We start from the raw sequence: 72,089 nt of genomic DNA, 5'->3' as shown, positions 1-72,089 counted from the left end.
GAGTGAATGTTTTCGATTTCTGCACCAATAACATCATACGTGTGTCTGCTGCGAATTCTCCTACATGCCAATGCAGCCTTGTTGTGCTCTAATGTGGATCTACTGATCCAGTGGAGCGTAACTCCCATATAACTTCTGTTGTTAGCAGTCCAAATATCCGCGGTAGTTGACACAAAGTCGACCTCATTCAGCGCGGCCTTCAAATTTCTTTCCATCACTGCATACTTCCCCTCCATGTAAGAAGAAAAAGCTGTTCTGTGAGGCAGCGCGGCATTGACAGTAGTAGGGATCTTGTTTATTATGGCACGAAACGAGGGCGAGTCAACCGTATTTAATGGCAGCATTTCCTCCACAACAAACTGCCCGACTAACTTCTTCAACTCTCCCCCACTTACTGGTTTTGCACCGAAGTCCAGCTTTTGTTGTTTGGGTGGTCGGGGACCTCCTGGGCTCTGCTTCGCATCACCTGGGCCCGTATCCCTAAAGAATTTTTGTGCAAAAAGTGGCTTCTAGCGGCCAAATTCTAAGAAAATTCTCAGAGTCATGACGTTTTCTTAGAATTTCGCCTAAAAGTGACACGAAAATCCCAGTTAATATAAAAGCTATTCCTCAAGATTCCTAGCGCTTAAAAGGGCTCCTAAGGCGAGATCTGCTAAGAGCAGGGAAGAGGACTTTTAGTGGCTTAGGAGTTCCCCTAAGCAGCTGCACAAAATGGCCAACAGAGGAGGCAGGAGAGATGTCCTGCAAACACTGGATGACAGGGAATTATTGAGACGCTACAGATTGGATATTTGTTAACAAGCCTTCATAAATAGACCAGCCAGCAATCACAGACATTGATAAAAGCTGAGCCGTGTTACCTTCGTTAAGACCACACTGAGTTGTAACGTTGCAATTTCTACTTCATTAAGGACAGCCCCTTGAGATAGGCCATCTTGTTTTCAATGGGGTCCATATGGGAGTGAAAGTACAAAATATGCCAGCTAGGATATTAATATGAGCAAATAAGACAAGAATCATTATTAGAACAGGGTGTAATGAGCTTAAGTTTTCGTGACGTGATCCTCATGCATGCTGAAAACGTGACTTGTCGCATACGTGACTTCACTCCCCGAGATGCAAGAATAAATAAATATATATTTTTATTAAGGAAAATGACAAAAATAGTAACGCACAGTGACTTGGTTAAGTAACTTTAATCTGATTACTGGTTTGGAAATAGTAACGCGTTAGATTACTCGTTACTGAAAAAAGTGGTTAGATTAGAGTAACGCGTTACTAAGTAACGCGTTACCGGCATCACTGCTTAGGATAAATGAATAATCAAAGAGTTCATTGGAACTGATTCATTGATTGTAATATTAATTGAGCTCACCTCAAAGTTAATCTAATTAAACTGACCCAAATATTAATAATTAATCATAATTGGTAATTATGAATCATTATTAATATTTCCCCTTTGAGCTAATTTTTACACCTGTCATTAATACGCTGTGGTCTATAGTCATCAACAGAAAATTAACGGATTGTGAGGGGAGAAACGTGGATTTTGGCATTACATTTCTTGCATGTGTGTGAGAGCGTGAAATTGATGCTGAAAGCGTGAGTGTCACGCCAGATGCTTGAGAGTTGGCAACCCTGCTTTAAAATGTTATCTTCTTGTTCATGAAATGGCTGCACTGTGTTTGCTAGCATTAGTTCTAAAACTGTCCCACTCAACCTGAAATGCACTGTCCCACTCAACCTAACACTGTCAGGTTGAGTGGGACAGTGCTGTGAATCTAATTTTCACAAATATTTTATGCAGTTAGATGCTCATTGTTATTAATCTCTAATACATAGACAGTATAAATGTATGTAAAAGCAAAAGTTTTATTGTTACATCATAAGTGACAGAATTATCAACCTTATTATTCTAAAATAGATTTACACTTGCCGTGTGGCTTACCGTGAGGTCCCAGGAGTCAAGCAATTTGAAAAATAACAACTGGACCACATCTGTGATGTCACACCAATCACAACCTTTACTTCATATCCAATAGACATTCAGCTACAACACAGTAACAATTGTTGTGATTGGCTTACAAAATGAACCCTTTACAGTACTCGATCTTAGTGCTGCATTTGACACCATTGACCACAACGTTCTTTTAAATAGATTAGAACATTATGTTGGCATTACGGGAAATGCACTAGCATGGTTTAAATCATACTTATCTGACCGTTATCAGTTTGTAGCAGTAAATGATGAGATGTCTCATCGATCACAAGTTCAGTATGGCGTACCACAAGGCTCAGACCGCTGCTGTTCACTCTGTACATGCTACCATTAGGAGATATCATTAGGAAACATGGAATTAGCTTTCACTGTTATGCTGACATTACTCAGCTGTATATTTCTTCAAAACCTAACGAAACTTACCAATTCACAAAATTAACGGAATGCATAGCTGATATAAAAAATTGGATGACTCGTAATTTCCTACTTCTAAATTCTGAAAAAACAGAGTTTCTAATTATTGGACAAAAAACTTCCTCACGTAATAACCTAGAATACTGTCTAACACTCGATGGCTGCTCTGTTAAGTCTTCGTCGTCGGTTAGGAACCTGGGTGTGCTCTTTGATACCAATCTTTCATTTGAAAGTCACGTGTCTAGTATCTGTAAAATTGCATCTTTCCATCTTAAAAATATATCTAAATTACGCCATATGCTCTCATTGACAAATGCGGAACAATTAGTTCATGCGTTCATGAGCTCAAGGCTAGATTATTGTAATGCTCTACTGGGTGGTTGCCCTGCACGCTTAATAAACAAACTACAGCTGGTTCAAAACGCAGCAGCTCGAGTTCTTACTAGAACCAGGAAGTATGACCATATTAGCCCAGTTCTGTCAAAACTGCATTGGCTCCCTATTAAACATCGCATAAATTTTAAAATATTGCTGATCACGTACAAAGCACTAAATGGTTTAGCTCCGCAGTACTTGAGCGAGCTCTTAACGCATTATAGTCCGTCATGTCTATTGCGATCTCAAAATTCCGGCCAGTTACTAATACCTAGAATATCAAAATCGACTGCTGGCGGTAGATCCTTTTCCTATTTAGCACCAAAACTCTGGAACAGTCTTCCTACCATTGTCCGGGAAGCAGACACACTCTGCCAGTTCAAAGCCAGATTAAAGACACATCTCTTTGACCTAGCATTCACATAATACATTATAGACTTCTATAATTTAATGTTAGGCTGCATAGATTAGGTCAGCCGGAACCGGGAACACTTCCCATAAATCCTGATGTACTCGTTACATCATGAGAAGAATGGCATCTACGCTAATTTTAGTGTCTGTGTTTATCCCGAGGTTTTCCTGCAGCCTGCCGGATCCAGGCCGTATCCAGATCTGACGAAGGACCTTCGCCTGGACCGATGACAACGCAGTGCTGAAGTGCCAACTAGTCTCTCCCTATGGAGGATCCCTCTACCACTATACAGATAAGGCGTTGTCGGGAAAATTCGTTTCACGTTCCTACCCCAAAGCAACAAAATAAAATAAAATTCTTTATCAAAATTTATAAGGAAAGACAAGTACTTTGTTTAGGCTTGGCTTGTAGGGAATTCCAAACCTGCGTATTTTCAAACGCACATAAATATAGAACCCATTCTAAATGCGCATGTGAACGCCATCAGCGTTTCTCACAGGTTCGCGTTTAAAGTCTGTGTAGAGGGAATGGTGTCATCTTAGCGGCCCCTAATTTAATAACAAATGATCGTTGCGACGGAAGCAAATCAATCAAAACTAACTTTAGATGGAAAATAACTTAACTCTGCTATAAAGCCAAAACAATCTCAGTTACCTTAAATTATACGCTTATCTCTGTAAAGCTGCTTTGAAACAATCTACATTGTTAAAAGCGCTATATAAATGAAGATGACTACCCAAAAGCTTAAGTGTCCCACTCGACCCGATGCCCCACTCTACCTGAATTCACCCTATATTGTTATAGTCTACAGCAATGCTTAAATCTAATGCAAATCAGCAGATCTACTCTAAAATATAACACTTTAATTCATTTTATATGACACTGGAAGTAGAGCTAGCTTAATTGTGCATTGACAATTTTGCCCCAAGTCCCTGTTAATTACCAACCCTCGTGCTAACAAGGTCACGCACTGATGCAACGCAACAGTAGGCTACAACAATTATGTAAACTAACTAAAGATACAAGTAATATTAACTTACCTCAACATGCTTGCGCAGGTTTGATGCAGAGTTTTTATAAGCTGCCATCAGTCGATTTGGGCAAACACAGCTTACACTGCATAATAAATCTGTTACCTTTCTTGCACTTGAAGTCAAAGTGGTCGCTTAAATATGGCCAGGGGTTTGCTTCAAGAGAAGTTGATGGCATTTCAATTTCAGCTGGGTCTGCATCTGTTTTGTCCGTCTCCATCATTCTTGTTTAGCGCGTTTGTTCTCCCGCCCATCAATCAATCACTGCAGTAGTTTTCTGGGCGCGATTTTTTTTTAAAATACTAAAAAAAGTAAAAAAATTAAAATTACTAGTAAAAGTAAAATTACAGATTTTAAAAACTACTTTAAAAAGTAGAAGTACACAAAAAAACTACTCAATTACAGTAACGCGAGTAAATGTAATTCGTTACTTTCCACCTCTGGCTATGTGTGTGTATATGTATACAGTAGTCAACATTTGAAGTGGATCAAAAATTTTCATCAAAGTTGTCCTAAGAAAAGAACGGGTATTGTTCAAAATTCATGTATAACTTTGGTAAAAGGTTTTGATCCACTTCAAATGTTGACTATACTGTATATATTTATAAACAAAAGAAACCTCTCACTTTTTCAACAGCTTTTATTTCCAGCAAATTTCTTAATATGTGTAGCACTTGTATGAACATAAAATGCTTCAACAATTGAGACAACAACATAAACACGTTTCACAGACTTTTTTAACTAACATAAATGGAGTTATGAGTCCCTGAACAGAGCTGGGATCAATATCAAAACAGCAGAAAAACTTCAAAAACTTCTTATTAAGCGTGGGGCATTTTTTAGGATTTTTTACCTAACCTAAGTCTCTGAGATCCTGACACCTTGCTCTTCTGGAGACTCCAGGGCCCGTATTCATAAAGATTCTAAGAATCCTCTCAGAAAACTCTTAATTTAGCTTAAAAACTTTTACGTAGGAGTCTTAGCTTAAGAGCAATTCGGGACTGATCTGAGAGCAACTCTGAGTAAGGAAAAGACAAAAACTTTTATCTTAGTAAGAAGGCGGGGTTGACCCCGTTGCTATGTATGACACAATCTTTTGAAGACTGTGATTGGTTGGTTGTCCAAGAAGGGGAAAAAAGTGATTTTAAGTATAGGGTCTATTCTAAGCCTTCCCTTTGAAATTACATGCGTAATTTTTCCTATTTGACCGTTCTCACACACACACATTATATATATAAATCCTTATTTTATTAACCATGCTGTTGATTTCCTATAAGGTATTTGCTTGGCTTAGAATGATAAAAACTGTTCCACTCTTTCTAATTACACTGATTGTTGGCATGTCTATTTAAATGGTGGTTTGAATGTTGGTTTTAATGTATCAAACATGGAATTTTCCCAGTTGCCAAATATCGTAATGTAGTGATTACTTTCATTTCGGGCGCTATGGCATTTCTGCGCTGTGTTGGAGATATTAGCGTGTCTCTAAAAAGATCTGTCACAAACATGATCCCTGCATGATCTAATTTAAAGCGTCTTATTAACTCACTGTCATCCATTGTCTGTCATCCGTGCTCCTAACAATTTTGAACTTAAGACCTCTTTTAAGGGTTAAGATGCTTTCTGAATTACTTTTTTCTTTACTAGGATTTTTTCTTTAAATTTAAGAGTAAACGCCCACATTTCTAAGAATTTTCTTAGAATTTTGTCACTAGGAGCTTCTCTTTGCATTAAGATTCTTTATGAATACGGGCCCAGGTAGGTTGCAGTTCTGGAAAATGGTGGCGCTTCTTCTCCACCTGTATTTGTCTGACCCTGCTGACTTATTGAGCATTTCACTGTCCAATGGTAATGCCTTAACTGCAATTTTTTGTATTGCATTAGTACTGCATCCTTCTCATGGGCATTTAATCATTTTTGACTTTTCAGTCTGAGAAAAATCTCTTTTTTGGCTTATTTTATCTGTAAAAAAAAAAGTGCCAAATAATTATGCACACCTCAATGTAAGGCATTTTCATTTCCAGCCTTCATAAACAATTATCACTTATAAATGATTAAATACAAAATGAATAGTAGTTATTAAGATTAATGTGGTTTGAAATTGGTAAAAATTTGTCTGGGAAAAAAAAAAAAAAAAATCACAAATTCAACATGCCTAATAATTCTGCACGTATTGTTATGTCACATGTGTTTTGGCAGTGCAGGACGATCAGCTGTCGTTCTTGTCTCCCTGTAGCAGTCTTAGGCATCTTAAATAACAGATGATGGCTTTCCTGTTAAAGACAAGTAGAAAAACAATTATTTAACTTAATCTGGTTAATGCACAATATTTAAAAAATAATAACATATAAAGGCTGGATCCCAAATGGCACACTCTGGCCTTGTGGACCTCTTTCGAGTTGGTGACGTCAGGTGCAAGGGCACTTTTACACAATACACCAACACTTGTATCTGTTCCCAAGAAAGTGGTGACTGAAATATGTGCAGTAAGTGGATATTTTCTAACTTTCCAAAGGAAAGAAAGTATAAGACTTTGTTATGTCCATTTGTTTCCATTGCACTGGACAGTGAATAAAGCCTCTCAGATAATATATGGAGGAACTAGCCTACCTGCAAGTGCATAAATAACTTTACTTAATTTATACTTGAATGCTTTATGGCTGCAATTTAAGTTGCAGGATTCCACATCTACAGAAAGGCCTACAGAAGAGTCTGCACAGACAGAGGAGACATAGGCCTACAGGCAGAGCCGGATTAACGCAAAGGCAAACTAGGCACGTGCCTAGGGCCCGATTGGCGGGATGGGGCCCAGACAGAGGGACAAAAAAAAAAAAAAAAAAAATGTACAAATGTCCTATCTACAATTTATTTCAATATTTATTTATTAACTAAAAAATAGTGACGATGTTTATCTTAACCATAGACTGTTACATTACTACAGTTAAACCAATTAATGTGTCCGTTACAAAGCGGGTGCCGGCTTCTGAAAGTATGTGTAAAGAACGCATCCATCACGTGCTGCGAGGCAAAAGCCTAATAAGCACACAAAGAAGCACATCTCATAATGCAGGTGTGTGAGTTGTCGTCATCTATTTTGGAGTGATTGCAATGTATTCTAAATATAAACTTGTACTGTAGATCAGCGTCATTTCTGGAAAAATCATTCACCGCTTTATTACGAGTTTAAAAGAGCGCGAGCGTAACGTGCCCAAGACGCGACGCTTTGAATTTGCGCGTACAATGAATAACATCGCGTCGGGAGCTGACTAGTAAAAAAGCTACACAATTAAAAGACAAGACGTCTGTATTCTAAGTTAAAAAGCCAACACACTACAACATTTTTAAATGTTTCAAATAAAGGATCTCATATCTATGGGTCTATCTTCTAAATTCTGCTGATGATTAGATTCCTGACATTACGCCAATAATATCACTTTATATATTTTTTTCTGCTCAGTAGCGATCGTGTCTTTCTCTTCCACTTGATTTGTGTATAGCATATTTAAGGTAGCAATGCAATATAAAATCACTTATGCTCATCTACTGAAGTGGGATTCTGGAACTGTGAATAAATTGAATAAAACAGCAAAATAACAACAACAACAATAACATCTTCATTAAACAAAAAAGAGATTACCTTAGATAAAGTTTGATTAATATGTACATACAGTACCGGTAAAAGTCTGGACCCATTACTATTTTTAATGTTTTTGAAAGAAGTTTATTATTATGCTCTACAAGCCTGCATTTATTTGATCAAAAATACAGAGAAAAAAAAACAGGAATATTCAGCAAGGATGTGTTAAATATATAAAAAGTGACAGTGAAGACTTTTTTAAAACAACTTTTTAATAATCAAAGATCCTGAAAAAAAGTATCACAGGTTATAAAATAAATATTAAGCACCATTTCTAACATAATAAATCAGAATGATCACGTGGCACTAAATTCAGCTTTGCATCACAGAAATATAAAGTATAGTAAAATAGAAAACCATTATTTTAAATTTTAACTATTTTCACTATATTATTTTTCTGTATTTTTGATCAAATAAATCCAGGCTTGATGAGCATAAGAGACTTCTTTCAAAAACATTAAAAATAGTAATGTGTCCAAACTTATGTACTGTGTAAGTAAAAATATACTGCTTTTAAAATTAAATGTTGTATAAATAAAAAGGTTAGGAATCATTTTTGTTTCAAGTGTTTTTTTATTGGGGGTGGGGGGCCTCCAAACATGAATTTTGCCTAGGGCCTCCTAATGTCTAGAACCGGCCCTGCCTACAGGTGAGCAGTGTATGGCCAACTTTTCCTTTTTATTTGTTGCATGAGGCATGTGTCTAATATCTCTTGTTGCAGGCACTTGACCACTGGCTTTTCTTTACAAAGAACAATTGAAATAAAACTCAAGGAACTAAGCATATTTGTCTTTTATTAAACATTTAATGAAAAGTGTTTTTTTTGTGGCAATGTTGTGTAATATGGCACATTTGCCAACAATGTCACAGGCCCTGTCAGGTGTGCAACCCTCAGACTTTTCAGACACTGAACTCTTCCCTTTAGTTAGCCAAAGTTCATTTCATTGTGTGCCCTTGTCCTGGCTAGAGCTGCATTGTAACTGGTTTGGGTCAGGGAATGGGGTCATAAAACACCTGTCTGCAGGAACATGTCATAATCACCTATGAACAAATGCAGTTCTGTTAGGATCAGCATAAGTGTATGTAATACAGTGAGCTTGATATTTAATTGTGGAACTTTTCTTACCACTTTCAAATAATGTGCATAAATGTGAATCTCTGAAAATTCTTAAGTCATGCACAGATGTCATGCTGGATACTCTTATAGGTTACGTCCGTGGATCACGGCTGAACGCGTCTTCTCCGCACTCATTTACAAACAAACATTTTTTCGCCTATCGTGCGTCTACTCTACACCCGTACCACTGAAAAGACGGATTATATCCAAGACTTAAGCCATAAATTAGTATTAATATTGATAGCACCACTGGTAGCGTCGTTGCTAACTTAACTTACTGTCCATCTGTTAAAATGGCGAATATATCAAATGTAAGTAGTCTACCTTTTGGTGCAGGTGAGGACACATTTGAGCTGCACGCGCTGCAGTCTGAGCTGGAAGCTGTTGAGAAACAGATCCACGACCTTTTAGTAAGAAAAGCCGAGCTGATAGACCGGCGGTTAGCTCTTGAAACATCACGTGCCGAGGCACACAAATCAGAGATTAACGTTACTAACCCGCTGACTCCGACCTCGTCTACTCCGTGCGTTCCTCAACATCGGTCCCGAACGTCGAGGTCGCGATCAGCCATGGTCTCGTTCACTCCGGCTCCAACATGCCATCACGAAGCCTGGATTTTTCCGCAGCGGAAGACGCGAGCCAGGTCTAGACCAAGAAAACTCTCTCCGACCCTCCCGGTTTTCGAGATATCCACACAAAACCGCTTCTCCCCTCTTCGCGAAACAGAACGCGATGCTGTGATCATCGGCGATTCCATCGTTCGACACGTACATGTTACGTTAAATAAAAGTAAGGTGCATAGTCACTGCTTTCCTGGTGCTCGTGTTTCTGAAATCGCTGCTCACGTTCCCGAGATTCTGAACGAGCGCGTCGGAAACCGTGGTCCTGCACGCGGGAGGGGCAGACATCAGACTGCGCCAGACGGAGGTTCTGAAGAAAGACTTCAGGAATCTGATCGATACGGTACGCAGCACATCGCCTGATATAACGATTATTGTGTCAGGACCGCTTCCCACGTACCGACTAGGTCATGAAAAGTTTAGTAGATTATTTGCGCTTAATGAATGGTTAATGTCATGGTGCAATGAGCAGAAACTTCTCTTTGTAAATAATTGGAATCTGTTTTGGGAGCGTCCTAGGCTTTACCGTGCTGATGGCTTACACCCAAGCAGATTCGGATCGGATCTTCTGTCAGATAACATCTCCAAAATGTTAAATACCTTTTGACTAGTAACCAAAAGTCCAAATCATAGTCTCTGCTGCACCAATTTAACTGATATAAATAGTGTAGAACATTGCATAGAAACTGTGTCTATTCCTCGTTTAGTGAGATCAAATCATAAATCTACTGCAGGATCTAGAAAAAATCTAATTGTTATTAAACCAGAAAATGTTGCTATTGGTAATCAAAAACAATTTTTAAAGCTAGGTCTTCTAAACATTAGATCACTCACACCTAAGGCAGTTATTGTAAATGAAATAGTCACAGATAATAGCTTCGATGTACTTTGCCTTACTGAAACCTGGCTTAAACCAAATGATTATTTCGGTTTAAATGAGTCTACTCCAGCAGGATACTCCTATAAGCACGAGCCCCGTCTGAATGGTCGTGGCGGCGGTGTTGCAACAATCTATAGAGATTTTCTCAATGTTACTCAGAAAACGGGTTATAAGTTTATTTCATTTGAAGTACTTGTACTAAATGTTACGCTCTTAGATGTTCGAAAAACATCCCTATTATCTCTAGCCTTGGCTACCGTATATAGACCGCCTGGGCCTTACGCTGATTTCCTAAAAGAGTTTGCAGATTTTCTCTCAGACCTATTAGTTAACTTCGATAAAGCATTAATTGTTGGAGACTTTAATATCCATGTAGATAATCAAAATGATGCGTTAGGGGCTGCGTTTACAGATTTATTAAACTCCTTTGGGGTCAAGCAAAACATTACCGGACCGACTCATCGATTTAATCATACACTCGATTTAATTATATCACATGGAACCGATCCAACCGATATAGATATCATTCCACAAAGTGACGATGTCACTGACCATTACATGGTAACTTGCATATTACGTACTCCTGTAATATATCATGCTGCGCCGCGTTATCGATTAGGCAGAACAATCCTTCCATCCACCATAGATAATTTTTCAAACAGCTTATCGGATCTGTCTCAGCTGCTCAGTGAACCCAAACAAACAGATGAACTTGAGGAATTAACTAGCACTATGAGCACCATTCTCTCTGGATCATTGGATATTGTTGCGCCCATTAGATTAAAAAAGGTCAGAGAGAAAAGTAAAGCACCATGGTACAACAATACTACGCGTGTTCTAAAGAGAGAAACCTGTAATTTAGAGCGTAAATGGAAACAAACCAACTTAGAGGTCTTTAGAATCGCATGGAAAGACAGTATGTCACGTTATAAAAAGGCCCTAAAAGCGGCCAGGGCTGAGCATCTACGCAAACTAATAGAAAATAACCATAACAATCCTAAGTTCTTATTTAACACCGTGGCGAGACTAACAAATAAACAGATGTCTCCTGAACAAAATATTCCATTACAGTTTAGTAGTAATGATTTCATGAAGTTCTTCACTGAGAAAATAGAAAACATCAGAACCACAATTGTAAACGTTCAATCCTCAATCGCGCCTTATAATTCAGCCTCAATTATCACCCCGCAAGAACAATTACAGTGCTTTACAACTATAGAACAAAAAGAGTTAAATAAACTTTTTACTTCATCTAAAACAACAACATGTTTACTAGATCCTATACCAACTAAACTATTGAAAGAAGTGTTACCTGTAGTGGAAGAGCCTCTCCTCAATATTATTAACTCGTCTTTATCTTTAGGTTATGTTCCAAAAACATTTAAACTGGCAGTTATAAAACCTCTCATTAAGAAACCCCAATTAGATCCGAATAATCTAGTAAATTATAGACCCATTTCAAATCTACCTTTTATGTCTAAAATACTAGAAAAAGTTGTGTCCGCTCAACTGGGCTCTTTCTTACAAGAAAATGACACCTATGAAAAGTTTCAGTCTGGGTTCAGGCCGCATCATAGCACTGAAACTGCGCTCGTTAAAATCACAAATGATTTACTTTTAGCTTCTGACCAAGGCTGTATCTCAATATTAGTTTTACTTGATCTTAGTGCTGCGTTCGATACTATAGATCATACAATACTCTTAGATCGACTACAAAATTATACTGGTGTTCAAGGACAAGCATTAAGCTGGTTTAGATCGTAATTATCTGACCGCTACCATTTTGTTTATTTAAATGGAGAAAAATCTATCATAACTCCAGTAAACTATGGAGTGCCGCAGGGATCTGTGTTAGGCCCTCTATTATTCTCAATATATATGCTGCCACTTGGAAATATTATAAGGAAACATGGAATTAGTTTCCTCTGTTATGCTGATGACACTCAAATCTATATATCATCACGGCCAGATGAAAACGCTAAATTATCCAAATTGACAGAGTGTGTTAAAGATATAAAAGATTGGATGACGCATAATTTTCTTTTATTAAATCCAGACAAGACAGAGGTACTACTTATCGGTTCAAAAAACCACCCACAAAACCTCTCACAATACAACTTTAACATAGTAGGATGTCCTGTTACTTCATCCTCTACAGTAAAAGACCTGGGTGTTATATTAGACTGCAACCTGTCTTTTGAAAATCATATTTCATATGTTACAAGAACAGCCTTTTTCCACCTTAGAAACATTGCTAAGCTACGTAATATGCTATCTGTTTCTGATGCAGAAAAGTTAGTTCATGCATTCATGACCTCGAGACTAGATTACTGTAATGCGTTATTAGCCGGTTGTCCTGCATCCTCAATAAACAAGCTACAGTTAGTCCAAAATGCCGCCGCTAGAGTTCTAACTAGATCAAGAAAGTATGATCATATAACACCGATTTTATCATCCCTACATTGGTTACCTATAAAGTCCCGTATTAATTACAAGGTATTGCTACTGACTTATAAAGCCCTAAACGGCTTAGCTCCAGTCTATTTAACGGATCTTCTATCGCCCTATAATCCATCGCGCTCTTTAAGGTCACTAAATTCGAGGCTTTTGGTCATACCTAGGATATCTAGGTCCACCAAAGGAGGGAGAGCATTTTCACATTTAGCACCAAAACTCTGGAATAGTCTTCCGGATACTGTTCGTTGCTCAGACTCGCTCTCCCAGTTTAAAACTAGATTAAAGACGCATCTCTTCAGCCAGGCATTCATATAATACTTTTAATCCTACAGTTAAATCCGACCTCTAGTTCATAAACGCCAGAGGAGAACTGGCCCCCGACTGAGCCCGGGTTCTCCCAAGGTTTTTTTTCTCCATTAGGTCACCTGATGGAGTTTTTCGGTTCCTTGCCACTGTTGCCTTTGGCTTGCTCAGTTGGGGATATTTGGGGATATTTAATTTAATTAATCAATCAACGATAGTATTGATCAGCATTACCAAACGTAGACGTTCCACTAGAAACAAACATTGATGTATTGTTCTAATTTATTACTGTGAAGCTGCTTTGATACAACCTGTGTTGTGAAAAGCGCTATATAAATAAACTTGACTTGACTTGACTTGACAGATCCTGGCCATTTTGCTTTCACATTTGTGATATGGAAGATTTTAGTCAACTGCCTTTTTTTTATTTGATATAATATTACTAATCTGGAATATTAAGAATCACAATAGTAACTGTGCTGCACATTTACATTGTGAACCCCCTTTCTGTTCACATAATCCCCTTCATTGAGGCCTTGTGGGCAGTCTATGGTAGCCTATAGTCTATGGTACCAATCACGTTAGTGAAGCCTGAGTGACATATCTGTAATCGGCATGGTCATGATTGTATGATCTTCATAAAAAATTATGATGAAAAACACTGCTTTACAACATTGGGTCTTAAGTGGCTTGGAAATGCCAAAAAAAAACGGAAAAAAAAACTAAAACTGTCTTTTAAACATAAAAGCGACAAAAAAACGACAAAAAACTACAATCTCACGAATCACGAGAAAAAATATATATCTCAGAAAATGCACTATCGCGCTGCGCTGGACTTCCCGTATCAGCTCCGCTTATGAAGCCGGGATCTAATCCTGTTAACATGAAATAAGCTGCTCCTGAGCAGGTTTAAGCTTGCGCACATGTTGCTATGACAGCAAGTCCAGGATGAGCGTTGAAGAACCAAACAATCCAAGATCATGCCAAATCGCCAACAATCAAATCCAGCTAAGTGAGTTAGCGACGTACGAAGAACGGACCCAAGGTCTAAACATGCGACAAACTGATAATCAGTAGGCTACAGAATATCTCATTGTTATTATGTATCCAAAAGATTCAAATTCTAATTACTAGTAAAAGTAATACCTTTACAAGAAGCCTATTGCCTATTTCAGGGGTTTTCCTGGCTCAAAATGAGGCGGAGGTGGTAAAATCCTAATAATGTATTTTAATAGTAATATAATTAAATGTGTATTTTTTTTTGTAGATCATCATATAGCCTAATGTTTCCCACATTTTTTTGTTGGTGGAGCTTGGTATCTCTAGGGGGGTCCGGGGGCATGCCCCCCCCGGAAGAAAATGTTGTACATTTTAAAGATAAATTCATTAATCTGGTGCACTTTGAGTTACCCGAATCCACTATTAAAAATAAATAATCCACCCGCATACCGCCCATATTCTTTGATTTAGATATCTGCATCTGATCATCACATTACAATTATTCAAATTCTTAGTGTTAAGCATGATAATATAGTAACATATCACACTGAAGTAGGCTGATTTAAAATGAACATTTATTTAAAATAAAAGTCCTTCTTTTGGCAAAATTACATTTCCTTAATAGCCTAAACAGAGGCTTTACTCCCTTCAAGCTTAAATTGTCAATGTTTCATTGCATCACTGTTGTACAATTTTTTGTACCTTTATAAAGGGCATTTTCCCCTAATTTTATTAAATGTATGCTCCATCTTTCATTTCAAATTCTTAAATTTGATAAATATATTCCATTAAAATAATTAGACACTAGGCTGTTACCAATAAATTTAAATAATTTACATAAAAAATTATAACTGTATTAAATTAGATTATTTTAAATATTTTTGAATATACAAATAAGGAATGTTGAAAAGAATGATACTTTATGAAACTAGCGTTTTGTCATTCAACGTTGACTTAGAAGTTGAAGTCGTTCTCTATCTCCGTTGCTATAGCCACGGTGGTTAAAAATGGTAGCCTACGGTCCACAATAGGGGAGTCTGAAATCGCTTTACATTAAAATGTTCCTACAGTGAAAATAGGAGTTGACTTGTATTGTAACTGTAATTATATTTTTTCACAATATCAGAAAAATCATCTGAATAATGAAAAAAATTCAACATAAAACATTGCAATAGAAAAATATTAGGCCACATCAATGAAGCTTTGTAAGAGCAGACCGTATTCAGACCGTATGTTTTAACAGTATTCAGACATAGCTCTGTGGTCAACGTAACAACATGAACCTCTTAAGCCTCAAGCGATCTGAGCTCGAATCTCAGTGAAGTCCATAGTGTTTATGTTTTTCCGTTCTTGATGCTTAAATATCTATGTGTTTATTAAAGTCAAGCATCTTGTTTAATTATCAATTGTACATTACAACAAATTTGCTACATTCCAGTTGAGCCGCTGCAAAGACGATCACAACAACTGATGAAGGAAGACTGTCAGCCGATCGCGTCAGAAAATGAAGATGATGAAGCTCGTCTTTAATCTGCTAAATGATTTATTTATTTATTTTTGTGAATCATTCACGAAATTGAGATGACTGGCATACCCGGCCAAAGCCACAGAAGACATTTTTCAAAACAGATCGAAAAAATCTGAAAAACACTTTCAAGTCAAGTCAAGTCAAGTCATCTTCATTTATATAGCGCTTTTAACAATGTAGATTGTCTCAAAGCAGCTTTACAGAGATAAGCGTATAATTTAAGGTAACGGAGATTGTTTCGGCTTTACAGCAGAGTTAAGTTATTTCCATCTAAAGTTAGTTTTAATTGATTTGGTTCCGTCGCAATGATCATTTGTTATTAAACTATATGTACCGCATCGCGGTACAAAATATGACCGCCGCTCAGGCCTGCACTGGCTTTCCACAAAAATAAATGACGTGGAGTAATTTGGCTGTATTGCGTGTTTATGTATATACCCAAAAAAAGTAATAGTATGTGCATGTCTGTCTGTGTGTGTGTGTGTGTGTGTGTGTGTGTGTGTGTGTGTGTGTGTGTGTGTGTGTATGTGTGTTTGTGTATGTGTGTGTCTGTGTGTGTGTGTGTGTGTGTGTGTGTGTGTGTGTGTCTGTGCGTGTATGTATGTGTGCGTACATGTGTGCGCGTGTGTGTTTGTGTGTGTGTGTCTGTGCATGTGGATTTGTATGTGTGTGTATGGGTGTGTGTCTGTGCGTGTGGATGTCAGTGTGTGTGCATGCTTGCGTTTGTTTGTATTCCTGCATGTGTGTGTGTGACAGTATCATCCTAAACCAGCAACCCTTCGCTCAACAGCACCATCTACAGGCCGATGAGTGTACAGTCACTAAATGTGCACATAAATGAATTTATTTTATACCCCCCCATGGATGAAATTCTACAAAACTTAGCAGAGGATACCCCCAGAGGATGTCAAGTTAATCATACACATGAAATATGGTGCAGTTCTGAACATCTCCACTGAAGATAGGGGCGATTAAAGCAGAATAATATTGCATTTTCATTTTTTATGGGAGGGGCGCAAATCACAAATGAGTGATTATGGGCTAGGTTGATGTGGGCCCTTAAGAGCAACATACCATAAAAATTTCTTCATCCTCGGTGCCACGGTTCAGGTAGTTATTTATTTAGGAAAAACTGCAATTTTTTGGGTTTGGGGGGGCCCAGCGCGGGGGGGAGTGGCCCCCGGGGACCAAACGAAATTTTTCCTTAGAAGTCTAGTGGGGCTACATGCCCACCAAATTTCATGTTCCCCGGTGCTTCGGTGTCCCTGGTATCGTTGACGAAAAATTTACGGGGGCCCCAGCGCGGAGGGGAAGTGTCCCCCGGGGACCAAACGAAATTTTTCCGTAAAAGTCTAGTAGATCAACATACCATAAAAATTTCTTCATCCTCGGTGCCACGGTTCAGGTAGTTATTTAGGAAAAACTGCATTTTTTTGGGTTTGGGGGGGCCCAGCGCGGGGGGGGAGTGGCCTCCGGGGACCAAACGAAATTTTTCCTTAGAAGTCTAGTGGGGCTACATGCCCACCAAATTTCATGTTCCCCGGTGCTTCGGTGTCCCTGGTATCGTTGACGAAAAATTTATGGGGGCCCCAGCGCGGGGGGGGGAAGTGGCCCCCGGGGACCAAACGAAATTTTTCCGTAAAAGTCTAGTAGACCAACATACTATAAAAGTTTCTTCATCCTCGGTGCCACGGTTCAGGTAGTTATTTAGGAAAAACTGCATTTTTTTGGGTTTCGGGGGGCCCAGCGCGGGGGGGGGGAGTGGCCCCGGGGACCAAACGAAATTTTTCCTTAGAAGTCTAGTGGGGCTACATGCCCACCAAATTTCATGTTCCCCGGTGCTTCGGTGTCCCTGGTATCGTTGACGAAAAATTTACGGGGGCCCCAGCGCGGGGGGGGAAGTGGCCCCCGGGGACCAAACGAAATTTTTCCGTAAAAGTCTAGTAGACCAACATACCATAAAAATGTTTTCATCCTCGGTGCCACGGTTCAGGTAGTTATTTAGGAAAAACTGCATTTTTTTGGGTTTGGGGGGGCCCAGCGCGGGGGGGGAGTGGCCCCCGGGGACCAAACGAAATTTTTCCTTAGAAGTCTAGTGGGGCTACATGTCCACCAAATTTCATGTTCCCCGGTGCTTCGGTGTCCCTGGTATCGTTGACGAAAAATTTACAGGGGCCCCAGCGCGGGGGGGGGGAAGTGGCCCCCGGGGACCAAATGAAATTTTTCCGTAAAAGTCTAGTAGACGAACATACCATAAAAATTTCTTCATCCTCGGTGCCACGGTTCAGGTTGTTATTTAGGAAAAACGGCATTTTTTGGGGTTTGGGGGGGCCCAGCGCGGGGGGGGAGTGGCCCCCGGGGACCAAACGAAATTTTTCCTTAGAAGTCTAGTGGGGCTACATGCCCACCAAATTTCATGTTCCCCGGTGCTTCGGTGGCCCTGGTATCGTTGACGAAAAATTCAGTAAGGTGACGAAAAAAAAAAAAAAAAAAAACTTTGACAATCCCTATATGACCGCTTTCGCTAGCTACGCTAGCGGCGGTCATAATTAGGGGCCGCTAAGACGACACTATTCTCTCTACACAGACTTTAAACGCGAACCTGTAAGAAACGCTGATGGCGGTCACATGCGCATTTAGACTGGGTTCTATAGTTATGTGCGTTAGAATATACGCAGGTTTGGAATTCCCTACAAGCCAAGCCTAAACAAAATACTTGTCTTTCCTTATAAATTTTGATAAGGAATTTTATTTTATTTGTTGCTTTGGGGTAGGACCGCGAGACGAATTTTCCCGACAACGCCTTATCTGTAGAGTGGTAGTGGGATCCTCCATAGGGAGAGACTAGTTGGCACTTCAGCACTGCGTTGTCATCGGTCCAGGTGAAGGTCCTTCGTCAGATCTGGATACGGCCTGGATCCGGCAGGCTGCAGGAAAAACCTTGGGATAAACACAGACACTAAAATTAGCGTAGATGCCATTCTTCTCATGATGTAACGAGTACATCAGGATTTTTGGGAAGTGTTCCCGGTTCCGGCTGACCTAATCTATGCAGCATAACATTAAATTATAGAAGTCTATAATGTATTATGTGAAAGCTAGGTCAAAGAGATGTGTCTTTAATCTGGCTTTGAACTGACAGAGTGTGTCTGCTTCCCGGACAATGGTAGGAAGACTGTTCCAGAGTTTTGGTGCTAAATAGGAAAAGGATCTACCGCCAGCAGTGGATTTTGATATTCTAGGTATAATCAACTGGCCGGAATTTTGAAATCGTAATAGACGTGACGGACTATAATGCGTTAAGAGCTCGCTCAAGTACTGCGGAGCTAAACCATTCAGTGCTTTGTAAGTAATCAGCAATATTTTAAAATTTATGCGATGTTTAATAGGGAGCCAATGCAGTTTTGACAGAACTGGACTAATATGGTCATACTTCCTGGTTCTGGTAAGAACTCGAGCTGCTGCGTTTTGAACCAGCTGTAGTTTGTTTATTAAGCGTGCAGGGCAACCACCTAGTAGAGCATTACAATAATCTAGCCTTGAGGTCATGAACGCATGAACTAATTGTTCCGCATTTGTCAATGAGAGCATATGACGTAATTTAGATATATTTTTAAGATGGAAAAATGCAGTTTTACAGATACTAGACACGTGACTTTCAAATGAAAGATTGGTATCAAAGAGCACACCCAGGTTCCTAACCGACGACGAAGACTTAACAGAGCAGCCATCAAGTGTTAGACAGTATTCTAGGTTATTACGTGAGGAAGTTTTTTGTCCAATAATTAGAAACTCTGTTTTTTCAGAATTTAGAAGTAGGAAATTACAAGTCATCCAATTTTTTATATCCGCTATGCATTCCGTTAATTTTGTGAATTGATAAGTTTCGTTAGGTTTTGAAGAAATATAGAGCTGAGTATCATCGGCATAACAGTGAAAGCTAATGCCATGTTTCCTAATGATATCTCCTAAGGGTAGCATGTACAGAGTGAACAGCAGCGGTCCTAGTACTGAGCCTTGTGGTACGCCATACTGAACTTGTGATCGATGAGACATCTCATCATTTACTGCTACAAACTGATAACGGTCAGATAAGTATGATTTAAACCATGCTAGTGCATTTCCCGTTATGCCAACATAATGTTCTAATCTATTTAAAAGAACGTTGTGGTCGATGGTGTCAAATGCAGCACTAAGATCGAGTAACACTAATAGAGAGATACAACCACGATCGGATGATAAGAGCAAATCATTTGTGACTCTAACGAGAGCTGTTTCGGTACTATGGTACGGTCTAAATCCGGACTGGAAATCCTTGCAGATATCATTTCTTTCAAGAAAGGAACACAGTTGTGAGGATACTGCCTTTTCTAATATCTTTGACAGAAAAGGTAGATTCGAGATCGGCCTGTAATTGACTAATTCTGAAGGATCAAGTTGCGTTTTTTTAACAAGCGGTTTAATCAAAGCCAGCTTAAAGTTTTTTGGTACGTATCCTAGAGACAAAGATGAATTAATGATATTAAGAAGAGGATCTATGACCTCTGGAAGTATTTCTTTCAGTAGCTTAGTCGGTATAGGGTCTAACATACATGTTGTAGATTTAGATGATTTAATGAGTTTAGTAAATTCTTCCTCTCCTATAGCAACGAATGAATCAAATTTTTCCTCAGGGAGACTACAATGCACTGCCTGATGCGATACTGTAGTAGACGGTTGCATAGTTATAATTTTGTCCCTGATATTATCAATCTTATAAGTGAAGAAGTTCATAAAGTCATTACTGCTGTGTTGCTTGGAAACTTCGGTGCTTGAAGCTTTATTTTTCGTTAGTTTAGCCACCGTTTCAAATAAATACCTAGGATTATGTTTATTTTCTTCTAATAGGGTTGAAAAATAAGCAGATCTAGCAGCTTTTAAAGCCTCTCTGTAAGTAATTGAGCTCTCTTTCCATGAAATGCGAAATACCTCTAGTTTTGTTTTCTTCCAGTTGCGCTCCATTTTTCTGGCTGCTCTCTTAAGGGCCCGAGTGTGCTCGTTGCACCACGGCGTTGGACTATTTTCTTTAATCTTCTTTAAGCGCAACGGAGCAACTGTGTCTAAAGTGCTGGAAAAGAGAGAGTTAAACATTTCTGTTGTAATATCTAGTTCTTCTAAGCTATCTGAGATGCTGAGATGATGAAACTGATTAGGAAGATTATTAATAAACCAATCTTTAGTAGCAGAAGTGATAGGTCTCACATATTTGAAACACGGAGTCGGCTTTGCAGCCTTGGCTAAATGCAAATTACACGAGACTAGATAATGATCTGAGATGTCATCGCTCTGCTGCAGAATTTCAACGGCATCCACATCTATTCCATGTGATAATATTAGATCTAGAGTATGATTATGATGATGAGTAGGTCCTGACACGTGTTGTCTAACTCCAATTGAATTTACAATGTCTTTAAATGCCAATCCCAATGCATCTTTTTCATTATCGATGTGTATATTAAAATCACCAACAATTAGTACTTTATCTGCAGTCAATATTAATTCTGATAGAAAGTCCGCAAATTCTTTGATAAAGTCTGTATGGTGCCCTGGTGGCCTGTATACAGTAGCCAGCACAAATCTCAAACGTGATTTATCGTTTACACTATATATTTTTACATTAAGCACCAATGCTTCAAAAGAATTATATTTAAAACTTGATTTCTTAGTGGTTTTGAAACTATTACTATAGATTACAGCAACACCACCCCCTTTGCGTTTCAGACGAAGCTCATGTTTATAACAGTAATCTTGCGGGGTTGATTCATTTAAAGTAATGTAATCGTTTGGTTTTAGCCAGGTTTCTGTCAAACACAGCACATCTAGGTTATTATCTGAAATCATATCGTTAACAACGAGTGCTTTTGAAGTAAGCGATCGAATATTCAGCAACCCAAGCTTTAGCATTTGCTCATCTGTATTATAGCTGTTTTTTATTTGTTGAACATCAATTAAATTTTTAACCTTAGTTGGGTTTAAACGTTTTTTGGATTTCCAAATTCGGGGAACAGACACAGTCTCTATATGATGATAGCTAGGTGAAAGAGGCTCTATGTGATGGGATTTATCTGACCTTGGTGACGCGAGGCCGCTAGCAGACAGTCGGTTAAGCCAGTCTGTCTGCTTCCTGACCTGAGCCCCAGATTGTCATGTTTGACCTCTAAGACTATGAGCCATATTACTAGAGAGAAGAGCAGCACCATCCCAGGAGGGATGAATACCATCTCTTTTCAACAGGTCAGGTTTGCCCCAAAAACTTTTCCAATTGTCCATGAATTCTATATTATTAAGCGGACACCACCGAGACAGCCAACCGTTAAGCGAACATAATCTACTAACTATCTCATCACTCCTGCGAACAGGAAGGGGGCCAGAGCAAATTACAGTCCTTGACATCGTACTTGCAAGTTCACACACCTCTTTAATATTAATTTTGGTGAGAAGTTAATGCCCATGTTTCAATACAGTATTGCTTTCAATTAAAAAAATAAACAATGAAAATGTAAAAGAAAAAGAAAATTAATTAAGTTTGAAAACCCATCGCACATTTCAAGGTATAAATAAAGTGTCGGGACATTTTATTTATTTAAAACAGGGTTGCATCAATAGAGTTTAGCCTATTCCCTCTGCGATGCAAATAAGAAACAGAATCTTATTCTTGCAACATTTTAAACCTCTATTGTCAAAGAAATTGCAGCTAAGTTAAAAAATTAAAACGGTACAAAACGAAAATAGTTCAAAGAAACATAAATTAAGAATTTAATTTCTCTTTGGCGTTTTTCTTTGCCTCTCTCTCGCGCTGGATCTTTTTTAGTAAGTTTAGTAGCCTTTAGTAGTCTCCCTCACTGCGCGCGCCGGGTCTTTCTCGAAATTAAACATTTCAGGGTAAAAGTAAAAACACACCATACAGCTGATAGTACTGTATAGCTGCATGTCATACACACAAATCACGAAAGAAAAAAATGTAACAAATAGCCTTTGTTGCTTCAAAGATACAGCATATTGCTGAATTTACCTTACAATAAAACAAGGTTGATCGCGAATTAAAGAGCTTTGTATCTGCTAAATTGAAATTGTGTGTGGAAAACCTTTAAATACAATCAATAAAACTACAATATTTATAATTTAATAAGAAATAGGGCCTACATATGGACTTTTGGAGATATTTGCCTGCTCATCAGGCTGGCACTCTCCATATGAAAGACGGAACATTAACACCTCTGTCCTGCACCCCCACGATAAAGCATGCTGCCTTCTCCAAACCCCCCACAGGCTATCTGCACTCAAAAAAAAATTTTTGTCTAAAAATAAGATTTATGTTTTTGAATTGCATAACAAATTTCCATGCATTTGGATTACATAGTTTTAACATAAACCAATCAATAATCTGAATGTGATTCATATTTTTAAGTCATATCTAAATGAAACAGGTAAGATTTATGTAATAGTACACAGAAAAACGCCCATGTTAAATTAAGGCTACGTTTACACGGAAACGATCTGAAGAGAAAACGCAAAAGTGATCACTTTTTATTCTGCGTTTAGACGAGCGTTATCGGGGGGAAATCTGCGTGCATATGGTGACGCAAAAGTGTGTGAAATTCAATGTAGTATGCACTCCAGGCGGCTAGGTGGCAATGTGAAGCGCTGATCGGTGCCTTCACTGTCTAGCAAACTTTTGCGTTTTTACAATTTAGACGGAAACGCGACGGTGGAGCGTTTTTAAGATTTCCACTCTGGAGGGTGGTTTCACTTTTTTGCGGTTTTAAGCCCCGAGAATGCCGTCGCCGTCTAAACGAAAGGCACATCTGATAAAATATTTTTACGTTTTCACCCGCGAGCGTTCTCGTGTAAACAGGGCCTAACACTGCTCAGTGTTCATATGTGTGCACACTACAGAGTTAAAGCGGTGTTGAAGTTAATGAGATAATTAACTGATGATTGAGCATTAATTATGAACACCTGTTGTTAACAAGCAGAATCACTGAAGGAAAGAGAAACACAAGAACTACAACTGACTTCAGACACAGCCTTAGATGAAATCAACTGAAGAGAAAAGAAGACATTAAATCTGTGAAGATCTCAGCAGAGGAGGATTAAACAACTCCACAAACAGCATTACCAGCTTCACTTATTACTAACCAGACTGACTTTATTTCATTTCCGTTTGAATGAAATCAATAGGTGTATTTTAAAGTCACCATGATGGTGGTTAGCGTTTGCTTTAGTTGGGCTCTTGACCATTGACTCTTTAATATAACATTTTCTCTGGCTGCTATAATTATGTGTTTATAAAACACGTTTGTTGCAGCGAAAAAGCCAAGAGAAAATGAGATCAAGTGACATTGGCTGTTTATTGATGTATTTGTAATCATCATATTGTGGCCTGAATTATTTATCTTTTTCAGTGTCTAATGCTTTGATTATTGGGGTTATGTGATTTTGTTTTATTTATTATAGTAGCTGTGTGACCTGACAGCATTAGATCCAACAGTTAATCAAATAATATAAAGAATTTTAAAAACATTTAGTGCATTAAACTTTCTCTCCTACATTATTACTTAGACATCAAGAATCAGTGTATGACTCTCAACAATGGTGACAATCAATGAAATGCTTCATACTGCAGTGCATGCTGGGTACCACCAATCAAAACTCACCCATATCTCCCAGCATGCATTGCGGCATTAATAAATTATGCATCAGGATTTTTTGTATCTTTTGTCACCATTGTTGAGATTCATATGCTGTTTCTTGATGTCTGTGTGAGTCTAAGTAATGCCATAGATGAAAGGTTTTTGTGCACCAACTATTAAAAAAAATATAGATATATATAATGTTTGATAAACAGCACTGTTAGATTTCATGCTGTAAAATCAAATGGCTTCTGTTATGAATAAAACAATATTAAAAAGCATTAGACACTGAACAAAGATCAGCGAATGAGGTAATTACATGATGATGACTTTGTCTTCATCAATAAACAGCCAACATCACCTGATCTCTTTTTCTCTTTGCTTTTTTGCTGCAACAAACGTGTTCTATAAACACATAATTATAGCAGCCAGAGAAAATGTTATATTAAAGACTCAATAGTCAAGAGCCCAACTTAAGCAAACGCTAACCACCATCATGGTGACTTTAAAATACAACTATTGATTTCATTAAAACGGAAATGAAATAAAGTCAGTCTGGTTAGTAATAAGTGAAGCTGGTAATGCTGTTTGTGGAGTTGTTTAATCCTCCTCTGCTGAGATCTTCACAGATTTAATGTCTTCTTTTCTCTTCAGATGATTTCATCTAAGGGCGCTTTCACACTGGCAGTTTAGTGCGGACCGGGGAACGGTTCGCATGAAAAATCGCTAATGTGAACGCTGTCATCGGACCCGGGTGCGCACTAGAGTACCGAACCCGAGACTACCTGGAGGAGGTGGTCTGAGCTCGGTTGCTCCCGAACCGTGGTGTGGTTCGCGTTAATGTGCAAGCAACACGGACTCGGGTGCGCGCTTGTTCAGGAAGTATAGTATCCCGCGCATGCGTATCACTGTCGATATCATTGTTTCCTCACACAAGACAACCAAAATAAAATAATTTAAATCGCGTTCATGTTTGAATGCCTTCTGTTTGTGATGCAAGACTATGCGCGCTAACCGTTACCATAGTAAACAGTAAACGCTTGAAGATACGCATATTAAAAAAAAACATAGCGAACGCTTGAAGAAATCAGACCAATCTTAAAGGCTATCACAGTCATGTTTTTATTTTTTAAATGAGTGGCAGGGGAACGTTGTGGGACACTGAAGAGGTGAGGTGCCTCATTCAAATTCATACAAATCTCATTCAAAAAACATTCCTCATTCAAAAAAATCTTCTACGAGCAGCAGAAACACGGCGTCCCCTGGATATGTGCTGAATTACACCATGTAATGCACATAAACGTAGTTGTCTCTCACTATGTTGTGCATAATAGCACCAAAAAAAAACGACAAATTACAGCTATGCTCAGTCGAGTTGTATTCTCCATGCGTTTTCCGTGTGCTTTTGCGATGACGTAAGATCACTGGAAACGCACCTGGGTTCGATACAACTAATTGAGTGTGAAACCAGACCAACGCTGCGGGGGGCGCCGGGAACTAGCGCACTCGGGTTCGGACCGCAGCAAACGAACCCAGTGGAAAAACGCCCTAATACTGTGTCTGAAGTCAGTTGTAGTTCTTGTGTTTCTCTTTCCTTCAGTGATTCTGCTTGTTAACAGCAGGTGTTCATAATTAATGCTCAATCATCACTTAATTATCTCATTAACTTCAACACCGCTTTAACTCTGTAGTGTGCACACATATGAACACTGAGCAGTGTTAATTTAACATGGGAGTTTTTCTGTGTACTATTACATAAATCTTACCTGTTTCATTTACATATGACTGACAAATATAAATCACATTCAGTTTATTAATACAATTACATAAATCTTATCTGTTTCATTTATGTATGACTTAAAAATATGAATCACATTCAGGAGTATTGATTGGTTTATGTTAAAACTATGTAAACCAAATGCATGGGAATTTGTTATGCAATTCAAATACATAAATCTTATGTTTAGACACAATTTTTTTTGAGTGTGAGTTTGCAAAACAAAACAAAGAGTTTGCAATTCACACTTAAATCGCTATTCTAGACATTAGCAATAGGCTATTCAAGTGTTGATATCAGGAATTAAATAATTTAGGCTATGTAGTACTATTTCTGTCATAAATGTTTATTACTAAATATTTAATTAGGCATATTTCAATAATTGAAGAATTAAAACGCTACTTCAGTTTGGGCCAGCTTTTTCCAAGCAAAACTTAATACAATCTTCAAACGCATGTTCATTTCTTGTCATGAACAAAATGTTCAACTATATTAAATTCCACAGGGATCTTTGAATCCTTAGAACCAGGGTGCGATTTGTGAATAAAACTGTTTATTTTTTTATTCAAATAAATCTCGAACCACAGTAAATCGTGAGAATAAACTCATTAAATTTCGAGAATAAAGTCGTTGTGTTTCGAGAAAAAAAGTCGAAATGAAATGTAGAGAATAACGCATTCGATCAGAGTTCATTGCATACGAGGATGAATCCAGTTACTTATTCGTTTGTTTAGGCTACTTATTGATGTGCGTTTTTTTTTTTTTTTTTTTTTATGGACCGTTAAAGTTTTAAATGGGACAAACTAATTCAGAGTCGCCTTATTGCGCCATCATTCCTACTAGTTGTGCATTTTCTAGGCCGCATCAGAGGGTGCATTAAAGTGGACATTATCCCATTATAGAAGTTGTCTAACGAAATCCAAATTTTAAGCAGTTTTTACTGTGGAATTATTGTTTTATGAAGCTTTGAACTTGACACATTACACAATGCACAAAGAGCAGTCTTGCATTTTCTGCATAATTCATGGCGCTGTTTCTCACCCGCCTATAGGGTGCATTAAAGTGGACATTATTCCATGATAGTACAGCTCCTCCTCTAGCCGACCTAGACGGCTTTGTTACTGAAAGAAAGTCTAAAATATAGCTTGACTAAGTGATCCAACTCTGCCATGTCCTCTATCAGTAGGCTATGCAATGAACACGGGAGACGTTATGTACTGCAAATAATGAGTCAAGTAAGTATATCTTGATTGCTTTATTTTTAATTTTTCACCGTTACATGGCAGTTGTTATTGCGATTAAGAGTGTATTTATTTTAATCACAGATAGTATAGATGCAATATGGACTCAGGAGGTGAATTAATCATGTTTCCTAAAATGTATCAATGATTGCATCATAATAATTTCTTATCGGAATGTGATCGCATGTGTGGGCGTGTTCGAGGAATTTGGCTGCTGAAAACTAATTGAAACTAAATGACTTAATTTAAGTTAAATTTGTTGAACGAAATTCAAAGATCCGATCTTGCAACATTTGAAGACATTTCATTTAATCCATATATTCAATATTATAACTACCAGTAATATTCAATATATCACACGCCTCTAGAAATAATGCTTGTAATGCTCTTCCAAGTAGCAGAATTATTTCTGCTTCTGGTTCCATTTCTAGAGTGTGCTTGGCAATGTGTCGGCGTTTAGGCTGGTGTAGAACTGCACTTGGAGTTGGAATCTAGACTGATTATTCAAAATCTTATGACACTCAATGAGTGGTGGAAGAGAGATGAGAACTTTGCGGTCCAGTGACTCGATCTGGATTCCTTATGCTTTCTTTGTTTCTGTGTTTCTACGATGCCAGAGCAAGTTCTGAGATGATATGAGAATGGTGTGCTCTCCACATTGAACAGTTTGAAGAACTCTGGTCTGGCTAATGAACGATTGCTCTGGCCGTCCAGAATTTCATAGGCTTTGATGGCCTTGTCCTTGGAGTCTTTTCAAGGCAGATTTTTGAACGTGAGCAGCTCCACTGACCTGGACTGCAAACTTCTGTGCAGCTTGTACTGACAACCGCCGTGTTTGAATGATCTTCTCCCTCCCCGCCGTCGTCTTGAGGTGATGGAGTCGGGGGGCATGGCCGCATCATGATTGGTGCTGCAACATTCAGCGCACTTCACGGAAGACCTGCATTCTTTGGCGAGGTGAGAAACCGAAGAACAGCATTTGAAATACATTCCTTTCTCCTTGAGGAAGGCCTTTCTGTTGTCGAGGAGTTTTTTCAAGGGTGTGGTTTATTGTGTAATGGACAGTTTTTGTTAGGGTCCTCATTGGCTGCAGTGCACACACATCTGTTTTGCGCACTGAGATGGGTTTGTTGGTATGGAAACTCTTCACAATAGATCTGTCTGGTTTTGCAGGTGTTGTAGCACTGCTTTGATACATAAAGATAGGGTCATTTCACTTCTTTGCCTCAGAGCACACAAAGTTACAGGAATACTCAAAGAAAGGAAAGTGACCATGATTTTCTTCTTTGTACCATGACCCAGAAGTCACCCACTTGTCCTGAAGCCTTTATGGAAGCTTGTCTACGATGAAAATTGTCGAGGTATGACAGACCTGTGAGATAACCATCTTCTTTCCCACCTTGGATTTCCATTAGCAAATCCCTGAGTTCACGTTGGTGTGGTCTTTAACTGAAATCCTAAAACTGACCAACCGCTAAAACAGTGACTTTTCAATGATTTCTGCCATAGCATAGTACTCACATAGTCTCTCTCATGCTTTGTGTAAAACGAGATTTGGGTTGCTGACATGCCCTGAGTAGATGCGTTTCACCTGTTCGTGAGATTCCTTTCCCAGCCATTTAGTCAAGAGGTCCAATTCTTGGGTTGCTGTGAGGTGAACTTCATGAGCTGCACTGGTGAATGAGGAATAGCATGACTGATAATTCTCGGGCTTAACATCAAATTGGTACAGTCCTAATTTAACAGCCTAAGATTTAAGTTCTTGTCGTGCTAAATACTGTGCCAAAGACTCTGCCTGAGGTGGCATGCTAGCTGGAGGAATGTATCAAGGAACATATGACTTAGCCAGCGTTCATTATGGGGCTTGTCCTTCTGACTTTAGGCTTCATCTCACCTGCAGACAAATCAGGTAGGTTTTTTGCAGGTAAGTGCATAGTATCAGCTTTCTCAGACTGTGGCTTGTTGTTGATAGACTGTGTACGTGACATGTCTTTCGCAGGCGGACCCCATGTTATGAAGCGGTTATGTAAGTCAGCATGGAATGGAGGAGCAACAGGTAAGGCTGAGAATAGTGGAGAGGGACAATTACTCTGAAGGTTTATTTGAGAATTGACATATTCGCTGGTACGTCCAATTAAAATTTTCAGATCCTCCTCATTCAACTGCAGCATGCATCGCTAGTTTAGCATCTTTCAGCACTTGTGCCTCCACTGCGGCCGCATCAGCTTCTCGATGTAGCGTTAACACTTCCAACTCAGTGTCTATTCTTACTGTTTCAAGCTGATTTTGAGCTTCTCTTGGAGCCTTTTCCATTTTCAATTTAGCCTTTTGGCTGGTATATGACGCTCTCACTTTGGCGGCTTCAGCTCTGGCCCGGGGCGTGAGTCACACGCGCTAGAAGCAAGGATGACTTGTTTCTAGCCCTGCACACAGACGACTTGCTGCTTTTTGCCATCTTAACCATTACAAACATCAAACGGTGTATTTTCACTGTAGTGTTCTCATGCGGTGTGTCGAAACTCTGACTCTCGTTGCTGTAAGCTTGTATATAATAGTAAACAAACTGTTTTAACAACCTATCAAACATCATGTTTTAACTAAATCATTACTAATATAAGATCTTTAACATTTCTAATGTTGCATAAATTAACTTACGGCAACGCCTCTATGATGCTTTATAGTGGATGCAATGGATTGTATCAGCGAGAGCACACCATGGCTGTCTCGTTAGGCTTGTTTGAGATGCGCCTTGCCTCACCTGAAATGTATGCGAGAGTAGGCGGCTGCAGTGAGGGGAGGAGTGAAAAAAGTGCAGGAAAGATGGACAGTTATGGCGTTATTTTTTAGTCAAAAGTTATGAGCGTTTAAGACATGCTCACAAGCACATTATGTTATTTCACACGCGCAAAAATTAACCTTCAGCTGGCATGATAAAAGTACTCGCGCACAAATTCAACAACCGAGAGGTGTACAGGTTGCTGCGAGCGAGTGCCTGGCATACTCTTACTCTGCTTGTACAGTGGAATCCTGCTCGCGCGCAGCGGGCTTCTGCTCGCGGAGCGCTGTTTTGCTCGCGGAGTGCTGTTTTGCTCGCGCAGTGGATTTCTGCTCGCTCAGCTGATTTCTGCTCCCTCGAGTGTACATGACTTTTGACAATTTGGGGGCGGAAACCAAGGAGGGGACTGACCCTCTTATGATTGGTCACTTTCATACAGGGACATCCTTGATTGACAGCTCTCATTACAGGAAGCACGGAGTCAACGTATCTGACGGAGTTGCACAGTGGACGGAATGGCGGCGACACCTGAAGATGTAGGTGTAAGTGATATTGATGATATGATGGGGGCTGTGTGTTTGACAATGTTATAGCAATTTAATCTGAAATTTGTTTGGAACATGTAAGTAGCTGGCATAAGCTAATCAACCTTAACTAGCAAGTTTTAGGCTAGCGAGCTAGCAAACTCAGCAGGGACTAACGTTAGGTTTTTTTTTTCTATTTTATTTCTTTATTTTTTTATTTTTTCACCTTGTTAAGATCAGATATATGAATATTGATTCAATTTCGTATACGTGTTAAAATTGTAATTTGACAAAATGTTAATAAAATTTGTGGGGAAAAAAAGAAAAATGTTAGGTGTCTCTCAGCAAACTAGCGTTTTAGTCAGTGCTGCATGTGTAAAACAAAACGTAAAGTATGGCCAGTGGTTCCCAAACTTTTCATGGCAAGTGTTTTAGTTGAACTAGTGACCATGTATGTTACTATAACATTGCTTGTCGGCAGGAGCCTGTACCTCTGGGAAGCACTGTCAAGGCATGTAAATGTCCCCCCAGATATTGTACAGTGTTAATTTCATGTTGTTTTCCACTTCAACAGGACATAGTCAGACGTGAGATTACTTCCAGGCTGATCATTAAATTAGAGTCAGCGCTTTCAAGAACGCCTCTTGACTTGGACTTCTTACAGTTTGCATGTCGGCAGGAGCTGTACCTCTGGGAAGCACTGTCAAGGCATGTAAATGTCCCCCCAGATATTGTACAGGCCTTAAGAGATTTCCTCCATCTGGTCATGGACCACATTGAAAATGCTGAAGTTACCAGCAGTACTGTTGAAACTGTAGCTGGAGAGATGGGGCGTCCCAGGTACAATTTAGAGAAGGAGAGACTTGTTGAGCTTTTGGAGATAAATCTGTCTGTGGACTGCATCGCAAAGTTACTGTGCGTTTCAGCCAGTACAGTCAACAGACGGATGAGGGAGTTTGGTCTCTCTGCCAGACAGAACTACAGCAATGCTACTGACCAGGAGCTTGATAATGCAGTCCAACGCATCGAAAATGAAATGCCCACAGCAGGCTATCGGATGGTCAAAGGGAGGCTAAAGTCCATGGGAATCCACGTCCAGTGGAGGAGAGTTACTGCATCAATGCATCGAGTGGACTCGCTTGGGATTCTTTCTAGACTGACTGGACTGGGCTGCATTGTGCGAAGAACTTACTCTGTCAGGGGGCCCCTTTCACTGTGGCATGTCGACACTAACCACAAACTTATCAGGTCAATACTGTACAGTACAGATTATTCATTATTTATTTATTTTGTTAAATATAATGATGCAGACACTGATAGATCTCAAAGCATAAGTATGTTGCCATGACATTTCTACAATAAAAATCCAGGTTGAAACTGGTAATGTAGGTCTTTATTTTGTTCCCATCAGGTACAACATTGTACTTTTTGGTGCAGTGGACGGCTACTCCAGGAAGGTAAGATTTCATTTCATTGGGTCTTTTCATGTGTTGGCCTTCTGTGTAAGCAAATTTGCTATGATGTACACCAAATAATTACATGTTGCATTCAGATGGCTGAAATACTACCCTGTTGACGTGGGAGAAAAAGTTATTATATAGGGTGCCGCATGGTAGTAAAAGTCATTAAGGTGTGTTAAAATATCAGATTCCCTGAGGCATGAAGGGACCAGAGTGTAATCCAATTGTACATGTAAGATATTGACAAATAGTAAATGTACATTTATGAAAATGTCTCATAACACAGGTGATGTGCTTGAATGCTGCAACAAACAATCGTGCATCAACCGCATTCACTGCCTTCAAAAAAGCTACTGAGAGGCATGTAATACCCTCAAGGTAAGTTTTTACAGGCTTCAAGGTACAGACACAAACATGATGGATGTTATATTTTAAGAAAGAATTTACTGTAAACTCAGGGTTCTCAAGGATTATAATTTTAAATGTTTCCTCACAACACTCTACTTCCTACTCTCCAGTCATAGCCTTACCCCTCCACGCTGAACACGTTTCTCTTACGAGAGATACTCTCGTACTGCGTAGAATACGCTAGGGGAAAATCCTTTTCTACGAGAATACTGAAGCCAAAAAATTATCCTTTAATTTAATTTTGTATTAATGTAAAACGCGCTGCGGCAGCATACAGACATAGGCGAGGCAGCTCGCGCGCCTATTGGCTGGTCTGCTGGCAACTGCTTAAGCCTATCGAGCGAGACCTAGAGTGACGTCAGACCCAATGAGGGCGCTTCCGCGACACACACTCTCATTGCACTAAAAGAGCCGGGCGTCTTTTTCAAGACGCCCCTTTGCTGAGGATCACGCAGTTCTCGCGCTCGCTGACGGCGACTGCCCTCACTGCGAGCTAGGTACTGCCTATGGTGAATCTGAGGACTCACCGGGCATCCTTCTCCGAGACTGCTCCTCCGTCCTTCCAAGCCGCAAAGCTCGCCGGTTCGCCCGCTTGCCTTGCCTGCTTGGGGGATGATACCTGCTCGCCCTCTGTTCGAGCCGCGCAACCGCGCCGTTCACAGGGGATGTCTGGAGCGGACCGTCACGCGTCACTCACCGGCGAAAGGAGAAAAGTGTTTACAGTCCCGTCGAGACCGGACTGAACTCATTTCTCGCACACGTCTCAGTTCCCTGATCAGGCGACTGGAAGTGTCTATACTGCAGCTAACGTGCCTGTTTAATACACGCACGCCTGCAAGCAAACGCCGAAGAAAACATGTTGACGCTCTTTCATATGCTCGTGCATCTGAAAGCCTTTCTGTTTCCCCCCTGTGGCTCAGTGGCGGAATCCAAGGTTTTTTCACACGGGAGACCGGTGTTCGAATCCCGGTCTAACGGCAGATAAATTATGCCGCCAATGCTTCGTTCTGTCAGTTCCCTGGAAGGCGACTGCAGACGTGCATTTTGCAGCCGACGAGCGCGTTGTACAACCCGCTCGCCTGCATCCAGACACCGTTTCTATGGTTCCCGTGCGTCACTGGCGAAAGGAGAAAAGTGTTTACAGTCCCGTCGAGACCGGACTGACCTCATTTCTCACACGTCTCAGTTCCCTGATCAGGCGACTGGAAATGTCTATACTGCAGCAAACGTGCCTGTTTTTTTATACACGCACGCCTGCAAGCAAACGCCGAAGAAAACATGTTGACGCTCTTTTATATGCTCGTGCATCTGAAAGCTTTTGTGTTTCCCCCCTGTGGCTCAGTGGCGGAAACCTAGGTTTTGTCACACGGGAGACCGGTGATCGAATCCCGGTCTAACGGCAGATAAATTATGCCGCCAATGCTTCGTTCTGTCAGTTCCCTGGAAGGCGACTGCAGACGTGCATTTTGCAGCCGACGAGCGCGTTGTACAACCCGCTCGCCTGCATCCAGACACCGTTTCTATGGTTCCCGTGCGTCACTGGCGAAAGGAGAAAAGAGTGTTTTAGTCCCGCTGCGGCCGGGCCGATCTCAATCTCTTACACATTTCTCATTCCCCTCTGATATTCAGGCGACTGGAAATGTCTTTATTGCAGTGAGCGAGCCTGTTGTTACACGCACGGCTGCAAACAAACGCCAGCATGTTGACGCTCTCTGATAAAACTCGCGCTGACTGAAATCTTATGTGTCTTCCCCTGTGGGCCAGTGGCAGATTCACAGATTTCCGCATGAGAGACCCGTGTTCGATCCCGGGTCTACGGCAAATAAAATTATGCCGCCAATGCTCGCTCTGTCAGTTCCCTGAAGAGGCAACTGCAGATGTGTATTTTGCAGCCAACGAGTGCGTTGTACAACCCCCTCGCCTGCACCCAAACCTTGCCGCTCGTCCAGTTCCAAGAAATGTGACTGGTCCAGCGTATTTAGCAGCCAACAAGCCGGTTCCATTGCCCGCTTGCCTGCACAAAAAAAAAAAAAAAAAAAAAAGCCATTTTACGTGTTTTCATGTGTAGAAAAAATGGCCACTACTCAGTGCCCATTCCTACACACAAACACAGCCCTTCACACAGGGCTCGCGCACATAAAATCGACTCAGATCGATTGCGCTTTAAACGTAGCAAACGTGCCCACTACCCAGTGCCCACAAACGCTACTTCCCACATGTCTCACAGTCTCTGTAAATACAGGACCAGTATGCATACGCTCTGCTCACGCGAGCAATGCTGTAAAAGTGGTGTATGTGCCCGCTGCTCTGCGCCCACACACAGACATGAAACTAGCCCAGCCCTCCTCCTCTCAGCTAAACACTGCGGAGGAGTCGAGCGCGGGCATTCTGCCCGCTGTTATCAGCGCGCCCCCTGCCTCAGATGTCATGAGCGCGACGCTTATTTCACAGCACGCAAAAGCCGCTGTATCGCGAGCCGATCAGAGCGCGCTTCGCATCCGGCCCCTAGCTACTCGCGCACCTGCGTGGGAAAAGCTTCCCGGGGTTTTCGAGATGGGTGCTGAACATCATAAAAGGAGGCTATTCGCTGCAGTTTCGCCGACGCCCTCGCCGCTTCATGGCGCGCGTCGAGACCACGGTAGAATCGAAAGTAGCCCATCTACTTCGAGCCGAAATTTTGAAACTGTTGAGCAAAGGGGCTATAGAACCCCTATCTCAAGCTCAAAGCGAGGGGGGGGCTTTACAGCAGATACTTCCTGGTGCCCAAAAAAGACGGGGGTCTCAGACCCATACTAGATCTGCGGCAGTTGAACAAAGCGCTTATGAAGCGCCAGTTCAGGATGCTCACAACCAGAAAAATCCTCGCGCACGTCCGCCAGGGGGACTGGTTTGTGTCAATAGATCTAAAAGACGCGTATTTTCAAATACAGATACAGGCTCGTTCCGCTGCGGCGTGATAGTCCTTCTCGAAGCTTTTCAAAGGATGCTCGGTCTGATGGCCTCAGCATCTTCAGTTCTCCAGTTGGGCCTTCTGCGCATGCGCCCACTGCAGTTCTGGCTCAGAAAGAGAGTACCACGCTCAGCGTGGGCCTCCGGTCAGCTTCGCGTCAAGGTCAATCAAGCATGCATTGCAGCTTTGAAACCTTGGGAGGCAAAAGACTGGTACCAATCAGGTGTAAGCCTGGGGACTTCCTCGAGAGTGATGGTGGTGTCCACGGACGCATCCACCTCGGGATGGGGAGCGCTGCTCGAGGGCAGACCGTTTTTTGGCCTATGGTCAAAGCGGGAGATGCTCTTACATATCAACTGCCTCGAAATGCTGGCAGTGAGCAAAGCGCTCACGCGCTTTTGTCCCCTCATACAGGGACACCACGTGCTAATACGTTCAGACAACGTCTCAGTGGTGTCCTACATAAATCGCCAGGGCGGCCTCAGGTCCCTGTCTCTGTACAGGCTAACCAGGCGCCTCCTGATATGGGCCCGCAGCAACCTGCTCTCGCTGAGAGCAGCGCACGTGCCAGGGCTCCTAAACATAGGACCAGACAGACTGTCCAGGAACCAAGTTCCAACAGGAGAATGGTCTTTGCACCCACAGACAGTCCAGCTGCTGTGGAAGAAATTCGGCAGAGCGGAAGTAGACCTGTTCGCGTCTCAGGAAAACGCTCACTGTCCAGAATTTTTCTCGGAGAGCAAGGACGCGCTGACCCACGAGTGGCCTCGCCGTCCTCTCTACGCTTTTCCCCCCGTCTCCCTCCTGACTCAGGTGGTAGAACGGGTCAGGGAAGAAGGATGCTCAGTGCTGCTTGTAGCCCCACTTTGGATGAACCAACCTTGGTTCCCAATTGTGATGCAGTTAGCAAGCACCGCCCCGTGGCCAGTGCCTCTGAGGAGGAATCTCCTCTCTCAAGCCAACGGCTCGATTTGGCATCCTCACCCAGAGCTGTGGTCCCTCCATGTGTGGGCCATCAACGGGTACCCCCTGACCTCCCACAGGGAGTGCTAAACACTATCACACAGGCCAGAGCTCCGTCTACGCGACGTCTCTATGCCTCAAAATGGTCAGTGTTCTCTAGCTGGTGCACAGCTCGTGGTGTGTCACCCCTGCATTGCGGTGTGACGGAGGTTCTTTCCTTCCTACAGGAGCTGTTGGATAAGGGCAGGTCCCCCTCCACGCTCAAAGTCTATGTAGCGGCCATAGCAGTGTTCTCTTCGACCACGCTCGGCCAGTCTATTGGAAGGAATGATTTAGTTATTCGCTTCCTTCGTGGAGCTAAGAGACTGAATCCTCCCAGACCTCCCACAGTCCCTATATGGGACCTTTCTACGGTACTGGAAGCCATGAAAGGTCATCCATTTGAGCCCTTGCAGGAGATTGATCTTAAACACCTGTCTTTCAAGACGGCGTTTCTTCTGGCTCTCGCTTCAGTGAAGCGCATAGGGGACTTACACGCGCTCTCAGTAAGCGCGACGTGCATGGAATTTGGGCCGAATGACTCTAGAGTTATACTCAAACCTAAGCACGGTTATGTTCCTAAATCCCTCAATACACCGTTCAGAGCACAGGTCATTTCCCTGTCTGCCCTGCCGGTCACTGAAGGAAATATGGACGAAAGCTCCCTTTGCCCAGTCAGGGCGTTAAGAGCTTATGTGTCTCGCTCGTCTGTTTTCAGACAGACGGAGCGGCTCTTTGTTTCGTTCAGCGGGCGTTCTAAGGGACTAGCCGCTTCGAAACAGACCCTATCCAGATGGGTAGTGGACGCAATAGCGCTAGCTTACACAACCAAGGGCATGCAGTGCCCGCTGGGTGTCAGAGCGCACTCCACAAGAAGCATGGCTTCATCGTGGGCATGGTCAAGTGGGATTGCCTTGTAAGATATTTGTATGGCGGCAGGCTGGGCCTCTCCGTCTACATTTATTAGGTTTTACAACCTAGAGGTTCCCGCACTACAGGCCAGACTACTGTCGGTCTAGTATGGCCAAAATCTCATAACTGGCGCTGTCAGTTATGCAGCTATTGAGTATTGCAATCCTTGCTCTATGCTGCTATAAGGAAGATAGTGGCTAACCCCCCCTCTCTTCCAGGATTCCCTGTGAGTCCCCTGGGTGATTATGTACTGTATGAACTCCGGGCTGTCGCCCTTGAGTCTATGGTATCAGATCCCAGCACGCACGGCGTTTTACAGTAGGTTCCCCTAGCGTATTCTACGCAGTACGAGAGTATCTCTCGTAAGAGAACGTACTCGGTTACTAACGTAACCTCGGTTCTCTCTAGAGAGAGGAACGAGTACTGCGTATCCTGCCGTGCTTGCACGCGCTCTGGTTGCTTCGACTATGAAAAACCAGAGATATAATGCCTGCGAGCGGTATTTATAGACCTAAGCCACGCCCGTTTCGGCGGGACGTGACGCAGAGGGTGCGAAGCGCCCTCATTGGGTCTGACGTCACTCTAGGTCTCGCTCGATAGGCTTAAGCAGTTGCCAGCAGACCAGCCAATAGGCGGGCGAGCTGCCTCGCCTATGTCTGTATGCTGCCGCAACGCGTTTTACATTAATACAAAATTAAAGGATAATTTTTTGGCTTCAGTATTCTCGTGGAAAAGGATTTTCCCCTAGCGTATTCTACGCAGTACTCGTTCCTCTCTTTAGAGAGAACCGAGGTTACGTTAGTAACCGAGTACGTTATTCTGACACAATGTAGCACTTTATTTCTGTGTATTGTACATCACTGACAGATTTTAACACACTGGTCATCTGTGTGTGCACTTCAGGGTGAGAGGTGATCAGGGAGTGGAGAATGTCGAAATAGCCCGATATATGTTCACTGTCCGTGGAACTGATCGAGGAAGCTTCATGTCAGGAAAAAGCGTCCATAATCAAAGGTTTTTCTTTTTTGTATTTTGGATGCTTTTACCAAGCTAATAAAGAGGTCTTTTGTGTGTAAAAACATACTAACATTTTATCATGTCCTTGATTGTTAAAATAATAATTTCTAAATCCGTAGGATTGAACGCTTGTGGCGGGATGTCAGAACATGTGTGATATCAAAATATTACAACGCACTCCACAGCAGGCACGTGCACACATAGACATCAAAGGGGGCTTGAGCACCTGCCCTTTTTATTCCTGGAGAGAAAGTGCTCTTTTTTCTGGGGTGCTTTTTTTCTATTTTTGAAAAATAAAATATATTCCTGTTTGCGCACAGCTTCCCTGTCAAACAAATATATTTATTGAATTAATTAATACTAATTTAGCCGTAAATAAAATGACCCACATGATGACCTTTCACCTCATTCCTCACGCTGCACGCACATTTTTTTTTTATTTCGCGCTGCTATGCGCACTACCAGAGGATGTCTTCAAATCTGTGGCTGCTGGTAAGTGGCGTTTCATTCTCAGCGAAGTGATTTTGGTGTTCGTTTACTTATTATTATTTTACAAGGACGACGTGAAGAGAGCATGCAGAGATGTTGTTTATATTGCTGTGTGTAACGTTAGGCTATAGAAGTAACTGTTTTCCTGAATGCCATCAAGATTGAAACCGAGACTGATTTCATAGCAGGTCAATAAACAAATAGTTAAAATTAAGTCACTTACATTTTAGACGCAATGACTATTTTTGTTCTGTTTCAGCAGCGAAAATAGTTCCAAACACTGCAGAACCATAGCGCATCTCACAGCAACACTTGTTGCATTACTGAATGATTCAGCATTTTGAACGAATCGGTTGAGTCAAAGATTCAATTACCCATTCATAAACTGCCTCATTCTGAATAAATCAGCCGTTTGAATGAATCGTTTGAATGAATGACTCAATGACTCGCTCATTAAGACGGTCGCCTGCCGCCTCCTACTGGCGGTTTAGTTTTATAAAGTATCATTCTTTTCAACATTCCTTATTTGTATATTCAAAAATATTTAAAATAATCCAAATTAATACAGTTATAATTTTTCAATGTTAATTATTTAATTTGATTGGTAACAGCCGTGTCTTATTATTTTAATTGAATATATTGATCAAATTTGAGAATTTGAAATGAAAGATGGAGCATACATTTAATAAAATTAGGTGAAAATGCCCTTTTTAAAAGGTACAAAAAAATTGTGTTTTCAAAGTGATGCAATGAAACATTGACAATTTAAGTTTGAAGGGAGAAAAGCCACTGTTTAGGCTATTAAGGAAATGTAATTTTGCCAAAAGAAGAACTTTTATTTTAAATAAATGTTCATTTTAAATCAGCCTACTTCAGTGTGATATGTTACCATATTATCATGCTTAACACTGAGAATTTGAATAATTGTAATGTGATGATCAGATGCAGATATCTAAATCAAAGAATATGGGCGGTTTTGCGGGTGGATTATTTATTTTTAACAGTGGATTCGGGTGACTCAAAGTGCACCAAATTAATGAATTTATCTTTAAAATGTACAAAATTTTCTTACGGGGGGGGGCATGCCCCCGGACCCCCCTAGAGATACCAAGCTCCACCAACAAAAATAATGTGGGAAACACATTAGGCTATATGATGATCTACAAAAAAATACTAATTTAATTATCTTATTATTAAAATAATATATTAGGATTTTTACCACCTCCGCCTCATTTTGAGACTGTAAAAACCCTGTTACTGTATTTTGATCACAGCCCTATTTAAAGCCTTGTTCCATGTGCCCCCTTTTATACTTTGAGCACCTGCCCCTCCAGAGGTCTCTGCACGGCCCTGCTCCACAGCCTAGAGATGGATCACCTTCTTGATGTGTCCTCCAGAGGTAAGGGTTTGTCTCATCATATTGTGCTATTTATCATCTACTTTCTGTAGATTGTTGTACGTCTTGGTCAGTTAAATGTTTCCTGTGTCTGTGTTCTATTATTATTTGATTTGTGCATGGTTTGTAAGGTTTGTTGTTGTCCTTCATCTTCTGTTGTTGATTTTATTTAATCCTAGTAACCATTCCATACAGGAGGTCTTTGTCCCCTGCCAGGCCGTTATTGTAAATAAGTAATTGTTCTTAAAAACTTGCCTGGTATAATAATAATCATGACTTGAGGTGGAAAACAAGGAAGGCGCAGGCGTCCTTATAATTGGTCAATTTCAACACAATTGGATTGGTTAACAGATGTCTGGAGCACTTTAATAAACATTAATGGCTAGTCGTATATCACTGTAAATCATTGTGGAATTTTAGAAATGGTTAAATACTGGGGAAAAAAACATAAATCAATGAGATGTATTTACGAAAGGCAATTCAATGATCAATGTTATGTTTTCAAAGCTCACCTGTGAAAAGTAACATACTCCTACCCTGTCCTTTTATAGAAGATCTTTTGACAGTCCACCTGACATTCCTTCCTAAACTGAAGGCAGACCTGGAGGCTTTTGTGGAAGGATGGAACAACCACCCACTGAGAACAGAAGGGAATAAAACTCCTGAGCAGATTTGGCACTCAGGAATGATGCTTCGACCGATTGACCAGCCAGAGAATCTTGAGGTTCTTTTTTTTTTCTTTTAAAACAACTAAGTTGCTACAGTAAATTTTATATCCAAAATAAGCTGTTAATGTAACCTTGAGATGGCCCACCAGGCTCTAAGCAGTGTAACATATCTTCAGCTGGTGAAACAATCACAATTGATGCAAATGTTGGTAATAGTTCATATGCACTCAGTAACCTCTTCATTAGGTACACTTGTACTGTTTAACACCAATACGAATATTTAAGCACCTGATCAAATCAATTTGTTGCATAGTTATACAAACCCTAAATGTTTATCTTCAGCTAATGTTGAAAAGCCAAACAATTGGGATGAACAGATTACATTAGATGCTGTAAACATGGGATGACTAATGATAGCGGTATTTTTCGGTCTTGTTCGACTGTCAGGATATTGAAGAGCCGGACATTGACTGGGATGTTGCAGCTGACTATGGAGAAGATGTGGATGGTGTGATAGTAGTCCCTGAATTTGAGTGTCCACTGAATGAACAGCAGCTAGTAGAGCTTCAGGTGCTGATTGAAGAAAATGGAGACACTGACACTAGAGACCTTTACCTCCTATGTCATGAATATGTGCTTCAGGCTTTGTCAGGTGTTTAATGTTTGTTTTTGTGATCAGAAAGTGATGTAAATAAAATATACAACAACCACAGTTAAATCTTTAGATTTATTCTTTTTAACAATAGAACAACTTTGTTGTACACTTGTTTGTACACAGTAGTAGAAAATAGAAACAAAGCACAAAAAGGGTAACAAAGTTAAATCTTTAGATTTATTCTTTTTAACAATAGAACAACTTTGTTGTAAACTTGTTTGTACACAGTAGTAGAAAATAGAAACAAAGCACAAAAAGGGTTACAAAGTTACCAAGTAACTTAAACAAGTAACAAGGACCTTAAAATGCTACTTTAGTGTCTGCTGAATTCGTAACCACCACAGATTGCCTCGGTTAGGTTGTTTTCAAACTCTTGGAAGGTGGCTAAGTGGCGTGTAGGAAATGTAATGGCAACAGCACAAGCATTGACAATGGGGTAACAAAGGCTATGTGCCCCATAGCGGGAGTCGTAGTCATGATTACGTAGTCACGTAGTCAAAATTAACAGTAATCTTGAATGCCTCTCTCTTGGATTCGATCAGTGGAACATGTGCCTGACCTGTGACCCACTGAAGGAAGCTCCGGACTGACAGGCGCTTCCCCCCACCATTTGTTCCGTGCACAGCTGCCACGTGACTTTGACCTTCAGGGCTGCCCTCTTCTTGGCTGTCTGCTTCTTCTCAGAGACAGAGACAAATACAAATAAGTAATTTCCAACATTTCTGTTAGTACAAATGCATTCGTCATATACATGGCGGGGGTTTGACAGAATACACATACGAATATAAACCTAAAGAGGGAGTAACTAATTAAAATAGAATAAAATGAAAACGGTGGAAAACAAGTGTATGATAGTATGGTAAGAGTGATGGACAAGGATTATAGAAAAAGGTGCTAAGCAGTGTGTTACCTCTGTCTTCCAACTTTTGCAAGAAATCCTGCAGAAAATTGATGATCCGCATCTCTCGCTGCCGTCTCACAGACCCTTCCTCACTGAAATCAGGAGATAGCGCAAGCAGAAGGAAGTCTACATTCACCTAAAATACGGAAGCAAATCAAATGCTTAAACACGGTAAAACAGTGAGGATTGCAGATTTAAATTAAAGATTCATTTTATGTTTTGGCCTGTAGCGTTTAGCTCTTTGAACACACATTTGAAGGTAGCTTAAAGTAAAAATGCAGAATATGCCATAAGAGCAAGTCATCAGTGTCTCTAACAGTGGCTGTTCTAATAAAATAATTGTTCATTCACAACGTTACTGACTTCCTGTAAGTGGCCGGGGACAAAGAGCTGCTGGCACATCTGGGTGTCACATGCCTGTCCTGTCTTGTGTTGCACATGGGTGTTTTGTTATTTTGGGCCATGTGCTCTTGTCTTTGTCTGATCCCTCCCACTTGTTATCTGATTATTGTTTGAGTTCTCCCACCTGTTCCCCCTTGATTAGTTTCCCTTTATTAGTTCCCACTTGTTTGCAGTCTGTGTCGATCGTTGTCTTTGTTTTCCCCTGGTGATGTACCCGAGTTATTCCTGCCTTGTTTTGTTGTAGTTTGGTTTTTGTTTATTGTTTATTAAAATTTCCTTTACCGCACTTGAATCTTCGTTTCACTTTCTGACCAACCGTGACAGAACGATCGACCATGAAGAGGATTCAGCGGAAGGATTCACTCCAGCATCCTATTTCCTGCCCTCATTTTGAACGCATCGAGAGATTTTGTGTGTTGAGTTCCCTTCGTCAGAAGGGGACTGACATCCGAGAGTTTTCATTGAGGTTCTGCGCTGCTGCAGAGGGACTGGGGCTTGGGGTTATGGCTATGAAGGATTTGTTTAATTACGCCCTTGATGAACCCATCGACTTTATGGTCATGAGAGCCCTGAGACATCTGACGTTTGAGGAATTAGTAAATTCCTTGGAGCGTCACTGTAAACCCCCTGCTAAGAAGGTTCCAGTGCCGGTGATCCCAGTTCCGGTGGTCCCAGTTCCGGTGGTCTCGAGTCCGGTGGTTCCAGTTCCGGGGGTCCCAGTTTCGATGGTCCCGGATTCGGTGCTCTCGAGTCCGGTGGTCCGGAGGCGGAGGAGGAAGAGGAAGCACGTCACGTCTGTCCAGCCAGAGACTGTTCACGTCACGTCTGCCCAGTCAGAGACTGTTCACGTCACGCCTGCCCAGCCAGAGACGGTTCACGTCACGTCTGCTCAGCCAGAGACTGTTCACGTCACGTCTGCCCAGCCAGAGACTGTTCATGTCACGTCTGCCCAGCCAGAGACTGTTCACGTCACGTCTGCCCAGCCAGAGACTGTTCGCGTCACGTCTGCCCAGCCAGAGACTGTTCACGTCACGCCTGCCCAGCCAGAGACTGTTCACGTCACGTCTGCCCAGTCAGAGACTGTTCACGTCACGTTTGCCGAGCCTGTGTCTTCTGACAAGATGGCAGCCGCTGCCGAGCCTGGGTCTTTGGACAAGATGGCCGCTGCAGAGAGTGTTCACGTCACGTCTGCCTGGCCTGTGTCTTCAGACAAGATGGCCGCCACAGCGACTGTTCACATCACGTCTGCAGAGCCTGTGTCTTCAGACAAGATTGCCGCCGCCGAGTTGGTGGTGTCTGTTCCTGAGCCGGTGGTGTCTGTTCCTGAGCCAGAGCCAGTGTCTGTTCCTGAGCCGGAGCCAGAGCCAGTGTCTGTTCCTGAGCCGGAGCCAGAGCCAGTGTCTGTTCCTGAGCCGGAGCCAGAGCCAGTGTCTGTTCCTGAGCCGGAGCCTGAGCCAGTGTCTGTTCCTGAGCCGGAGCCAGAGCCAGTGTCTGTTCCTGAGCCGGAGCCAGAGCCAGTGTCTGTTCCTGAGCCGGAGCCAGAGCCTGTGTCTGTTCCTGAGCCGGAGCCGGAGCCAGTGTCTGTTCCTGAGCCGGAGCCGGAGCCAGTGTCTGTTCCTGAGCCGGAGCCAGAGCCAGTGTCTGTTCCTGAGCCGGAGCCAGAGCCAGTGTCTGTTCCTGAGCCGGAGCCAGAGCCAGTGTCTGTTCCTGAGCCAGAGCCAGTGTCTGTTCCTGAGCCGGAGCCAGAGCCAGTGTCTGTTCCTGAGCCGGAGCCAGAGCCAGTGTCTGTTCCTGAGCCGGAGCCAGAGCCAGTGTCTGTTCCTGAGCCGGAGCCAGAGCCAGTGTCTGTTCCTGAGCCGGAGCCAGAGCCAGTGTCTGTTCCTGAGCCGGAACCAGTGTTTGTTCCTGAGCCGCAGCCAGTGTCTGTTCCTGAGCCGGAGCCAGAGCCAGTGTCTGTTCCTGAGCCGGAGCCGGAGCCAGTGTCTGTTCCTGAGCCGGAGCCGGAGCCAGTGTCTGTTCCTGAGCCGGAGCCGGAGCCAGTGTCTGTTCCTGAGCCGGAGCCAGAGCCAGTGTCTGTTCCTGAGCCGGAGCCAGAGCCAGTGTCTGTTCCTGAGCCGGAGCCAGAGCCAGTGTCTGTTCCTGAGCCGGAGCCAGAGCCAGTGTCTGTTCCTGAGCCGGAGCCAGAGCCAGTGTCTGTTCCTGAGCCGGAGCCAGAGCCAGTGTCTGTTCCTGAGCCGGAGCCAGTGTTTGTTCCTGAGCCGCAGCCAGTGTCTGTTCCTGAGCCGGAGCCAGTGTCTGTTCCAGTTCCTGAGCCGGTGGTGTCTGTTCCAGTTCCTGAGCCGGTGGTGTTTGCGCCTGTTCCTGAGCCGGTGGTGTCTGTTCCTGTTCCTGGGCCGGTGGTGTCTGTTCCTGGGCCGGTGGTGTCTGTTCCTGGGCCGGTGGTGTCTGTTCCTGGGCCGGTGGTGTCTGTTCCAGTGCCTGAGCCGGTGGTGCCAGTTCCAGAGCCGGAGCCGTTGGTGTCAGTTCTAGAGCCGGAGCCGTTGGTGCCAGTTCCAGAGCCGGAGCCGTTGGTGCCAATTCCAGTGCCTAAACCGTTGGTGCCTGTTCCTGAGCCGGAGTCGTTGGTGCCAGTTCCAGTGCCTGAGCCGTTGGTGCCAGTTCCAGTGCCTGAGCCGTTGGTGCCAGTTCCAGAGCCGGAGCCGTTGGTGCCAGTTCCAGTGCCTGAACCGTTGGTGCCTGTTCCTGAGCCGGAGCCGTTGGTGCCAGTTCCAGTGCCTGAGCCGTTGGTGCCAGTTCCAGTGCCTGAGCCGTTGGTGCCAGTTCCAGTGCCTGAGCCGTTGGTGCCAGTTCCAGTGCCTGAGCCGTTGGTGCCAGTTACACCGCCCGAGGGGTCGTCGCAGCCCTTGCAGCCAGAGGGGTCGTCGCCGCTCTGGCCGCCCGAGGGGTCGTCGCCGCCCTGGCCGCCCGAGGGGTCGTCGCCGCCCAGGCCGCCCGAGGGGTCGTCTCCGCCCTGGCCGCCCGTTGGACTGTCTTTGCCCTGGTCTGTCCCTCCCGTCCCGCCCTGGTCTGTCCCTCCCTTCCCGCCCTGGTCTGTCCCTCCCGTCCCGCCCTGGTCTGTCCCTCCCGTCCCGCCCTGGTCTGTCCTTCCCGTCCCCCACCCTGGTCTGATGGAGCGTCTGGTAGCCGCTCCGTAGGGAGGGGGTAATGTCACATGCCTGTCCTGTCTTGTGTTGCACATGGGTGTTTTGTTATTTTGGGCCATGTGCTCTTTTTTTGGTCAACATTTATTGGCCCAGTGTAGCCACATGCCACAATCGCATCTGATAAGTCTATCAGCCTTTCTCCATCTTCTGCATTTTCCACCTGAAAGTAGAGACACAACCTTGATATTTGCAAAAAGCTATTTAGAACAAAATGGCAGTGGACTTTTACTACCTAATTAAACAATACAAAGTCATATATTTCATATGACAGACTGTGGCACATACTTGAAACTGTTGTCCTGGTAGTCACAGATACTGTATTTAGGGTTTTTGCCCCTTTCCCCATCTCCTTAAAAAAAACGTGCTTCAATTCCACACACCATTTCTGTAAAGAACAAAGAGCTGCTTTTGTCAAATGTATTAGATATGTATAAGATATTATTCACATTGATAATCTCTTAAATGTGCTTTTCATCATGTGTGTTGACCTTGGTGGGGCACACATACCGGTGAGGAACTCTTTACGAAGAGCGCCTTGGTCTATTCCATTTTCTTCAATGAAGGAGACCCTGAGGAGATTCTTTGGGGAGGCCTGTTTTTGCCTGGCCCACTGTTTCAGCCCCCTTTGAAACAGGTCCTCTCTTGTCACATTGATGTTGAATGACCGGGATGTGTCAACTTTCTTTTCAAGTGACATCAGGATGTCTGATACGCTACACAACAATATAAAAACAATATTGTTGAGAATTCAGTGCTACAGACCAAGGCAAGCATCATTATCCAATCCCAGTAAAAATTATTCTACAGCATACCTGCCGAAGTGCTCATCGGTGTCCTCACTAATATCTGCATCTTCATCATTTGTGTTGCTGTAAAGATCAACAATAACAAAAAATTCCATAAACAGGTTACCTTAATCCATCATCTGTCCAAATTCTTTAATAAAAGGGGGGACGATGAGGGGACTCTACAGTGGGATTAAGCATTTTAAGCAAATGGATACAAAATGCATCAAACTTTGTAAGATACTAAGAAGAAACTTAGAAAAGCTTTTACCTCTCCCCGCAGACACTTGCATGCACATGGATGTCGTCTTTTGTAAATAGTTGACTGCACAATGGACAAGCAACCTATGAAAATAAAAAATAACATTGTTAAATATCCATTAAAAATGCAGATGTACTCTTTCAGAGGTCAGATGTAAACATGCTCTTTGATGAGAACAGATCATGTAAAACATTTCACTGGTTAATTCTTAAAACCTAAATCTTAAGAAGAAACAGAAGCAATTTGCTCACCTTACTCTCCAAATGTGATGGCTGCACATCATCAGATGCCTGTAAAACATTTCTGGGTCATTCACATCAGATATATTTGAAATAAAATCATAAATGTATGGCTCAATAATATGAAATGCTATGTATGATCTCTTCATTTGTATTGATAGCTTACCACTTCGTCATCCAAGTTGATAATGTCATCATCACAGTGGGTCTATAAAATGAAATATCAAGACTTGATGACTTACAAAAAAACAATAGCTATAAACACCAGTGCCAGAAGCAATTTTGGGTTAAGCTGACAGGGACACTGCTAACATGCTCCCACCAGATATATTTGAAATAAAATCATAAATGTATGGCTCAATAATATGAAATGCTATGTATGATCTCTTCTTTTTTATTGATAGCTTACCACTTCGTCATCCAAGTTGATAGTGTCATCATCACTGTGGGTCTATAAAATGAAATATCAAGACTTGATGACTTACAAAAAAACAATAGCTATAAACAACAGTGCCAGAAGCAATTTTGGGTTAAGCTGACAGGGACACTGCTAACATGCTCCCACCATCCAATAGTTGCAGTGAAATTTAAGAAATGACACAATGACCAACCTGTATATTAAATAAGGAGAAAGAACATCAATGTTATAGTTTCAAATCAGCAAGCCATACCTCAACCTTTACTTTAGACTGGATACATGTCTTGACATGGAGACCGAGGAGCTGCAGAGTACATACTCCTGGCATGACACACACCGGGCTTTCGGCATGGCCTGGAACTCCAGAGCTGTGAAGGGTAGGGGAGAAATGTCCAGTGTGTTCTGGATGGGCATAATGTAGAGACAGCCCTTGCCTCCCCAGCTCTTCACAAGGCTGGCCCCTGTGTATCCTTCCTCTTCAGGTGTCAACAAGTTGAGTTTCCGTTGACCTGAACCTCCTGTTTAAGTTCAAATATTAAACAAATATTTATTTTCTGCCCCTTGTTGGAAGGATCATACTTTTCAAACATGAAACCTTTATAACAAACAAAAAGATTCAATAAATTTCCTTTGCTTGGAGAAAAAAAGTCAACATCTCTTGCTTTTTACCCATGGCTTTGTGCAGCATCCAGGCACCCTCCAGTTCTGACATCTTCGGATACGTCTCAGAAAGAATGCGTGTAATCTATGAATTTAAAGTGTGTGAGTAAGATTAGCAAATATTTATCAAATCAATGAGCTCAAGACAAATCTGTTCATTAGAGTTATTGGCAGCATTCCAAAAATAAATGATATGGTTTTAGTGGCTAAGATTGGGGCTAATGTTTTCACTGGATATGCTGTTTTAGTATAGGTTTATAATATTTTGTGCAAATTTCAGTTCTTACTTCATTAAGTGTCATACCACATACCTCATTATGGCAAGCATCCTCTGGAACATTTATAGTCCTTCTTCCTAACCCAGCTTGTAAAAGCATTAGCTCATCAGATGGTTTGGGGGTTCTCTCTGTTGGGCTGTCCAAAAGAAAGAATTGGATTGGTGTTGTTTTGGTGCCTGACCTTTTTTTAGACAATCGCGGAGGAGGCCTACACTTCTGCTTATCTTTAAATAGTCCAGGGAAACACCTGTAGAAAGAGGAGTAGATGAAATTCAAATTAATTTGAATCAGCAGTCAAACAACTGTGTGAGGAACTGAAGAGGGCTGTTGTTGAAACAGCTGAGATGCATCCTTTGAACTCCAGTCCCTGAAGGTGCCTGTGCAAGTCCACGCACCGCATTGTGCTCTTGTGGTTCCTGGGATGTGTCCTGCCTGGATACCCTGGCTGAGCTTGACTGTGCATTGCACTGTCCCTGAACTTCATTATTCATTCAATATAGTTAATTCACTGACATCATGTAACTTCTGTCGTGTTATAGGCTAAATGAATAGGTGAGCTGTATGATGATGACAGCAACACTACACTTCCATGACGAACGCAATAAGTTGTTCCATAAACAGTATTTATATATTGTTATATGTATACAGGGAAAGCAAATTAATCAAACCACACATGTTGTCTAGAGATGGCAATGCAACCTAGTAAAGATAGTTACTCATGATACATACTGTTTGGTGTTGGATTATTCAATGTAGCTCTCAGCCTGGCCACCAAATTGAGGGCCATATTGCGCAAATCGTCCTAGAGGAATGGGGAGAAATAAAGAAATGTAACTGAAACAAACACCACCAAAAATGAACTACTTTAACGTAATAAACATTTTAGAAAATAGTTCACCTCCTCTTTTGCATTCGCCATTTTCTCTTACATCTATAAACGGCAAGATGAGCAGCTGGATCCACACAAAAATACAAGGGACAATGTGAACGTGGCTAAGTTACCCAACATTCAAAACAGTATTTTACTGCATTGGATGTTAGCCTGCAAAATCAAATGCATTAAATCAGCATCAATAAGAATAGCACTTTTACATGTGAAAACAATTATGTTATGATTCAGTTAGCCATAACGTTAGTTGTCTAAGATGCAGTTTTTAAAGATTAAAAGTTTTAAAATGAGTGTCGGGCGATCATCACAAGTGTTGGCTAAGGCGTTAGCTACAGAACGAATAGGCTAGCTAGTTACGTTACTTCTTGTTGCTCAAAAATATGTAACGATAATGTTAACTTACTTAACAAAACGTAGGCTTCATCGTTCGCAAATATATACATCGATGGTAATTGATTTAACTATGATCTGCGCAGCATTTTATACGTGCAGACAGAGACATTTTATGTATATTAGAAAACGCATTCAAACTCAACTCACCCACTCTTCTTCGGTGGTAACTTAACCCAACTCTGTGCTTCCTGTAATGAGAGCTGTCAATCAAGGATGTCCCTGTGTGAAAGTGACCAATCATAAGAGGGTCAGTGCCCTCCTTGGTTTCCGCCCCCAAATTGTCAAAAGTCATGTACACTCGAGGGAGCAGAAATCAGCTGAGCGAGCAGAAATCCACTGCGCGAGCAAAACAGCGCTCCGCGAGCAAAACAGCGCTCCGCGAGCAGAAGCCCGCTGCGCGCGAGCAGGATTCCACTGTACAAGCAGAGTAAGAGTATGCCAGGCGCTCGCTCGCAGCAACCTGTACACCTCTCGGTTGTTGAATTTGTGCGCGAGTACTTTTATCATGCCAGCTGAAGGTTAATTTTTGCGCGTGTGAAATAACATAATGTGCTCGTGAGCATGTCTTAAACGCTCATAACTTTTGACTAAAAAATAACGCCATAGACAGTTCTCTCTTCTCGCAGTGGATCTGACACCTGTGAGATCAAAGATGGATTTTGCGGGATTCACGCTTGTGCACAGTGTTGCTAATAAACTGGATGTAATTTAAGTTCAGTTGCTTTTGTGGCAACCACAGGGACAAAGGACACTATATATGTTTTAGTTTAGACTACGCCAGACTGGGAATTTCACCCAGAGAATATTATCCGTGCACAGGTTCCCCACTAAAGACAAAAGCATGGCGACACAGGTATTTATACAAAATTACAAAAAGAAGTTTATTATAATTTATAATAAAAACCCATACACAGAAAAAAGGGACAAGCCTCAAACAGTCAAATACAATGTTCACAAAAAGGAAGCTGCGGCCTTGCAAGAGATATGTATGTTCCCCTAAGCAGAAAATATGAAGATGTAACAAAGCAGTATCAAAACATTGTATCACAGCAGTATCAAAATGGCCTATGACAAAACAGCGGTGACACTGCACGAACTGTAGTTCTCCTGAAATTCACACAAATGATTAAGACAATCTATATATGCACATATAAATTTTAAAAGGAGAAATTAGATGGTGACCTACCGTAGCTGTGGGGCCAGGCACCCAAAAGGACATCCCCTCAATACACTGTAAAACCTGATGAGTTAGTTCAACAAACCGTTTGAGGAAACCGATTGCCTTAAAATATTTAAGTTTATTAACTCAAACAATTTAAGCATAAAAAAATATTTGATTTGTGTCCAAGTGTTACAAACCCTGTTAGTCTAGAGGGAATAAGGCGTGCAACATTAAAATATTGAACGCATACTGGAAAACATCTCACACACAAACTAATCTAGTGTAAGAAAAGAGATGATTTATTACAATGAGAATCAATATGACATGGACACCTCAAAGTAATTGATTATATAAACAATTTATACAAACCAAAGAAAAGGTTCACAAAAAGGAAAAAGGTAAAGAGAAAAGAACTAGACCGTGCCAAATCAAAGAAATAAATAAAAACAAAACCAATCTTATTAGAAAAACAAACAATATCTAATCTGACTAAATTAACATTCAGCAAGGACAAAAACAAAAGATCTTCAGCGTCAAAGACGCCCTAAATAAACTACCCTCACTAACCAAAACGAAAAATACAAAGAATGGCACAGGTCGCTAAACTAGTGTTCTAGATATATTGATAACTCAGTGTAGCACATGTATATCACGTGATATCTCAGCTGTTCTTTTCTCTTCCCCGTTTAATAACAGATCAAACCGCCAGAACGACATAAACGGTAAAATACTCACAGAGCCTCAGGTACCAAGTTCTCAATGAACACATTTCTCAAAACGCTATAACAGTACAGGTCAGGCAAACATGCATCAAGTCAAGTCAAGTCATCTTCATTTATATAGCGCTTTTAACAATGTAGATTGTTTCAAAGCAGCTTTACAGAGATAAGCGTATAATTTAAGGTAACAGAGATTGTTTTGGCTTTATAGCAGAGTTAAGTTATTATCCATCTAAAGTTAGTTTTGATTGATTTGCTTCCGTCGCAACAATCATTTGTTATTAAATTAGGGGCCGTTAAGACGACACCATTCCCTCTACACAGACTTTAAACGCGAACCTGTGAGAAACGCTGATGGCGTTCACATGCGCATTTAGAATGGGTTCTATAGTTATGTGCATTTGAAAATACGCAGGTTTGGAATTCCCTACAAGCCAAGCCTAAACAAAGTACTTGTCTTTCCTTATAAATTTTGATAAAGAATTTTATTTTATTTTGTTGCTTTGGGGTAGGAACGTGAAACGAATTTTCCTGACAACGCCTTATCTGTATAGTGGTAGAGGGATCCTCCATAGGGAGAGACTAGTTGGCACTTCAGCACTGCGTTGTCATCGGTCCAGGCGAAGGTCCTTCGTCAGATCTGGATACGGCCTGGATCCGGCAGGCTGCAGGAAAACCTCGGGATAAACACAGACACTAAAATTAGCGTAGATGCCATTCTTCTCATGATGTAACGAGTACATCAGGATTTATGGGAAGTGTTCCCGGTTCCGGCTGACCTAATCTATGCAGCCTAACATTAAATTATAGAAGTCTATAATGTATTATGTGAATGCTAGGTCAAAGAGATGTGTCTTTAATCTGGCTTTGAACTGACAGAGTGTGTCTGCTTCCCAGACAATGGTAGGAAGACTGTTCCAGAGTTTTGGTGCTAAATAGGAAAAGGATCTACTGCCAGCAGTCGTTTTTGATATTCTAGGTATTAGTAACTGGCCGGAATTTTAAAATCGCAATAGACGTGACGGACTATAATGCGTTAAGAGCTCGCTCAAGTACTGCGGAGCTAAACCATTTAGTGCTTTGTACGTGATCAGCAATATTTTAAAATTTATGCGATGTTTAATAGGGAGCCAATGCAGTTTTGACAGAACTGGGCTAATATGGTCATACTTCCTGGTTCTAGTAAGAACTCGAGCTGCTGCGTTTTGAACCAGCTGTAGTTTGTTTATTAAGCGTGCAGGGCAACCACCCAGTAGAGCATTACAATAATCTAGCCTTGAGGACATGAACGCATGAACTAATTGTTCCGCATTTGTCAATGAGAGCATATGGCGTAATTTAGATATATTTTTAAGATGGAAAAATGCAGTTTTACAGATACTAGACACGTGACTTTCAAATGAAAGATTGGTATCAAAGAGCACACCCAGGTTCCTAACCGACGACGAAGACTTAACAGAGCAGCCATCGAGTGTTAGACAGTATTCTAGGTTATTACGTGAGGAAGTTTTTTGTCCAATAATTAGAAACTATGGAAATATCCAATTTTTTATATCAGCTATGCATTCCGTTAATTTTGTGAATTGATAAGTTTCGTTAGGTTTTGAAGAAATATACAGCTGAGTATCGTCAGCATAACAGTGAAAGCTAATTCCATGTTTCCTAATGATATCTCCTAATGGTAGCATGTACAGAGTGAACAGCAGCGGCCCTAGTACTGAGCCTTGTGGTACGCCATACTGAACTTGTGATCGATGAGACATCTCATCATTTACTGCTACAAACTGATAACGGTCAGATAAGTATGATTTAAACCATGCTAGTGCATTTCCCGTAATACCAAAATAATGTTCTAATCTATTTAAAAGAACGTTGTGGTCAATGGTGTCAAATGCAGCACTAAGATCGAGTAACACTAATAGAGAGATACAACCACGATCGGATGATAAGAGCAAATCATTTGTGACTCTAACGAGAGCTGTCTCGGTACTATGGTACGGTCTAAATCCGGACTGGAAATCCTCGCAGATATCATTTATTTCAAGAAAGGAACACAGTTGTGAGGATACTGCCTTTTCTAATATCTTTGACAGAAAAGGTAGATTCGAGATCGGCCTGTAATTGACTAATTCTGTAGGATCAAGTTGCGTTTTTTTAACAAGCGGTTTAATCATAGCCAGCTTAAAGTTTTTTGGTACGTATCCTAGAGACAAAGATGAATTAATGATATTAAGATCTAGGACCTCTGGAAGCATCTCTTTCAGTAGCTAAGTCGGTATTGGGTCTAACATACATGTTGTCGATTTAGATGATTTAACGAGTTTAGTAAATTCTTCCTCTCCTATAGCAACGAATGAATCAAATTTTTCCTCAGGGAGACTACAATGCACTGCCTGATGCGATACTGTAGGGGGCGTTTGCATAGTTATAATCTTCTCCCTGATATTATCAATCTTATAAGTGAAGAAGTTCATAAAATCATTACTGCTGTGTTGCTTGGAAACTTCTGGGCTTGAAGCTTTATTTTTCGTTAGTTTAGCCACCGTTTCAAATAAATACCTAGGATTATGTTTATTTTCTTCTAATAGGGTTGAAAAATAAGCAGATCTAGCTGCTTTTAAAGCCTCTCTGTAAGTAATTGAGCTCTCCTTCCATGAAATGCAAAATACCTCTAGTTTTGTTTTTACAAAGTTCAGTTGCGCTCCATTTTTCTGGCTGCTCTCTTAAGGGCCAGAGTGTGCTCGTTGTACCACGGCGTTGGACTATTTTCTTTAATCTTCTTAAAGCGCAACGGAGGAACTGTGTCTAAAGTGCTGGAAAAGAGAGAGTTAAACGTTTCTGTTGTAATATCTAGTTCTTCTAAGCTATCTGGGATGCTGAGATGATGAAACTGATCAGGAAGATTATTAATAAAGCAATCTTTAGTAGCAGAAGTGATAGGTCTCACATATTTGAAACACGGAGTCGGCTTTGCAGCCTTGGCTAAATGCAAATTACATGAGACTAGGTAATGATCTGAGATGTCATCGCTCTGCTGCAGAATTTCAACGGCATCAACATCTATTCCGTGTGATAATATTAGATCTAGAGTATGATTACGACGATCAGTAGGTCAGTAGTTGGGTTTAAACGTTTTTTGGATTTCCAAGTTCGGGGAACAGACACAGTCTCTATATGATTATAGCTTGGTGAAAGAGGCTCTATGTGATGGGATTTATCTGACCTTGGTGACGCGAGGCCGCTAGCAGACAGTCGGTTTAGCCAGTCTGTCTGCTTCCTGACCAGAGCCCCAGATTGTCATGTTTGAGCTCTAAGACTATGAGCCATATTACTAGAGAGAAGAGCAGCACCATTCCAGGAGGGATGAATACCATCTCTTTTCAACAGGTCAGGTTTGCCCCAAAAACTTTTCCAATTGTCTATGAATTCTATATTATTAAGCGGACACCACTTAGACAGCCAACCGTTAAGCAAACACAATCTACTAACTATCTCATCACTCCTGCGAACAGGAAGGGGGCCAGAGCAAATTACAGTCCTTGACATCGTACTTGCAAGTTCACACACCTCTTTAATATTAATTTTGGTGATCTCCGACTGGCGGAGTCGAACATCATTAGTGCCGACATGAATAATGATCTTAGAGAATTTACGATTAGCATTAGCCAGCACTTTTAAATTTGCTTTGATGTCAGGCGCTCTGGCTCCCGGCAAACATGTGACTATGGTGGTTGGTGTCTCTATTTTCACGTTCCGTGTAATAGAATCGCCAATAACTAGGGCACGATCATTCTCAGTGGGTGTTTCACTGAGCTGGGCAAATCGATTTGTTATGGTAATCGGAACGGAAGAGTGGTTTTTAGATCCGCGACTAGAGCGATCCCTCACTGTCACCCATTTGCCCGGCTGCACAGGCTCTGTGAACCAGCTCTTCAGCCGGAACCGACTCATGTAAAGTGTTCACTATGCTATGCGCATCCAAAACATCTAAAGCACTAGCACTCTTACTATCCTCAATTAAAGTTTGGATGTGTGTTTCTAATTCTGAAATCTTCTCTGTCAACCTAACTGTCTCCTTACATTTATCACATATAAATCATATATTGCCGACAGAGAAGTCTATGCTAAACATGTGACATGAAGTGCAGGTGACAATAACAGGACAAGACATTACTCACCGTGTTATGTGTGTTATGTGTTGTAGTACTCCTGTAAGTAACAAGAAGACAATGAAGAGAAGAACGCAATTGTGATGGCTTCTCGTCTCTGCATTTACTACGAATCAATAAAAGTATATGCATATTACAACCTTTCAGCACATTACATGGTCAACGCATGTATGACTTTTACATACTATGCCTGAATAAAACATTTCAACTTTAAACATTTTGCATATTCAGGATTTACAATTGCCAAAGTGACACCCTAATGTATAATTTTTATATATATAACACTTTAACTAGCATTTACCCTTTATCTAAATAATAACATGAAAATTATAATGTAAAATACATTAAGAATCCATTCCCTATTATCAGTTTAGAACACATACAAGTTCGTTGTCTGATATATTACATTGAATGACAAGACATGTGAAATTCACTCAACTACATTCACTCAAATGTAGCAGATGGGAGTTTTACTTACTCAAACATGTTCTGAGGGCAGAAAGGAAAATGATTGGTTTACAGCTTCAACCAATGAAACTGAAGCAAGGGCGGGGTTTAGACGTTTGAATTTGATGTGCGCTGCGGTCTGCGGAGGGATTCTTGAGGAATAGTCGGAATAAAAGACAGATGTTCGTGGGAGAGCGCATTTAATGCAAGGTAAGTGAATTTACTACTATATTTGGTTACAATTCAACATCCTCTAACGTTTACTAAGATAATAAGCGAACATTTAAAATGCACAGAACTAATATCATCGTCTACATATCATATTGTATGCATTTTGATTTGACTGTTTCATCAGTCGAGCAAAACAAAGCTGCTTATGGTGTAACCGGTGTAAAACATGCTTTTCCAATGGTACCTCGCTGTCTGTTAAATTGATATGAGAGAACAGAACTCGTTCAAATTTTCCGCGATATTTCAACGCCGGTTAAAATGATCTCCCGCCTTAGCGCTTCTCTCGAGCTCGATTCAAATCGCTGTTATTTTTAGTGTATTATGCGCTGCTCTCAGGGTAGTAGTACTCAATAGATTCAAATCGCTGTTTTTTTAGTGTATTACGCGCTGCTCTCAGGGTAGTAGTACTCAATAGATTCAAATCACTGTTATTTTAGTGTATTACGCGCTGCTCTCAGGGCAGGAGTACTCAATAGATTCAAATCGCTGTTATATTAGTGTATTACGCGCTGCTCTCAGGGCAGGAGTACTCAATAGATTCAAATCACTTTTATTTTAGTGTATTACGCGCTGCTCTCAGGGCAGGAGTACTCAATAGATTCAAATCGCTGTTATTTTAGTGTATTACGCGCTGCTCTCAGGGCAGGAGTACTCAATAGATTCAATTCACTGTTATTTTAGTGTATTATGCGCTGCTCTCAGGGCAGGAGTACTCAATAGATTCAAATCACTGTTATTTTTACGCGCTGCTCTCAGGGCAGGAGTACTCGATAGATTCAAATCACTATTATTTTTAGTGTATTACGCGCTGCTCTCAGGGCAGGAGTACTCAATAGATTCAAATCACTGTTATTTTTAGTGTATTATGCACTGCTCTCAGGGCAGGAGTACTCAATAGATTCAAATCACTGTTATTTTAGTGTATTATGCGCTGCTCTCAGGGCAGGAGTACTCAATAGATTCAAATCACTGTTATTTTTAGTGTATTATGCGCTGCTCTCAGGGCAGGAGTACTCAATAGATTCAAATCACTTTTATTTTAGTGTATTACGCGCTGCTCTCAGGGCAGGAGTACTCAATAGATTCAAATCGCTGTTATTTTAGTGTATTACGCGCTGCTCTCAGGGCAGGAGTACTCAGTAGATTCAATTCACTGTTATTTTAGTGTATTATGCGCTGCTCTCAGGGCAGGAGTACTCAATAGATTCAAATCACTGTTATTTTTACGCGCTGCTCTCAGGGCAGGAGTACTCGATAGATTCAAATCACTATTATTTTTAGTGTATTACGCGCTGCTCTCAGGGCAGGAGTACTCAATAGATTCAAATCACTGTTATTTTAGTGTATTATGCGCTGCTCTCAGGGCAGGAGTACTCAATAGATTCAAATTGCTGTTATTTTAGTGTATTATGCGCTGCTCTCAGGGCAGGAGTACTCAATAGATTCAAATCGCTGTTTTTTTAGTGTATTATGCGCTGCTCTTAGGGCAGTAGTACTCAATAGATTCAAATCACTGTTATTTTAGTGTATTGCACGCTGCTCTCAGGGTAGTAGTACTCAATAGATTCAAATCGCTGTTTTTTTAGTGTATTATGTGCTGCTCTTAGGGCAGTAGTACTCAATAGATTCAAATCACTGTTATTTTAGTGTATTACGCGCTGCTCTCAGGGCAGGAGCACTCATTTAATTCAAATTGCTGTTATTTTAGTGTATTACGCGCTGCTTTCAGAGCAGGAGTACTCAATAGATTCAAATCACTGTTATTTTAGTGTATTGCACGCTGCTCTCAGGGTAGTAGTACTCAATAGATTCAAATCGCTGTTTTTTTAGTGTATTATGCGCTGCTCTTAGGGCAGTAGTACTCAATAGATTCAAATCACTGTTATTTTAGTGTATTACGCGCTGCTCTCAGGGCAGGAGCACTCAATTAATTCAAATTGCTGTTATTTTAGTGTATTACGCGCTGCTTTCAGGGCAGGAGTACTCAATAGATTCAAATTGCTGTTATTTTAGTGTATTATGCGCTGCTCTCAGGGCAGGAGTACTCAATAGATTCAAATTGCTGTTATTTTAGTGTATTATGCGCTGCTCTCAGGGCAGGAGTACTCAATAGATTCAAATTGCTGTTATTTTAGTGTATTATGCGCTGCTCTCAGGGCAGGAGTACTCAATAGATTCAAATTGCTGTTATTTTTAGTGTATTATGCGCTGCTCTCAGGGCAGGAGTACTCAATAGATTCAAATTGCTGTTATTTTAGTGTATTATGCGCTGCTCTCAGGGCAGGAGTACTCAATAGATTCAAATTGCTGTTATTTTAGTGTATTATGCGCTGCTCTCAGGGCAGGAGTACTCAATAGATTCAAATTGCTGTTATTTTAGTGTATTATGCGCTGCTCTCAGGGCAGGAGTACTCAATAGATTCAAATTGCTGTTATTTTAGTGTATTATGCGCTGCTTTCAGAGCAGGAGTACTCAATAGATTCAAATTGCTGTTATTTTTAGTGTATTATGCGCTGCTCTCAGGGCAGGAGTACTCAATAGATTCAAATCACTGTTATTTTTGTGTATTACGTGCTGCTCTCAGGGCAGGATGACTCAATAGATTCAAATCACTGTTATTTTTACGCGCTGCTCTCAGGGCAGGAGTACTCGATAGATTCAAATCACTATTATTTTTAGTGTATTACGCGCTGCTCTCAGGGCAGGAGTACTCAATAGATTCAAATCACTGTTATTTTAGTGTATTATGCGCTGCTCTCAGGGCAGGAGTACTCAATAGATTCAAATTGCTGTTATTTTAGTGTATTATGCGCTGCTCTCAGGGCAGGAGTACTCAATAGATTCAAATTGCTGTTATTTTTAGTGTATGATGCGCTGCTCTCAGGGCAGGAGTACTCAATAGATTCAAATCGCTGTTATTTGTAGTGTATTATGCGCTGCTATCAGGGCAGGAGTACTCAATAGATTCAAATCACTGTTATTTTAGTGTATTTCGCGCTGCTCTCAGGGCAGGAGCACTCAATTAATTCAAATTGCTGTTATTTTAGTGTATTACGCGCTGCTCTCAGGGCAGGAGTACTCAATAGATTCAAATCGCTGTTATTTTTAGTGTATTATGCGCTGCTCTCAGGGCAGGAGTACTCAATAGATTCAAATTGCTGTCATTTTTAGTGTATGATGCGCTGCTCTCAGGGCAGGAGTACTCAATAGATTCAAATTGCTGTTATTTTAGTGTATTTCGCGCTGCTCTCAGGGCAGGAGCACTCAATTAATTCAAATTGCTGTTATTTTAGTGTATTACGCGCTGCTCTCAGGGCAGGAGTACTCAATAGATTTAAATCGCTGTTATTTTTAGTGTATTATGCGCTGCTCTCAGGGCAGGAGTACTCAATAGATTCAAATCACTGTTATTTTTAGTGTATTATGCGCTGCTCTCAGGGTAGGAGCACTCAATTAATTCAAATTGCTGTTATTTTAGTGTATTACACGCTGCTTTCAGAGCAGGAGTACTCAATAGATTCAAATCACTTTTATTTTAGTGTATTACGCGCTGCTCTCAGGGCAGGAGTACTCAATAGATTCAAATCACTGTTATTTTAGTGTATTACGCGCTGCTCTCAGGGCAGGAGTACTCAATAGATTCAAATCACTGTTATTTTAGTGTATTACGCGCTGCTCTCAGGGCAGGAGTACTCAATAGATTCAAATCACTGTTATTTTAGTGTATTACGCGCTGCTCTCAGGGCAGGAGTACTCAATAGATTCAAATCGCTGTTATTTTTAGTGTATTACGCGCTGCTCTCAGGGCAGGAGTACTCAATAGATTCAAATCGCTGTTATTTTTAGTGTATGATGCGCTGCTCTCAGGGCAGGAGTACTCAATAGATTCAAATCGCTGTTATTTTTGTGTACTCAATAGATTCAAATCGCTGTTATTTTTAGTGTATTATGCGCTGCTCTCAGGGCAGGAGTACTCAATAGATTCAAATCGCTGTTATTTTAGCGTATTACGCGCTGCTCTCAGGGCAGGAGTACTCAATAGATTCAAATCGCTGTTATTTTAGTGTATTATGCGCTGCTCTCAGGGCAGGAGTACTCAATAGATTTAAATCGCTATTATTTTTACGCGCTGCTCTCAGGGCAGGAGTACTCAATAGATTCAAATCGCTGTTATTTTTAGTGTATTACGCGCTGCTCTCAGGGTAGGAGTACTCAATAGATTCAAATCGCTGTTATTTTTAGTGTATTACGTGCTGCTCTCAGGGCAGGAGTACTCAATAGATTCAAATCGCTGTTTTTTTAGTGTATTATGCGCTGCTCTCAGGGCAGGAGTACTCAATAGATTCAAATCGCTGTTATTTTAGTGTATTACGCGCTGCTCTCAGGGCAGGAGTACTCAATAGATTCAAATCGCTGTTATTTGTAGTGTATTACGCGCTGCTCTCAGGGCAGGAGTACTCAATAGATTCAAATCGCTGTTATTTTTGTGTATTTCGCGCTGCTCTCAGGGCAGGAGTACTCAATAGATTCAAATCGCTGTTATTTTAGTGTATTACGCGCTGCTCTCAGGGCAGGAGTACTCAATAGATTCAAATCGCTGTTATTTGTAGTGTATTACGCGCTGCTCTCAGGGCAGGAGTACTCAATAGATTCAAATCACTGTTATTTGTAGTGTATTACGCGCTGCTCTCAGGGTAGGAGTACTCAATAGATTCAAATCACTGTTATTTGTAGTGTATTACGCGCTGCTCTCAGGGCAGGAGTACTCAATAGATTCAAATCACTGTTATTTTTACGCGCTGCTCTCAGGGCAGGAGTACTCAATAGATTCAAATCGCTGTTTTTTTTAGTGTATTACGCGCTGCTCTCAGGGCAGGAGTACTCAATAGATTCAAATCGCTATTATTTTTACGCGCTGCTCTCAGGGCAGGAGTACTCAATAGATTCAAATCGCTGTTTTTTTTTAGTGTATTACGCGCTGCTCTCAGGGCAGGAGTACTCAATAGATTCAAATCGCTGTTATTTTTAGTGTATTATGCGCTGCTCTCAGGGCAGGAGTACTCAATAGATTCAAATCGCTGTTATTTGTAGTGCATTACGCGCTGCTCTCAGGGTAGGAGTACTCAATAGATTCAAATCACTGTTATTTTTAGTGTATTACGCGCTGCTCTCAGGGCAGGAGTACTCAATAGATTCAAATCGCTGTTATTTTAGTGTATTACGCGCTGCTCTCAGGGCAGGAGTACTCAATAGATTCAAATCACTGTTATTTTTAGTGTATTATGCGCTGCTCTCAGGGCAGGAGTACTCAATAGATTCAAATCGCTGTTATTTTTGTGTATTTCGCGCTGCTCTCTGGGCAGGATTACTCAATAGATTCAAATCGCTGTTATTTTAGTGTATTACGCGCTGCTCTCAGGGCAGGAGTACTCAATAGATTCAAATCACTGTTATTTGTAGTGTATTACGCGCTGCTCTCAGGGCAGGAGTACTCAATAGATTCAAATCACTGTTATTTTAGTGTATTACGCGCTGCTCTCAGGGCAGGAGTACTCAATAGATTCAAATCACTGTTATTTTAGCGCAGTACTCCATGCTGTCAGGGAAGGAGTAGCCTACTCAAGAGATTCTGATTGCTTTGCATTTTCCTAGAAATGAAGTCCTGTAATATTCCTGTATTGCAGTAATATACAGTAGTATTGATACTATGTGCTGCAATAATTTTCGATACACTAAGCTCAGTTCTAGAATAATTATATTTTTCTCTATAACTAATCATTGTTAATTCTAAAAAAAAAAAAACATCAGTCATAAAAACATTCAGTAAACATGGCTGTCAGCTCCCAGGGCATTCTTCAGGGCATCACTTTTGTAAAACTAAAGCAAAGTTCTCCCACAATACCAAAATATACAGTACAAAATACTTTCTTTTTTTTTTCTGTTTATATTTTTGCTGGTTTTATAGTCTAGTAAATCTATAGCCCTACACATTTTTAAGGGTATATTTGATTATTTTTAATCGTTTTGTTGTCACATAAGTAGACCATTTCTTTTTGGTCTATTTTTAACTTGTTCTTTTATCTCATTCTTCAGTTACCTGAAAGAGCTGGCAGAAAATGGATGAATAAAAGGAGCCAACACTGAAGATGCCTGATGCTACCCAGTCTATGATTAACGCCTGGATGCAAAGATGGAGAGCGTTTGGTTCCACCTGATACAAGCACACAATCTCACTGTTGACTTTGTGATGCAAAAATGTGATTGCAAAATATGGATCTATGTTCAAATCCTTAATTTTCCACTGAGTATTGCAGAGAAACAAAGACACTTAATTTCAGGGTTCCTAGGCAATTTGGAAAAGTTTGGCATTTGATTTGAGTAATTTCCAAGTATGGAAAAATATTTTTGTTTCCATACTTTTCCCACCATTCTTTTTTCTAAAATATAAAATTAAGATCAAAAGCAGATTGAATTCATGGCAAAAGTTCAGTGATCATTTAGAGATTGTTTGTCTTTATCATAAGCGAGTCTCTTTTGAATATCACTAAATTAATGTGTATTTGCCCCTCTACCAGCAACAGATAAAGGAGCAGACTACCATTTAACTCATGCAACATCAAACTACACAGGTTATAAAGCATTTAAGGTTTCTTCTCATCCTGTAAGTGCTTATCACTTCCAGAAAACTTTTGTACTGATTGTACTCTATACCAAAAATATAATGTTTTATGAATCAATGTTTAATATGGTAAGAAAAATCTAGAGAGGATTGCAATTTTAAGTCTGTGTGGAAAAATGTAAGATTGAAAATAATTAAAGATATTTGAAAATGAACAAAAACATTTTCTTTGACTGTTTCAATTCCCCTTTCTTACTCCAGGGTACCATTTGGAATTCCTAAAGGCAGAGGTGCTAAATGTGTCAAAATGTGTGTACTTCGGGGGTCTACAAATTGTCACACCCTTTACAATGGGGGAAATTGTAATTATCTGATTAGTCAATTTGAACATCTCACATTTGGGTTACAGACACACGGTCAAGGAAGGCATCAAATATTATAACAGTTTCTCTGTCCCTTTTATTCTCTGGCTCTCTTTATTTGTCTCTTTCTACACCCACACCCTCTCCCTCTCTTTATATCGCTCAGGTAACACTTTACATATACGGGGGGTTCAATTAATGGTATTTTGGGATGGGATAAGTTTTTATCATCACATCTATTTTGTAACTTTAAGTGTAACCATAAATAGTGTCATTAGACCCTTTCAATTACATATAATGTGCTAACTAGTTTTGATTAGGTATTGACTTTGAAGTGCTACCTATTGCAAAACAATATCGTCATTCGTCACTATAGCAGCAATCTGTCACATATTTAGCTGTTGTTACAACTTGTAACTACACTTATTTCCGTTGTGGGTGGTAATAGACAAGAAATCTAGTTTTCCACCATCTTACTGATAACGTTTCTGTAGTCATTCGGCAGCCTGAACCCCTGTAGGAAACCCATCCTTACAAAAGTATGGAATTTTGATTTCATTTAGTGACTGAACAAAAATTGATTGTAAATAACTAGTTTACTAATTATATTTTTATTGAACTGTCTTTTGGTCCAATTTTGCAACAAAATAATCAGTTCAAGCATAATTATGACTTTCCTTTTTTATAGTATTACAAAACATTTCCAGTGAATTAAATGTATAAAACAGAAACATATCACAAAAAAATGCAGAGCAAAGATGTAGCCTATCATTAAACCGTTGTACTTTTAACTAGCTCATATCATTATTCTAAGAGGTTTTTAATTGCTTTATTATTTTTCTTTTAGACTGGTGTCATTGAACTTGAATGGGCTTCCCGTTAAACCAGGCCCAACGCTACGGGTCGCCTGGTCAAATGTCTGTCAGTTCCTCCTTAAATTCTCCAGAACTGTAGGTCTTCCTGCAAATGAATTACATAAAGATGTTGGTTTCAATGTAAGCTGATAGTCATAAAAAAAAAAAAACGTAAAATGTATTTCACCTGAAAGCTTCAGGTTTGGATATTGCACAATGAACATCCTCATTTTAAAATATTTCCTGGACTATTTCTTTTGTGGAGTAAACTTGGTGCGAGGGACATTAATGAAAGCTTATTGTAACGTGGTACCAATGTAAACAAATAAAATTACTTGTAAAAATCTTAAGATCTTTAAGCTAAAATACATTTAATGCCCTCAAAACAGTACTAAGGACACAGTTATATTGTCACATGCTTATCAGAGTTAGTGCATGCTGAAGTCAATTTGAATCGGAGTAATCCTGCTCTGAGAGCAGCGCGTAATACACTAAAAATAACAGCGATTTGAATCTATTGAGTACGCCTGCCCTGAGAGCAGCGCGTAATACACTAAAATAACAGCGATTTGAATCTATTGAGTACTCCTGCCCTGAGAGCAGCGCGTAATACACTAAAATAACAGCGATTTGAATCTATTGAGTACTCCTGCACTGAGAGCAGCGCGTAATACACTAAAAATAACAGCAATTTGAATCTATTGAGTACTCCTGCCCTGAGAGCAGCGCGTAATACACTAAAAATAACAGCGATTTGAATCTATTGAGTACTCCAACCCTGAGAGCAGCGCGTAATACACTAAAAATAACAGCGATTTGAATCTATTGAGTACTCCTACCCTGAGAGCAGCGTGTAATACACTAAAAATAACAGCGATTTGAATCTATTGAGTACTACTGCCCTGAGAGCAGCGCGTAATACACTAAAATAACAGCGATTTGAATCTATTGAGTACTCCTGCCCTGAGAGCAGCGCGTAATACACTAAAATAACAGTGATTTGAATCTATTGAGTACTCCTGCCCTGAGAGCAGCGCATAATACACTAAAATAACAGCGATTTGAATCTATTGAGTCATCCTGCCCTGAGAGCAGCACGTAATACACAAAAATAACAGTGATTTGAATCTATTGAGTACTCCTGCCCTGAGAGCAGCGCATAATACACTAAAAATAACAGCAATTTGAATCTATTGAGTACTCCTGCTCTGAAAGCAGCGCATAATACACTAAAATAACAGCAATTTGAATCTATTGAGTACTCCTGCCCTGAGAGCAGCGCATAATACACTAAAATAACAGCAATTTGAATCTATTGAGTACTCCTGCCCTGAGAGCAGCGCATAATACACTAAAATAACAGCAATTTGAATCTATTGAGTACTCCTGCCCTGAGAGCAGCGCATAATACACTAAAATAACAGCAATTTGAATCTATTGAGTACTCCTGCCCTGAGAGCAGCGCATAATACACTAAAAATAACAGCAATTTGAATCTATTGAGTACTCCTGCCCTGAGAGCAGCGCATAATACACTAAAATAACAGCAATTTGAATCTATTGAGTACTCCTGCCCTGAGAGCAGCGCATAATACACTAAAATAACAGCAATTTGAATCTATTGAGTACTCCTGCCCTGAGAGCAGCGCATAATACACTAAAATAACAGCAATTTGAATCTATTGAGTACTCCTGCCCTGAAAGCAGCGCGTAATACACTAAAATAACAGCAATTTGAATTAATTGAGTGCTCCTGCCCTGAGAGCAGCGCGTAATACACTAAAATAACAGTGATTTGAATCTATTGAGTACTACTGCCCTAAGAGCAGCGCATAATACACTAAAAAAACAGCGATTTGAATCTATTGAGTACTACTACCCTGAGAGCAGCGTGCAATACACTAAAATAACAGTGATTTGAATCTATTGAGTACTCCTGCTCTGAAAGCAGCGCGTAATACACTAAAATAACAGCAATTTGAATTAAATGAGTGCTCCTGCCCTGAGAGCAGCGCGTAATACACTAAAATAACAGTGATTTGAATCTATTGAGTACTACTGCCCTAAGAGCAGCACATAATACACTAAAAAAACAGCGATTTGAATCTATTGAGTACTACTACCCTGAGAGCAGCGTGCAATACACTAAAATAACAGTGATTTGAATCTATTGAGTACTACTGCCCTAAGAGCAGCGCATAATACACTAAAAAAACAGCGATTTGAATCTATTGAGTACTCCTGCCCTGAGAGCAGCGCATAATACACTAAAATAACAGCGAATTGAATCTATTGAGTTCTCCTGCCCTGAGAGCAGCGCGTAAAAATAACAGCGATTTGAATCTATTGAGTTCTCCTGCCCTGAGAGCAGCGCGTAATACACAAAAATAAATGCGATTTGAATCTATTGAGTACTACTGCCCTGAGAGCAGCGCATAATACACTAAAATAACAGCGATTTGAATCTATTGAGTACTCCTACCCTGAGAGCAGCGCATAATACACTAAAATAACAGTGATTTGAATCTATTGAGTACTCCTGCCCTGAGAGCAGCGCGTAATACACAAAAATAAATGCGATTTGAATCTATTGAGTACTACTGCCCTGAGAGCAGCGCATAATACACTAAAAAAACAGCGATTTGAATCTATTGAGTACTCCTGCCCTGAGAGCAGTGCGTAATACACTAAAAACAGCGATTTGAATCTATTGAGTCATCCTGCCCTGAGAGCAGCACGTAATACACAAAAATAACAGTGATTTGAATCTATTGAGTACTCCTGCCCTGAGAGCAGCGCATAATACACTAAAAATAACAGCAATTTGAATCTATTGAGTACTCCTGCCCTGAGAGCAGCGCGAAATACACTAAAATAAATGCGATTTGAATCTATTGAGTACTACTGCCCTGAGAGCAGCGCATAATACACTAAAATAACAGTGATTTGAATCTATTGAGTACTCCTGCCCTGAGAGCAGCGCATAATACACTAAAATAACAGCGAATTGAATCTATTGAGTACTCCTGCCCTGAGAGCAGCGCGTAAAAATAACAGCGATTTGAATCTATTAAGTACTCCTGCCCTGAGAGCAGCGTGTAATACACTAAAATAACAGCGATTTGAATCTATTGAGTACTCCTGCCCTGAGAGCAGCGTGTAATACACTAAAATAACAGCAATTTGAATCTATTGAGTACTCCTGCCCTGAGAGCAGCGCATAATACACTAAAATAACAGCGATTTGAATCTATTGAGTACTCCTGCCCTGAGAGCAGCGCGTAATACACTAAAATAACAGCGATTTGAATCTATTGAGTACTCCTACCCTGAGAGCAGCGCATAATACACTAAAATAACAGCGAATTGAATCTATTGAGTACTCCTGCCCTGAGAGCAGCGCGTAAAAATAACAGCGATTTGAATCTATTGAGTACTCCTGCCCTGAGAGCAGCGCATAATACACTAAAATAACAGCAATTTGAATCTATTGAGTACTCCTACCCTGAGAGCAGCGCATAATACACTTAAATAACAGCGAATTGAATCTATTGAGTACTCCAGCCCTGAGAGCAGCGCGTAAAAATAACAGCGATTTGAATCTATTGAGTACTCCTGCCCTGAGAGCAGCGCGTAATACACTAAAAATAACAGCGATTTGAATCTATTGAGTGCTCCTGCCCTGAGAGCAGCGCATAATACACTAAAATAACAGCAATTTGAATCTATTGAGTACTACTACCCTGAGAGCAGCGCGTAATACACTAAAATAACAGCAATTTGAATCTATTGAGTACTCCTGCCCTGAGAGCAGCGCATAATACACTAAAATAACAGCAATTTGAATCTATTGAGTACTCCTGCCCTGAGAGCAGCGCATAATACACTAAAATAACAGCAATTTGAATCTATTGAGTACTACTACCCTGAGAGCAGCGCATAATACACTAAAATAACAGCAATTTGAATCTATTGAGTACTCCTGCCCTGAGAGCAGCGCATAATACACTAAAATAACAGCAATTTGAATCTATTGAGTACTCCTGCCCTGAGAGCAGCGCGTAATACACTACAAATAACAGTGATTTGAATCTATTGAGTACTCCTGCCCTGAGAGCAGCGCGTAATACACTAAAATAACAGCAATTTGAATCTATTGAGTACTCCTGCCCTGAGAGCAGCGCGTAATACACTACAAATAACAGCGATTTGAATCTATTGAGTACGCCTGCCCTGAGAGCAGCGCGTAATACACTAAAATAACAGCGATTTGAATCTATTGAGTACTCCTGCCCTGAGAGCAGCGCGTAATACACTAAAATAACAGCGATTTGAATCTATTGAGTACTCCTGCACTGAGAGCAGCGCGTAATACACTAAAAATAACAGCAATTTGAATCTATTGAGTACTCCTGCCCTGAGAGCAGCGCGTAATACACTAAAATAACAGTGATTTGAATCTATTGAGTACTCCTGCCCTGAGAGCAGCGCATAATACACTAAAATAACAGCGATTTGAATCTATTGAGTCATCCTGCCCTGAGAGCAGCACGTAATACACAAAAATAACAGTGATTTGAATCTATTGAGTACTCCTGCCCTGAGAGCAGCGCATAATACACTAAAAATAACAGCAATTTGAATCTATTGAGTACTCCTGCTCTGAAAGCAGCGCATAATACACTAAAATAACAGCAATTTGAATCTATTGAGTACTCCTGCCCTGAGAGCAGCGCATAATACACTAAAATAACAGCAATTTGAATCTATTGAGTACTCCTGCCCTGAGAGCAGCGCATAATACACTAAAATAACAGCAATTTGAATCTATTGAGTACTCCTGCCCTGAGAGCAGCGCATAATACACTAAAATAACAGCAATTTGAATCTATTGAGTACTCCTGCCCTGAGAGCAGCGCATAATACACTAAAAATAACAGCAATTTGAATCTATTGAGTACTCCTGCCCTGAGAGCAGCGCATAATACACTAAAATAACAGCAATTTGAATCTATTGAGTACTCCTGCCCTGAGAGCAGCGCATAATACACTAAAATAACAGCAATTTGAATCTATTGAGTACTCCTGCCCTGAGAGCAGCGCATAATACACTAAAATAACAGCAATTTGAATCTATTGAGTACTCCTGCCCTGAAAGCAGCGCGTAATACACTAAAATAACAGCAATTTGAATTAATTGAGTGCTCCTGCCCTGAGAGCAGCGCGTAATACACTAAAATAACAGTGATTTGAATCTATTGAGTACTACTGCCCTAAGAGCAGCGCATAATACACTAAAAAAACAGCGATTTGAATCTATTGAGTACTACTACCCTGAGAGCAGCGTGCAATACACTAAAATAACAGTGATTTGAATCTATTGAGTACTCCTGCTCTGAAAGCAGCGCGTAATACACTAAAATAACAGCAATTTGAATTAAATGAGTGCTCCTGCCCTGAGAGCAGCGCGTAATACACTAAAATAACAGTGATTTGAATCTATTGAGTACTACTGCCCTAAGAGCAGCACATAATACACTAAAAAAACAGCGATTTGAATCTATTGAGTACTACTACCCTGAGAGCAGCGTGCAATACACTAAAATAACAGTGATTTGAATCTATTGAGTACTACTGCCCTAAGAGCAGCGCATAATACACTAAAAAAACAGCGATTTGAATCTATTGAGTACTCCTGCCCTGAGAGCAGCGCATAATACACTAAAATAACAGCGAATTGAATCTATTGAGTTCTCCTGCCCTGAGAGCAGCGCGTAAAAATAACAGCGATTTGAATCTATTGAGTTCTCCTGCCCTGAGAGCAGCGCGTAATACACAAAAATAAATGCGATTTGAATCTATTGAGTACTACTGCCCTGAGAGCAGCGCATAATACACTAAAATAACAGCGATTTGAATCTATTGAGTACTCCTACCCTGAGAGCAGCGCATAATACACTAAAATAACAGTGATTTGAATCTATTGAGTACTCCTGCCCTGAGAGCAGCGCGTAATACACAAAAATAAATGCGATTTGAATCTATTGAGTACTACTGCCCTGAGAGCAGCGCATAATACACTAAAAAAACAGCGATTTGAATCTATTGAGTACTCCTGCCCTGAGAGCAGTGCGTAATACACTAAAAACAGCGATTTGAATCTATTGAGTCATCCTGCCCTGAGAGCAGCACGTAATACACAAAAATAACAGTGATTTGAATCTATTGAGTACTCCTGCCCTGAGAGCAGCGCATAATACACTAAAAATAACAGCAATTTGAATCTATTGAGTACTCCTGCCCTGAGAGCAGCGCGAAATACACTAAAATAAATGCGATTTGAATCTATTGAGTACTACTGCCCTGAGAGCAGCGCATAATACACTAAAATAACAGTGATTTGAATCTATTGAGTACTCCTGCCCTGAGAGCAGCGCATAATACACTAAAATAACAGCGAATTGAATCTATTGAGTACTCCTGCCCTGAGAGCAGCGCGTAAAAATAACAGCGATTTGAATCTATTAAGTACTCCTGCCCTGAGAGCAGCGTGTAATACACTAAAATAACAGCGATTTGAATCTATTGAGTACTCCTGCCCTGAGAGCAGCGTGTAATACACTAAAATAACAGCAATTTGAATCTATTGAGTACTCCTGCCCTGAGAGCAGCGCATAATACACTAAAATAACAGCGATTTGAATCTATTGAGTACTCCTGCCCTGAGAGCAGCGCGTAATACACTAAAATAACAGCGATTTGAATCTATTGAGTACTCCTACCCTGAGAGCAGCGCATAATACACTAAAATAACAGCGAATTGAATCTATTGAGTACTCCTGCCCTGAGAGCAGCGCGTAAAAATAACAGCGATTTGAATCTATTGAGTACTCCTGCCCTGAGAGCAGCGCATAATACACTAAAATAACAGCAATTTGAATCTATTGAGTACTCCTACCCTGAGAGCAGCGCATAATACACTTAAATAACAGCGAATTGAATCTATTGAGTACTCCAGCCCTGAGAGCAGCGCGTAAAAATAACAGCGATTTGAATCTATTGAGTACTCCTGCCCTGAGAGCAGCGCGTAATACACTAAAAATAACAGCGATTTGAATCTATTGAGTACTCCTGCCCTGAGAGCAGCGCATAATACACTAAAAATAACAGCGATTTGAATCTATTGAGTGCTCCTGCCCTGAGAGCAGCGCATAATACACTAAAATAACAGCAATTTGAATCTATTGAGTACTACTACCCTGAGAGCAGCGCGTAATACACTAAAATAACAGCAATTTGAATCTATTGAGTACTCCTGCCCTGAGAGCAGCGCATAATACACTAAAATAACAGCAATTTGAATCTATTGAGTACTC

The sequence above is a fragment of the Scardinius erythrophthalmus genome (assembly GCF_964197995.2).
Source record: "Scardinius erythrophthalmus genome assembly, chromosome: 17".
Lineage (NCBI taxonomy): Eukaryota > Metazoa > Chordata > Actinopteri > Cypriniformes > Leuciscidae > Scardinius > Scardinius erythrophthalmus.
Note: the sequence above shows the minus strand (reverse complement) of the source record.